Source organism: Ixodes scapularis, unplaced genomic scaffold, assembly GCF_016920785.2.
Source record: "Ixodes scapularis isolate PalLabHiFi unplaced genomic scaffold, ASM1692078v2 PGA_scaffold7__128_contigs__length_106722199, whole genome shotgun sequence".
In the NCBI taxonomy this organism is placed as follows: domain Eukaryota; kingdom Metazoa; phylum Arthropoda; class Arachnida; order Ixodida; family Ixodidae; genus Ixodes; species Ixodes scapularis.
Window position 1 is genome coordinate 90,451,567 of NW_024609882.1, and position 72,089 is coordinate 90,523,655.

The window sequence follows — 72,089 nt, forward strand, 5'->3', positions numbered from 1 at the left end:
AACAATTTACCGACCATGGTACGTAAATCCCTTTTGCTGCCCACCATGGTTTCATTGGCAAAGCACCTGAATGCAGCTTGAAAAAAAGAGGATTTAATGGAGGGTTTAACTGGCATCCCTTTAACCCTCTTCAGGACATCAAGACCAGGGCCCTCACTGTATCATGTTCTGTACAGAGGTACCGGCATTAAAACATCCACCAAATCGTTGTACAGCCTTTTCCGTCGTACAGTGCTTAGACAATCTGGAGAAAAACGATCACTAAATATTCGGAAAGAAAGCACAAAATAAAGCAAAAAAAGAAAGCAAGAAAGCAAAAGCAAATATTCGGAAAGAAAGCAAACCTTCGCGGCCCTGCACAAATAACATCACTTGAAGTAAAAGAATTTGTTGTTGGGCTAGTTGGTGTTGACTGAATTGAACCATGGTTCAAAGCGCTAAAAAAGTCGTGTACTCACCGCATGCAGGCCAGCTTCCACAACCAATTGACTAGATTATTGTCAGCGGGCTTCCCTCAAACGGTCTTGACCAGTATGGCACTGCCACCCTACAGAAAGTGAAAGGTCACACAACCAGGAAAGTGACGCAGTCGGCACTGAGCAATATCAGGCCAGAGGTTGTACCATATGTACACAAAATGGCGCACAACCTCAAGAAGGTTGTGAACAGGTACGGAGTACCTCTCGTGTTTTCAGCGCCAAAGAAACTCGGACAACTTTGCCCTCGAATTACTAAAGAAATCAAGAACGAGCGAGGATGTGGCACGAAGCACGCCAGGCCGTACATCGAATGCGTCGCAGGGGTCGTGTATGAAATCCCCCTAACGTGTGGAAAATCTTACGTTGGACAAACGGGAAGATGCACGAATGACCGTTTAAGAGAGCACGCGCAAAATTTAAAGACAAATGACGGGGCACATTTGCCCGCGCACTGTAGGGCCTGCAAATGCGAGCGACGATTCGGCGATACCAAGATTCTCGGTAGAAGAAGAATTCAAAGGGCACGCGAACTGCAAGAGGCATATTTTATCAAGAAGAGGGGACCCCAGTGCGTCAGCGACACGTCAATAGCACTGTACACCGCTGAGATTCGTTTTTTCGATAAATACATGGTAAACGGTTTTATGCTCTTGTATCTCGCGCATTAGTAGCATGGGTGACGATAAGTGTATCAGATATATATATATATATATATATATATATATATGTTGAGTCAAAGACTCCCTTCGAAAGTCTGCCCTCTGTTGGAAGTCGTGAAATCTTTGCACAATGGCGGACACAAATGCGAAATTTCTGCGTTCGGCTGCGCCTCGTCTGGACGACCTCCGTAGAAACTACAACAGCAAAGACCAAAAATTAGTACATTGCATCACTGTTGAGTCAAAGACTCCCTTCGAAAGTCTGCCCTCTGTTGGAAGTCGTGAAATCTTTGCACAATGGCGGACACAAATGCGAAATTTCTGCGTTCGGCTGCGCCTCGGCTGGAGGACCTCCGTAGAAACTACAACAGCAAAGACGAAAAATTAGTACATTGCATCACTGTTGAGTCATAGACTCCCTTCGAAAGTCTGCCCTCTGTTGGAAGTCGTGAAATCTTTGCACAATGGCGGACACAAATGCGAAATTTCTGCGTTCGGCTGCGCCTCGTCTGGACGACCTCCGTAGAAAATACAACAAAGACCAAAAAATTAGTACATTGCATCACCGTTGAGTCAAAGACTCCCTTCGAAAGTCTGCCCTCTGTTGGAAGTCTTGAAATCTTTGCACAATGGCGGACACAAATGTGAAATTTCTGCGTTCGGCTGCGCCTTGGCTGGACGACCTCCGTAGAAACCACAACAGCAAAGACCAAAAATTAGTACATTGCATCACTGTTGAGTCAAAGACTCCCTTCGAAAGTCTGCCCTCTGTTGGAAGTCGTGAAATCTTTGCACAATGGCGGACACAAATGCGAAATTTCTGCGTTCGGCTGCGCCTCGGCTGGACGACCTCCGTAGAAACTGCAACAGCAAAGACCAAAAATTAGTACATTGCATCACTGTTGAGTCAAAGACTCCCTTCGAAAGTCTGCCCTCTGTTGGAAGTCGTGAAATCTTTGCACAATGGCGGACACAAATGCGAAATTTCTGCGTTCGGCTGCGCCTCGGCTGGACGACCTCCGTAGAAACTACAACAGCAAAGACCAAAAATTAGTACATTGCATCACTGTTGAGTCAAAGACTCGCTTCGAAAGTCTGCCCTCTGTTGGAAGTCGTGAAATCTTTGCACAATGGCGGACACAAATGCGAAATTTCTGCGTTCGGCTGCGCCTCGTCTGGACGACCTCCGTAGAAACTACAACAGCAAAGACCAAAAATTAGTACATTGCATCACTGTTGAGTCAAAGACTCCCTTCGAAAGTCTGCCCTCTGTTGGAAGTCGTGAAATCTTTGCACAATGGCGGACACAAATGCGAAATTTCTGCGTTCGGCTGCGCCTCGGCTGGAGGACCTCCGTAGAAACTACAACAGCAAAGACCAAAAATTAGTACATTGCATCACTGTTGAGTCAAAGACTCCCTTCGAAAGTCTGCCCTCTGTTGGAAGTCGTGAAATCTTTGCACAATGGCGGACACAAATGCGAAATTTCTGCGTTCGGCTGCGCCTCGTCTGGACGACCTCCGTAGAAAATACAACGAAGACCAAAAAATTAGTACATTGCATCACCGTTGAGTCAAAGACTCCCTTCGAAAGTCTGCCCTCTGTTTTAAGTCTTGAAATCTTTGCACAATGGCGGACACAAATGCGAAATTTCTGCGTTCGGCTGCGCCTTGGCTGGACGACCTCCGTAGAAACCACAACAGCAAATACCAAAAATTAGTACATTGCATCACTGTTGAGTCAAAGACTCCCTTCGAAAGTCTGCCGTGTGTTGGAAGTCGTGAAATCTTTGCACAATGGCGGACACAAATGCGAAATTTCTGCGTTCGGCTGCGCCTCGGCTGGACGACCTCCGTAGAAACTACAACAGCAAAGACCAAAAATTAGTACATTGCATCACTGTTGAGTCAAAGACTCCCTTCGAAAGTCTGCCCTCTGTTGGAAGTCGTGAAATCTTTGCACAATGGCGGACACAAATGCGAAATTTCTGCGTTCGGCTGCGCCTCGGCTGGACGACCTCCGTAGAAACTACAACAGCAAAGACCAAAAATTAGTACATTGCATCACTGTTGAGTCAAAGACTCCCTTCGAAAGTCTGCCCTCTGTTGGAAGTCGTGAAATCTTTGCACAATGGCGGACACAAATGCGAAATTTCTGCGTTCGGCTGCGCCTCGGCTGGACGACCTTCGCAGAAACTACAACAGCAAAGACCAAAAATTAGTACATTGCATCACTGTTGAGTCAAAGACTCCCTTCGAAAGTCTGCCCTCTGTTGGAAGTAGTGAAATCGTTTGCACAATGGCGGACACTAACACGGAATTTCTGCGTTCGGCTGCGCCTCGGCTGGACGACCTCCGTAGACACTACAACAGAGACCAAAAATTATTATATTTCATCACTGTTGAGTCAAAGACTCCCTTCGAAAGTCTGCCCCCTGTTGGAAGTTGTGAAATCTTTGCACAATGGCGGACAGAAACCCGAAATTCGTGCAGCGGGAGCACAAGTAAAAACGACCCGATTGCCCTTTTCGCACGTTCCTCTCTGTCGGTTGTTACGCCATTGTGCAGTGGGTCAGTTCTGTCGAGGGGAAGGGGTCTGTGGCTGAGTGGGCTGAAGCGCACACCCAGCTCGACGCGCGTGGAGCGAAAGCTCGCGCTGCAGAACCCAGGGATCCTGGGTTGGAGCCCCACCCCTGCCCGTTTCGATCTGGATGAGCATCGTAGCGGCGTGCGGTAGTGTATCACTACTGCGTGGTGCACGTTAAAGACCCCAGGCTAGCGGTTGTACTGCACTGGCTAAATTGCTCATCTGCAAGGTGTGACTCGTTGCAACTTTAACGGCTGACCAACTACACGCTGTATAAATATCCCTAAGACCCAATTTTTTTTTCTCCTGTCAATCGTGACGTGGTTTTCGAAAGGGCTCTATGGGCGACGTGAGCGATCGAAAGTGTCGCTGTCGTCGGCCCACCACAAGTGGCCAAATGCTGACTCTGACGCCAGCAAAGGATGTCTTATCGACGGAAATAAGACGAAGTTATTTTTTCAAAGCTAAAAGCTGACCGTAAACTATATTCTACATTTACAGACACTGACGTACATTACAATTTTAGACACAGAAATTTTAAAACAATTAGAACCAGAACTAATTACGGTACACAATTATTAACCTGGCAAATTCCTAGCCTCCTGAACCTTTACCCTCTCTTAGTTGAAATGATCTATAATAGCTCCTCACTGTTCTTCAGAAAACTAGCAAAAATGTATTTTCTTCATCCGTTGTAGATTGCTGTTTTGTCTGTTCTCATCATATATATCAATGTATTCGTAATTATGTTGCTGTCAGAATATTTCTCTATATATTTCTATGACTTTATAGGTAGTATATGTTGATTGCTGCCTGTAACGTGAGTTTATAAAACAGGCATAAATGCATTTGCTTGATCCGTTGTAGTTTTTTTTTCCTTTGTTTGTGTGTGTAGGGTCCAATCATATATATCGGTGTATTTGCAATTATGTTGCTGTTATATAATTTTCTTTTGGTAAACTTATGACCTCATAGGTAGTACACACACACACACACACATATATATATATATATATAAAGAATGACGAATGTTGACAAATGCTTCCTTTGATTTGTAGGTCAAAGTAATGTGCACAGACACAGCAGCCGTAGGATGATAAAAATAAAATTCTAATTTAATGGCGAAAATAGTCACGTTTCGTCACTTTTTTCGCCCATTAAATTACAATTCTATATTCATCATCCTACGGCTGCTGTGTCTGTGCACATTACTTTTGCCTATATATATATATATATATATATATATATATATATATATATATATATATAATGTATATATATACACTTTTTTTCTTGTTTTGCTGTGTGTTTGCCTGCTGCCTGTGTTGTGAGTGTAGCCTGGTACTAGGGGCCTGGTCAGGCGACTTTATTGTCGCCTTTTGGCCCAGCTCCATGACAATCTCTGTATTGTCAGAAACTTCAAATAAACAAATGTAAGAACTTCAATTTTGACAGTGTTGGCAGTGTTGATTTGAGACGGCTATGATTTCAGGCTTCCAGAATGCTCATTACAAACACCCTCGAGCTTGTTGTTCACAAGGTAATGACGTCACGAAAGGTAACCGAACGAGGGCACCACAGAAACATCTCGTCGCTAATAAACGGAGACACGCATCAAAAGAAGACCGTGTATACTTAGAGACGCTGCAGGTCCCAAAAAGGGTCGGCTAAAGGTCATTCTTTAATTAAAGTGTATGTACTCAAAGAACGTAGTTTTGAATTACTTTTTTTTTACTACATAAAAGTGCCGGTCACTCGAGCAGCTTCTCGAACGCCTCAGTCAGAGCGCTTTCCGAGAACTTGGTGGCGATGGTGACGTTCCTTGAGACGCCTGGCAGCTGACTCTCCTTCCAGGCTTGTACCATCTGCCCCCTGGTGAATCTGCCTGCGAGCTCCACGGATACGCGAGCCACGTACGATGACGTCACCGCGTCTGGCACTAGGACGGCCAACACCGCTAGGGGGTCCCCAACCACGTAGCCCTCGTCGTTTTCTTTGCAGCAGGACACGCTGTTCCGAGTAGTGTCCGCGAAGAAATGCGCCTCTCTACTCATGCCTCGGATCAGGCGTTCGTAGATGTCCTGCACACAACGGGGAAAGCGAAGGGGGATTAGTAACCGAGTGCGTTGGGGCGACGCCTGAACAACAAAACCGAACTGAAAGAGGTGTTTCCACAGGACATGGCATACGCCGTGACGCGAAGTATCTGCCTTTGCAGTGAAAGTTGCTGTACGTGAGTCCGTTTTCAGTTTGTACATCAACCACGCAAAAAACAAGGCTTGCCTCCTCGCATTCGCCTCTTTCCCCTTTTTAAATGAGTGAACGATAACAACAGCGAAGGCCTTGACGACAGCCAGCAGATCGTGTGAGTGGCTGTCCGCACCCACATGATGAGCGCACTCCAAGCCAGGGGTCGGCAAACTTTTGCAGCAGTGGGCCAAGTCGTCACTAGGCCGACACGGAGGGGGCCGGACAGCAAGTCGCGAAGTGTGCCTGTGTACGTGTGCGGGGGGTGGAGGGTCAGGCGAAGAAAACAAAAAAAAAAAGAATATGAGGACGTTTTCTGCTCAAAACTGGGGATGTCGGACAACGCATATTATAAGGGCAGGTTCCCGTCTGACCGCATTTAAGGTAAAAACAGCAGTGTGGTCTTTGAGTTCGTTAGAGGAAGCAGAGGAAAGGAGGTGGGGGGGGGGGGGGGGGTTGCTTTTTTGTTGTCGTGCCGGGGGACGCATGAAACTGTGTCGCGGGCCACGGGTTGCCGACCACTCTCCTGCGGGTCGCGGGCCGCGAATCCCTCTTCCTAGAAGCAACTGGAGGCTTCCCTCGAGCAGAAAACGTCGCCGCAAAAAGCCTCATCGATCACTACGGGTACGAAAACACTCGTCCGCGGCGATAAGTTCACGTCGTTTTCGAGGACCCGGACCGCGAATGACGTCGCTTTGGTTTCCTTCGGTGGTGGAGCACAGTTTTATAGCATCTGCCGGGTTTGCTCGAGGTCGATGACGGCGCCATACTCGCAGAGTAAGTCCATTCGGAGGATAACATCCCTCGAACAGTCTTGCAGAACGACGAACTTGACAGGGCACGTCTCACCGTGGATCTCGACGCGAGCAGTGCAAATCCCAACTGGTGTGATGAGGTGCTCACCGGAAGACCGTATCTGTCGGCCATCCCACGGTGTCGTCAGTTTCCGAAGGCTTCGGGAGAGTCCCTCACTCAGAAGGGAGTGCTCTGCTTCGGTATCGACGAGCGCCGACGCGTCGTTGCCGTCGATAACGACGTTTAGGCTATCCTTTACCGTCGCTGGAGCGTCGTTTCAGTCCCTGGCGCCGTTCAAGGGGGGAGGGGGGGGGGGGCGTGAGGGGCCTCCGACGTTCCTGGAATATCTTGGAGTCGGTCGTCTCCGCAGCTCCATCTTCAGGGATGGCCGTGCCTAGTTTTCCCGGCGAGGAGGGAGGGGCGACAGGCTTTCGCGTCGAGTACGGTGCATCGGCGAAACTGGACGTCGCGGCGACGGCGACCGGAACTCTCGGCGGCACGCAGGCTCGAGGGACTAAGGTCGTCGCAGCTACTTGTCGAACTCCCTAGGGCGTTCATCGTAACGGGGGCGCGAGTCGTTCCTGTGTAACCCATGCAGTTCGAGTCGTCGGTATAAGCATCGGCGGTAGGTGTGCTCTGCTTCTCCGCAGTGGAAGCAAGAGGGCGTCGGTCAGGCGTTGGCCACACGTCGGTCTTCCGGGGTGCGCGGGGCTCCTGGCAGGCGTACTGGACGTGGTCGTCGTGGTGTCGGTCGAGCTGCGGCGCAGGAGACCGACGTCGGGGCGGCGCGACATAAGTGCGAGGAGGAGGCGGTGGTCGTCGGGCCACTGCGGCGTAAATCAACGTCTTGGCAGCCACGAGGAACCCATAGTCTTCTTCACACACAGCATCGGCGATGGAGAGCGAAGCTGGTCGGTCAGTGGCAGGTAGTGCTTTTCGTAGCTCTTCCTGAACGACGTCACGGATGATCTGTTGAATGCCTGGGATGCGGGAGCCAAAAACGCAGCTAGACTGCTCGAAGGTAGCGAGGCCGGGTGGTCGATGGTAATGACTGGCTCGGACTTGCGGGGCACGCTCAATGTTCCTTGCCTCGATGACAAAATCTTCAACTGTTGTTGGAGGGCTGGGGACAAGGCCACTGTAGATGTCTCTCACGCCCCGCATGAGGGTCCGTAGCTTCTTCCCTTCTGTAGCCCGAGTGTACGAGCGGGCGCTGAGGCGCAGAACGTCCTCCACCAAGCCGGTGACGCTCTCGTTGGGGCCCTGGGTTGTGGTTGGCAGTAGATCCTCGGCTCTCTCTCGGCGGCGGTGGTTGATAAATGCGCCCTCCTGCCCGCTCTTGAGAACGTCCCACGATGTCAAAGATGACTCATGATTTTCGTACCAGTACTTGGCAGCCCCCTCAAGCGAAAGATAGACGTTGGGCAAGCGCTGCTCCTCGGTCCAGCCATTGTGGCTTGGAATGCATTCGTACTGGTCGATCCAGTCCTCGACGTCTTCGTATTGCTCGCCGTGGAACGGAGCAGCCGTCCGCGGTGCGACGGGCAGGTAAACGACGGCGGCGGTGGTCGGGGTCTGCGATAACTGGTGGTCCACCTTTGGCCTCGTTGTCTGGTTGGTCTTGGTTGGCAGAAATCCGTATTCCGAGTGTGGACTTTGGTTCCGGCGACTCGATCGGGTCTTGGTCTGGTCTTTTTTGAATCCTTGGGTGCTTGAGATCTGACTTGCACTGTGGGCCCTCCGAGGTGTGCGCTGCACGGACATGCGTTAACCCGCACTTCCACCAAAATATCACGAATGGCGAGGTGACGAACAAGGAATAACTGAGGAAGCTGAAACGTTTACTGGGGCGAAATTGTGCCCAAAACAAAAGGGAAACGAAAGATAGCAACAGAGCGTCACGAGTGTCGAAGTCGGCGTAACAGCGGAATTGAAGGCTGGGGCGACACTGACCGCGGCTTGCCACTCGTGGAGCACCTTCAGTAGCCGCGTGGTCTCAGGAAAATTCGGCCTATAATGTGCGGCGCGTAGAATATTCGTAACTTGATCAGACAAGAAAGTTCTAGAACTTTTGAGAACGTCAAGTAAAAAGAATAAATAAAAGAGTGAATAAACGAGTATTCCGCTATCTGGAGTCGAACTCAGGCCTTCCGCGCCACAGCCAAGCACGGTACCCGTTCGGACAAGCACGCGCTCGTTCAGCGACGCGCGTGGCAGTAGATGGTTTGGCGCGTAAAACATTCGTAGAAGAGCAACAAAAGTCTCAAATGCACGAGTACGCGACATTTACAGAAATTGCGAAAACGTGCGTCCGCTCTCAGGCTTTTAGCATCGGCCTTTTGCGTGCAAGCCAAGCACGATAACCATTTGGCCACGTGCGCGCTACTTACTTGGCTAGTTGCGCGCGGGGCAAAATTAACGATCTTCCTATACAGGTTTTTTCCTAATAGCCTTTTCCTGATGATTGTGGTATTCACAAAAAGAATTGCTAACGACTCCGACATTTCTGTTATTCAGTTTGATATTAATGTGCTCAACGGTGGGGTGTCCGGCATATAAAACTTAACACCACTAAATGTAAATATATGAGATTTTCTTGCCAAAATAACACGTGTCCTTTCTACTTTATTAACCTTTCTATGTTTCTTACTGTGCCTTCCTAAGCATATCCGGGTCATCGTATAACCAATGATCTGTCCTGGAATATTGATAAGTGCTAATCAATTGTTGGGTTACATGAATCGAATTTTTTTGCTCGCACCTTTGTTATGAAACTTTTCTGTTCGTACGAAACTGAGTGCGCACAAAACTTCTCATTCGTACCAAACTCTTGTTCGAACCAAACTTGAATATGCTACCTCAATCTGGGACTCCGGCGTCAGCCTCTCATCTGAAGTAAAATATAATCAAAATTGCTCTGCTCGTTTTATTTTTTTCAAATATCACTGCACATCTCTGTCATTGTCTAATCTCTCCCTTCGCAGAAAAATATATCATGCAAGATTCTTCAACAAGAGTTATCACTCTAACCTAACAGTTTGAAATGTGATATTATCCGAACTATCTTGCATAGCATCACCAACTGATCACTAAGTAAAACTTGGAATACACCGCCTTAATACGTCCACTTCCAATGCTACTTTGTTTGGCGAAAATCTCTACAGGCTGGAGTCACCTTCCCGCAGACATTGTCGGCATTACTGACACTGATGACTTCAGTGTTTCAATTACTAATTTTTTACATGATGCCTCGTAGTGTTTCTGTTTTTCTCCTTACTACTGTTTCTAACGTGTTGTTGTATTTGAGCCACTCATCCCTGTAATGCTCTCTACCCCTCAAAGAAAAATAAATGAAACAAAATGAAATTGAAAGTAACTGTTTTTTTATTGAGTCAGCGATAATACAACATGTACAGAAACATGACGAACATTATGATAATAATCTTTTGACTTTTTCCGATTGCTACCATCAGTTCTATAGTGTCGGTTGCGTCTTAACCTAAAAAAAAAACTCTGAAAAGAAAAAAAAAATAAACAGGCTGGCTGGGTCACGCGTGTCAAGAAATTAATTAGAGCAATATTGACGGCGCTAGATTTATTTTAATTTCTGCGGGCCAAGTCCATGACGTCACGGAATGGTCATACCCTCCTTCCACGTCCATGTGATAGCCGATCCCCCTCTCCTCCACGCGCCCGAAATGCCGAGCGACAAAACAAGTGGAAAGGAAGGGACTACCGACTACTTCTCGCCTTGCGCCGTCAATATTCCTCTAAACTTTTTTTTTTTTGCGTAAAATTTATTTTTTGAGACGCGTGCCCTAAACAGACCGGTTAAAAAAACATTTCTTTTCTTTTCTGGGGCCCATTAAGGTAAAACGACGTGTAAAAACACAAAAAAAAAATTAAGAGCATTTTTTTCAGGTCGTCAGAAGTAGATGTAACGAGTAAACTACGTTACCCGTAACTTCAAATATGTAACGTAAGTACGTTAGATGTTACTGGTTTGAAAAAGTAACAAGTACGTTGCTACGTTACCGAAAAAAAGTAACGCGTTACAAGTTGGCCCGTTACTTTTGACGCGATCCCGCCAACGCTGCTTGAAAAAGCTTGTAATCCGTTCGGAACAAAACCTACAGTCCAGAGAGGAAACTCCTGCCTTACGCTCACGTCACGTTTTTCTGTGTTCTTGCCCGTAGAAACATTTTGAAAAACTCGGTGAGGACCAAAATTGTAAGTTCAATAACTTCGCGAAAACAAAATTTGGCGGAATATTTGGGTCATTAATTGAGGGATGTTTAATTGGTGCGTTCAGCAGCAAAACTGTATGCAAATCACGTAATATAAAGAAGACGCCGGAGTACCTCTTCAACGGTCCTGCCTCCGTTGACGCGTTCAATCTGTCCGCTTCGTTGAAACAAATAGGCCGAGTAAGCGTCGATTTTACGTTCGATACGCAAAGTCGGTGCCCCTGCCATCGTTTCGTTCGTTCTCTGCTTGCCCTTTTCTCCAGATGTTCTTGTATTGTTTAATGAAACGCCTTTTGACTTCCGGGAAGCCACGTTCCGTCATAAAGGTGTGCAGCGTCCCCCACTTTCTGTATTGGTTTGCATGCACACGATTAGTTATGGGCGCCGATTTTGGTGCTCGTGCACTAGAATGACTTATCGGCAGTGACTCATGCGGCAGCAATTCATTTTTTCTAAGAAGAAGATTGCGTCAAAAAGTGTTTGGCTCATGTTTGTTGAAGTACCCGGTATAGACGCTTTAAACACGCGCCAGATTGAGCCGCCATTGCCGACCTTCTCTCGTCTTACCGGGATGCCGAGTCACTGAAGCGGACCAGCCTCCACAGAGGCCTATGCTGAGGTGAAGGACACAGTAGCACCTAAAGTGGCAAAAACCTGTTCTGCTCTGGCAATGATGCAGTGAAGCGAACGGAATCAGAGGAAACAAAAACTAAAGGTCGGTCATGGCGGCGCCCATGCACAGCTGCCTGAAAGCGTCTATAACTTTTTGTACACCCAAAGAACGGTCTTTAGCTAAAGAAGAAAATACCTTGTTTTGTATCTGTATTGAATGCACCTTATTCGAGCCTTCGAACCACAAATGAAGGGCACACCAAGATTTCTTCACCTTTGAGAACACATCGGCATCGTTTCGTTGTATCGGTTTTTATAGTTTTTTATGCCCCACACTACGATAGGTGCTGACAGTGTCGATCGTACGGAAAAGTTAAAATGGCGACAGCGAGGAGGCCTGGGGAGAGGGTGTACGCATGAGCACAAGCTTATTGAAAAATAGGTTCCTTTCATAAGAGTCGAAATCATTTGGCAACCCACCCAGGGCAGCGGAGACTCCCGAACAGTTTCCCATGGCACAACCGTGATCGGGCAGCGAGCCCGCGAGAGGACCACGCCGGCCGCTTCCGGATCCACGTAGAAGTTGAATGAAGTTCCGGGCTGGATGTTGCCCTGACCTGCGACAGAGCAACACACCACTTGTCGTAGTCATCTTTCGACTTAGATACATCGGGTTTGTAGCAGGCTAATCATTGGCTTCGATGGAAGTTTTACTGGAATCGACTTGACGGCAGGTGGAGCGAAAGCTTGCGCTGAATACTCTGACGTTGTTACTTTGCCCGATTTTATGTGGACGTTAACAAAACCCGAGTATGGGTGAAGCCTTTAAAGTGACCGCATATATAGGCTTAGTAACGTATTCCGGAACGATTTACCACACCGCTGCCTGAAAGTCGAAGTATCCCATGAAAGTTTCCAAAACAAACTTACGTAAGTTAAAAAAAAATAACTGTTTTTCTTTTTCTACGGCCCATGTGCTAAGGGCGGCCCAATCCACACTCGAATCTGGGTGTGCGGGAAATTGCAGGACCCGAAACTGATGCCAACTCTGACATTCTCTGATTTTCGGGGGCCGGATCTAAAGTTTAAAATACTTTAACTTTCGGGACACGCAAACGACTCAACGGGATCGGGGGGAGGGAGGGAGGGAGGTTTGTTTCCTCTTGATTTTCGGGTACCTTACAGAAGGACAAAAGAAGGCTTAGGGAGCAGAGGCTTTTGCAGTAATTTCTCCCTCGAAGTAACTCCAAAATCCTCCCCTAAAAAAGGGAATATTTCTCCCTCTCCCGTCCGCGGCGTTTAATGGTCGTCGTTTCTGTCTTTCCCGCCGCAACGAGCACAACAAACAACTTCACTGACGCTTAACCCGTCGCCTATTTTCTAGCTGCGTCGTCCCAACAAATCCGCACACTTTGGCAACTGCTTAACCAATATATGCCACACCGAATCTACAAAAAAAGTGCCCCCCCCCCCCCCCCCCCCAAAAGAAAAAATTAACGTGGGGGACGTTTAAGCTCCGCCTTTAAGAGCGGAAGGCGATAGCCTTATCGGGTCCGGTTCGTAAAACCTTGTCATAGAAACACGTGCTCTTTGTCCAGCCGTGCAAGCCTGTGCGCGTGGTCTAGTCGGTAGAGCCACCTGTCAGGTGACGTCACACGTGGCTGTGACGTCATGACCCTACTGGCCCATAAATTTTGGCAGGAAACTTTTCCGCTAAATTTGGCGTGAACATTTTTTGATAAATTTGGCATAAAAATTTTCCGCTAAATTTGGAAGAAAAATATCCTGGTAGATATGGTTGAAAAAAAAAATTGCGCAAAATTTACCTGGTAAATCTCAATGCAACTCGCGCAGCGAAGTGTGACGTCACGCAACGCACGTGGCAGCGGCACTTCATTATACATTTTTTTCGTTCCACCGACGCCGACGCCGACACCGACACCGCCGCCGCCGCCGAAGTTTCTTTGAGACGAGCTCTAAAGGCTATCGCATTAGAAAACACCCTTGATATTGAAAAAAAAAGTATCACCGAAAACGGACAATCCTCGTTATAAAAGAAAAAAAAATTGTAAAAAAAATTTCCAATCATTTCACTTTCAACTAACTCGCAGCTGCCTGTTCAAGCGCGCTTTTCTCCGGGGTACGTACGCTACGGGTACGAGTACGTAACCAAATTCCATCCTGGAGCCTCCGTCAATCGTCCCGTGGAACCTTTTATCGATGCTAAAGCGGGAAGAAATTCATAACCTACTGATATCCAGTGCGTCGTTTTCGGCGATCTACTGAAGAGTAGTCCGTCCGTCGGCGATGAACTGCGCGAAGACGTTTAGCGTTGAGCAGATTGCAGCGTTCACGCATATTGCGAGCGGTAAACATTTTCACAAAAAAACTCCTCCATCTGCGCGGCGATCTCATTCAACCGCGGTAGGTCACGGAAAGAATTTCCGAGATGAGCACCACGTAGTTTCCCATAACACTGAACTCCGCGAACACCACGTCGCCCATGCTGCGCCAGTCGAGGTTACCGCCATCTTGAAATATGTGTTATCGCTGGACCCGAGATATCTCGAGAACTTCCCGCGAAGCCCGCTAACCCGCAAAGCAAAATCGCAAGCGTTGCGTGCGTACGTAATGCGCTAGCCCTTCTATTGCGTTTTGCGCATGCGCTCTCACGACCCGCAATTTTTTCGCGTGCGCAAAGTTTTAGCTTACGTCTACTAAAACTGTCTAATGTATTTTATAGCCGTTTTTTATCAAAAAAGCGTTGCGTTCCAACGCCACGCTCGACCGGCATACAGGTCAGGGTCATAGAAACAATAGAGCGCCACTCTATATTTTTTATACGACCTAGACGTCAGGCGTCATATCAATACATAACGTCACAGCGACCTGACGAGTCGTCACAACGCCATGCAGCAACACGATGACGCCTCAACTTCAACGTCATCGCCGACGTTGACAACACACGTTACACGACATTCAGACTGAGTTCTGACGTCATATCGCGTTGACATCGCCGTCGATGTCAACGTTGCTGTTAACGTCGACGACGACGACGTCGCGCAAATTCAAGACAATGGCGTCCTTGTCGTCAACGCGACTTCATAAAGACGCTTGAAGTCAGGTCGTCGACATCGTTGTCGACATGACGCTACTCGACGTCACAAGGACATCCCTACAACTTCACAACGTCGACATCATCGTCGATGACGACGTTACACAACGCCAAAACTTCGTTGTGACGTCACGTCGACGTTGACGACGACGTCACGCGACTTCTGGACGACGTTAGCATGACGTCATTGCGACATTTGACGTGGCGTGGGGCGTAGATGTTAACTTCGGCGACGAGGTCGTCCTCGACGTGGCGCGACGTCACAAACGCGTTACAACGGCGACTTGGTGCCGCGTATTAGCGTTATCTATGACGTCATGCAACGTCGCGACGGCCTTACGACGGCATCTTGGCGTCGCGTAACGTCGTCGTCGGCGATGACGTCGGGGCGTCGTCGTAACGAAACGTTGTCGTGGCGTTGTTTCTTGAAGTGACCTCTGACGTCAAGATCATAAAGAAACAATATAGGCACTAAGGAGCTACATTTCCCATATGACCTTGACCTGTGGATCGATCTAGCGTAACGCTTGAAGATTACGGTCGAGCGTGACGGTGGAACCAAAAGCATGTGTCATAGAAACCGGCTGAATAAACCACATTCCGTGTTACAAACATTTAATCAATCCTTTCTTCAGTTCGCTGTTTCTAAATTAGACTCGTTTCATAGAAAGGACTAATGTACCAGATCACTGCCTCTTTTGTACTGAAAACATCTGCCCCATATCTGGCTTCGTGTTATCTTGGGGTGAAGAAAAAAATGAGAGGGGGGGAGGGGGCGCCACCTGTCCATACAATGATGATATAGATTTTCTGCTGCACGCTGCTACTACCGCAACATATGTGATTCCAATAGTTCGGAACGCATATTACATAGCGGGTGAGCAGCAACATATTTTTGTGGAACACGAACACTCGCATTGCAGAGAGTTTCGTGCCAACAGTGTGTGTGGGGATAAATGGATTCCATTAGCGCTTGACGACGGAACCTGGCGTGACATGGGCTTCGGATTACACTCTGCCATAGAAATATGTAGCTTACAAAAGTGAATAAACGTAAAGAACACTACGTACGACCCCACACGACTTACGCGGCAGACGAACGAGCAGGTGGTAAACTTTAGAATGTGCGCACACCAGCAAACACCAGCGCACATTAGCTCGGAACACGTGGAGGGGAAGCTCGCGCTGCAGGTCCCAGGATCCTGGGTTGAATCACCACCCCTGCCCGTTTTGATCTGGATGAGCATCGTACCGGCGTGCGGTCCTTTATCACTATTGCGTGATGCAGGTTAAAGACCCCAAACTAGCTTTTGTACCGAAATGGCTAAATTTCTCCTTTACAGCGGGGAGACTCGTCGCCCGTTGAGGCAGGCCAATTACTAGGCTTTATAAATATACACACAGCCCAATTTTTTTTCGTATTGCCGAGGTCAAGGATTAGACGAAGAGCAGGTAAAAAGGAATTGCAGCGGCGAGGGTCCTCTGGGGTTACTCTCACTACAAAGTCTGTGTGTAAGTTGTTACCTGTGTCAGGGCTCACGTGTCGTAATGTCGTACTGTGCCTGTCGTCAGGCACGCGTCACTACCCCGAGCTGCGAGAGAGCGCTGGGCAGTGAAGCCACTCAAATAGCACCGAACGATGCTGTGAAAGGTTCTAAGGTCTGATCCAGCTTTAACGTTAGGGAAGCCCAAGCCGAGCTGGGCTGAACGGAACTTCAGCAGGATGCTAAGATTTCACTCAAGCGAGCTTTATGAAAGGCCTGTCGCGACAGGCGTTTCTTATTGCCGGTTGCAACAAGGTGCTACACGATTTTTTGGAGTAGCAGACGGTAGCACTTGGGACGCAGTCTTTCCGCAAACCGGGCTTCGGTTACTTCTCATGGTTCCAGGTGTTTTTTTGGTCTCGGGACATGACAGTCCCTGCACCTCCTCTTTCAAGTCTGCATTAAACGCGGCTAAAAGCGTGGTAAAAAAAGCCTAAATCCTGGTAACAGCTGCCACGTCAAATACCCAAAAAGCGTCAAAAACGCAGGATCGCACGAGAGAGGCTTAGTCACTTAGTTCACGTCGTTTACGTTTTCTGTCTTGTATGGGGAAGCGGCGCACTTCCGTGGCAATAGCGGGCGACTGTTGATCGGGCAGGCATTATCAGTATAAAGGAGTCTATGTCCAGATATGTGCACTGAGCGGTAAAACCTTATGTGCCAGAGCAATGCGAGGTTGTCAAGGTGGCAAAGATTAAAATTCTCGCCGCGAAATTTAAGTTTTGAGGGGGCGGGGTCCTTCTTTACCATCACCAACTCCAAGCAAGTTACTACGTCAAAAATACAGGCGAACCAAGCCACTTCGATACCAACGCAACCACGCAACCTTTCAACATTCTGGACTTAGACTGAAAGCATGAGCCGAGCCTGCAGCTCGTCTTCTCTATCATTCCTAGTTTACTGTAGTACGACCATCTCTTCAATCTAGTCTCTATAATGCAGCTCAGCAGCCACCCGGTCACTCTAAAAGCAAACACATTTTTCGAGAACAAAAAAAAAAAAAAAAAACGGCGCGCGTTTTTTCGTGCTATAATGGTCAGTGCATGGTTATTGTTTCGTTACCAATAAAAGGCATTAAATGTACACAAAACAAACACACTCCACGGTTCGTCGATTAATTTCATATACATGTTTTCTGTTTTGGCGCGACCGAGTGCCCACTGGACTGCAGTGAGTTGCCGGGGCCGCTGGTGCCATCTGTCTGTTCCGGCGCCAGTCAGGAGGTGCGCGCTCAGCAGACAGGCGCCGCAAATAAAGCGAAACAGTTACTTTTTTTTTTTTTTACTTTTTAGCCGGATAACAATCTTTGTTAATGTTGTTGTGATACTTTCACTACCTTCAAGCACCTTTCTGGTAAATCGTAGCGTTATACATTACCAAGCAAATTTATGCGGTCACTAAAGGCTTCACTCAGATTCGGGACCCTGCGGTACATCACTGCTAGTAGTAAGTGCTAGGAATAATCCCGATCTTGCTTGAGCAGCGATGACTTTGCACTTCTTTAGTGACATGACACATTCTACAGTGCTGCATCAGCTCCAAATTAACTAGTTAATCTTTTATTGGCATTTCATAAGAAAGTACACAGCTGTCATTTAGGACCCTAGCTTTTCTTTACCTTAGCATGTTCTCTGGGGTACGATTTTGATTATAATGAAGTTCCTTTTGCTTCCGCAACCCAGTGATTTTGTGAAGTTGAACGAAGGTTTGTTGAATTAAATTGCTTGAAAAGGTGTAGATTCATTTGAATTTCTTAGGCTTACATGCGGCGATTTATGTAGGCTGCAGCTTTCTCCTACGTCCTTTTATTTGGTCTGTCTTCTAAAAAAATTGCACTAAGCTGTAAATGTTTTCAGGCTCCAAAATTTCGCACATGCTTCATCTCACAGATGTTTTTGTGGGCCTGTCACACACCCTGTGTAGAGAGCAAGGCGTCTGCATCTTTGCAGGAGTTGCGGAGACGTCAGAGCGACGACGAGCTCTGATTGGCTGTGATTGAAAGGATAGGGTATGGACCTCAATGCTACCTGCCTTGAGGTCTACCCACTATTTTGTTTTCAATCAGCCAATAAGAGCTTGGCGTTCTGACATCGTCGCAGCCCCTGAACAAGAAGCAGGCGAACTTGCGCTCTGCATAGGTTGACTGGAACCACAGAGTTATCTTAAGTATGATTTTTACGTGCCACTTAATGAACCAAAACAGAACTAGCACAAAATGGTAGGGAGTAATAAATATAATGTTTGATGTGAACTTTTGGAAATAAGGGGGTGCTATGTCCTTTCTTTTTATCTCCTTTGAAGGTGCACTCATGTGGATTTTGAGAAAGTCTAGTTAAGGTCAAAACTCAGTCTACGGTCTTGAAAAGTCTTAACAAACCCTATGACTCCAGTTATAGGCGGCCGATTTTTCTTTTAAAACTCTAATCAAAGATTGTGGCACGCCCCTTGTTCTGCGAACGCGATAAATTCAGCAAAGCTTTCGACAAGGTTTCTCACCAGCTACTTCTTCATAAACTTAGTAACCTTAACATAGATATCGATGTATTCATCTAGATAATATCAATCCTAACGAATCCTTTCAACTTGTTTGTACTAATAGCTCTTATTCTTCGCCCTCACTTGTCAACTCCAGCCTCCCTTAGGGCTTTGCATTGGACCACTATTATTTCTTATTTATATCAATGATCTTCCTAGGCATGTTTCGCCCACTATTAGTCTATTCGCTGCCGACTGTGTAATTTTTAAAGAAATAGTTAACGACTCATACATTTCCGCCTTTCATGTTGATATTAACAACGTCTGCAAATGGTGCAAGAAATCGCTCGTGGAGCTTAACATCTCTAAATGAACATCTGTGAGGGTATCTCGTCATCACAACACTTTTCCTTCCTGCACTATGAGCAGTTCTACTCTAGTTTCTGTTTCCGCTCCTATAAATATCTCGGCATTCACATAACCAACAACCTCTCTTAAAATATTCGTTTTGAATATGTCACTAACAACGCAAATCGACTTTTGGGCTATCTCAAACGTAACTTTTCGCTTGCTTTCTTTTCGTTAAAACTTTTTCTCTGTTAAACTCTAGTTCGTCCTAAACGTTAATATGCAACTTCTATCTGGATCAAGCCCCGGCATTACCCTTGCATGAGCTATCGAAACTATACAGAATCTTTCGGCCCGTTTGGTAATTTTGAACTATCATCGAACAGTCAGTGTAACAGCCATGAAGTCGTACCACTCCTTGCCTGATCTCTCTTTCCGAGGAAAAATATCTCATCAATGTTCAATTCACAAGATGTATCACTCTAAACCCGCGCTCCGTCAAGCATTGTTTTTTGACCCACCGCACATATCATCATGTGCAGACCATGACTTAAAAGTAGGAATTCCCCATTGCAGCACCTCCACTTTTAATACCTCTTTTCTACCCCAGACCTCCATTGATTGGAATTGCCTTCCCGCACATAAAGTTTCAATAACTAACACTGTTGATTTTAAAAATTTTGTTACTAACATTTTTGTGAAAAACTTGAAAATTAGGTATTGACATGAAGTGTTTAAGAGGCAGACAAGAAGGAAGACGACGATAGGCCAGGATATATCAAGAAGAGGAGGATGAAGAAGTGGAGAGTATAAAAACACCAGTTTTAATCTTGACGCGTTTACGAATCGTTATACTTGGCGCAGTCGACAGGATTACTTGAAAGATGTGGATTTACTTAATTCTGACGGTTGGCGAAGAAGGACAGCCAATACTGGAGAGCTATCAGCTGGACGGTGAGGAAACAGTTCCAATGGCCCGGGAAGCTAACAACATGGAACTTATCTCCTTCATCGCCGGGAAAGCGAAATTGTCGCCGAAAGAGCTTCTTCTAAAACGGACGGTGAAACTAAACATCAGAGTGCAGGAATTCCAGGAGTGGTTTCAGAAGCCGACCACTACTTCTGGTCAAGTGATTTCGGCTGGTGGAGACATGACATCGGTTGTTGCTCAGCTGCTACAGATGCAAGTATCTCAAATGGAACAGCAAAGGCAGTTCATGACCACCATGTTAGAAACTGAGAGTGCAAGAACGTAGGCGTGAAGAGACCGTAAAGCCAGATATGTTCGACGGTGAATCTTCACCTGCTTCTACGTGGCTGGACTTCTACGAATATGCCTGTGAGAAAAACCACTGGACAGAAAACAGCGAGCGGATCAAGAATTTAAGACTCTTTCTCGCAGGGAATGCGAAAAAGTGGTACGAACTTCGTGTGGCTGAGCACACCAGCGATTCGTGGGATATGTGGAAGGAGAGCTTCACGACATCTTTTGACAAAAATGCGGTTGAACGGTGGGATGATGCAATATTTTACAAATATAGAGGAGGCAGCCTACTAGATTACTTTTATGAGAACCGGAGACTTCTACAGCTCGCCGATTCTAATTTACCCGAAACATCGATCGTCCCACTCGTCATCCACGGGATGAGCAGAGATGCACAAAGACAAGTGCAAGCGCACTCTCCAAAGACCATCGAGGATCTCCTGTATTCACTGAAGGGTGTGTTCGTGGACCACTCCATTCCCTACGGACAACAATGACCACTAACGAACCCCACAAGCGTGATCGTCGACACCCACAGCGGCCAAAAGCTTCCAGTAAACCAGGCAAGTAACAAGCCTTGGATGAACGCAAGACCCAATTCAGGCAGCCGCGAAACACGTGCGAATACACGCGCTTGCCACCACATCGTGGAAGGGCCTCAATGCGCGTGCTACGATACATGCCACTGCATCGTGAACAGCGGTGCTAACGACCAGCCGAAAAACTAATAAAAGAGGGAGCACAGTCCCTCCCGATGACGAAGAAAGCGACTGTCTACTTGGTTAAATACAACATCCTTTATGCCTCTGTTATCGTCAGTGGGAGACACGTGGATGCCTTAGTTGACACTGGAGCATCCATCAGTCTTGTCAAGAAGAATATCGTGGACCCAGAAAACATACGAAGTGGGCAACTCATCGAGGTTCACAGCTATGATGACAATGTTAAGCTGATGCAAAACTGGACGACGTTGGAAGTCGAGTTTAAGGGAAAGAAAATCCCGGTCGAGGCACTCGTCGCAGAAGACGTCGAGTTCGTGTTCATATTATCACGACCCGATATGAAGCGCTTCCAAATGAACATATCCTGGAGGGACGAAGTAACGTTGGACCACGATGCGGATAGCCCACCTGCTACTCCAGTTCAAATGCTCAGAACTGTGTAGAGGTCTGAGGACGTACCAACATCATTCCCAGAGTTGATATGCGTAGAATCATATCCACCAGCAACCTCGGTTATTGAGGTTCCATTCAAACTACGCGACACTTCTGTAGTGCGAAAAAAACCCTACAGCATGTCCCACGAAAAGAAATTATGGCTTAAGCGGGAGCTGCAGGGGATGCTAGATGCCGGGATCATCAGACCCTCGACGTCCACGTTCGCATCGCCAATCACCATAGTACCGAAGGAAGATGGCACGTTTCGTCTCTGCACTGATTATCGCCAAATCAATTCCCAGACCGATCTTTTCCCTTTCCCTATGCCACGCGTCGATGACATCATCAGCGAGACAGGAGGGTGCACCTGGTTCTCCAGGATCGATCTATGCAAAGGGTATTGGCAGGTCCCTCTACAAGAAGACACCAAGCGCTTTACTGCCTTTGCCTGCCTTTTACTGCCTTTTACTGCCTACTGCCTTTTACTGCCATTCGACGTGTACGAATATAACCGACTACCATTTGGGTGGAAGAACTCTGGAGCCTGGTTTCAGAAGATGATAAATGAAATACTCAAGAACTTTTTGGGTAATTTCTGCAATGTTTATGTCGACGACATTATCATCTACTCCCGAACAAAAGAAGAACACATGGACCATATGTCTCAGGTGCTCGAAGCACTGAGTACTGCCAGGTTGAAAATCAACACCAAGAAAAGCGAATTCTTCCAAAGAACAGTAGTTTTCCTGGGACGAGTTTTTGACGGAAAAACGAAAAGCACGAAAGAAGAATCAGTGCAAAGAATATCAAAGCTGACCAAGCCCTATGACCTACACTCATTACGTGTTTTACTAGGCCTGGCCAGACATTTTCGGGCATTCATAAAAGATTATGCTACGAAAACAAAGTGCTTGACCGATTTGACTCAGAAAGACACCCCGTTTGTCTGGACTGAAGAGTGCGAGAGTGTGTACGACTACCTTGTCAAGGTCATCTCTTCTGACCCGGTATTGGTACTGCCTGACTTCCAACTGCCATTCGAACTCTGCACTGACGCGTCAGGCTACGGCACAGGAGCTGTCCTCTATCAGAGACACGCAACAGAGCCTCCTAACCGGCAGTTGAAAGTCGTTGGCTACTACTCCTACACATTCTCGAAAAGCCAAGAAAACTACGCCACGACAGAAAAAGAAGCCCTAGCTGTGGTGATGGCTTTGAGGTATTTTCGAAGTTACCTCGAAGGTCGTCAGTTTAAGCTTTTCACAGACAACCAAGCTCTTACTTACCTCTTGAGCTTAACCCAACCGAAGGGACGAATGGCCAGATGGGTGACTGAAATACAACAATTTTCATTTGAAGTGGCTCACCGACCCGGGGAGAAGCTTCCCGACGCTGACGCCCTCTCTAGACTTCTTATTCCAAGAGATACACTCAACGGGAGCATAAACCATGCCCGAATTTGGGAAGGTACCCAGCACTTGGAATTACAAGATGGGAAATTCCATGTGCCAGAGTTCATGATTCCCAGGGTGTTACAACTCTATCACGACAGTCCTGAATCAGGAGGACATGACGGATTTTGGAGGACTTACTGGAAGCTGACAAGGAAATTCACATGAAAGAACATGAAACATGATATCGCCAACTATGTGCGTACGTGCCACGTGTGCCAAATTCATAAGGCCAAATACCGACCTCGGGGAGACGAAATGGTGACCCCTCAATACTCTGATGTTCCCTTCGAGACTATTCATCTCAATTTTGCAGAAATCAAAAAGAAGGGAGAAGGAGTGAAGAAAACGCAAGCTTTTCTAATTGCCATCGATGAATGCACGCGCATCGTAGCTGCAAGAGCTGGCAGAGAAGACACTAACTCTGTCATTTCATTGATAGAACGAGAGGTCTTCGAGAACACGAAAGTCATTGTTTCAGACAATGGACCGGCGTTCCGCAGCAAGAAGTTCCAAAGATGGGCACAGGAAAAAGAAATCACACTTCGATTTCCAGCTCCTTATCACCCGGAAGGCAACGCGTTAGCTGAACGGGCGATACGCGACATCAAACAATTCATAAAAATGTACCCCGAGCTCACAGGTGGATGGAAATGCGCACTTGAGGCAGCCATTGCACACCACAATCGTTCCCACATCGCTGGATTGGGATGTAGTCCGCATTTCGCAGCGCGCGGAGAGAGCCCATGGCTACCTGCCGATCATCTCCTGGGCCTCACCGACAAAATCACGCTACAAGAACAGAAACGACCCGAAAAATATCGATCGTCAATGAAAAGAAATTACGACACACGGCACCTAAGTGCAGTCCCAGAGATTCAACCCGGCGACATGATTTTAGTGCGAAAAGGCCTACAAGGATCCAAGGCTGCCTTTTCTGGTCCTTACATGGTTACCAAGACGTGCAGTCAACAAGGCATCCTCAAGACGCTGTACTACATGGGACCCAACAACACCACCGAAATGGCATTTATTAAGAACAGGGATGGGCAAAATACATGCAAATATGTATCGAAATACAAATACAAAATACTTCGTCAAAAATGTATTTAATTACAAATCTAATTACATTTCCAAAAAAGCATATAAATACAAAATACAAATACAACCAAATGTATTTGGTCTCCTCCAAATACTTTTCCAAATACATTCCTAAAAATTTGCGTCAGCGACTTCAGGGCACCGGCAACGGGTTTCTGAGTATCTCATTTTAATTTTGCATCGCACACTCGGGAGTTAGTGTGCGAGGCTCTATTACCGTAATAGAAATATAATCACAAAAAAAATGCAATCAGCTTGGACGTAATAGGTGAAAAAAGTACAGTTTCAAGCAGCTTTTTTTGTCGATTACATTTTGGTAGAGACCAACAAAGAACCGAGACGACCAAGGCGCAGCACTAGCCAGAGAATTTTTTATTGTTGCAACTCGCACCAGTTACAAAAATCTGGGCGACCCGCGCATTTAGAATATTCCAGGCAAAAATATGGATGGAAATCAGGCTGGAAAGCATCACAAGTTGTCACAGGCACTTATTTAGCCAGTCTGCCTGTGAACGTCGATTACGTCACTATTCTTGCCCTCGACTAGCACCGTAATCACAGTCACTAAACGCTTGTGCTTGATTGAGAGACACTGCATTCGGTGCAGAACGTAGTTTTCTTCCTGCTCTGGACAGTGCCTTTAAAAGCCCCATGGTCAAATAAAGGATGGAGACTATATCTTACAACCACATGCATAAAAACAAGAATTGTAACTTTGGCAATAACATTTATTTAACATAATAGAGGCAAGTGCAACATTAAAGAGGAGACCTTCTCAATACAGTGTAATTTTGGTGCGTGCTAATCAAGTTTCGACTAGTAAGACTTCAGCAGCAGAAGCTTTTCGAACAACGTGTCGCTGAGACGACGCCTGTTGGGGCAAAGAATAAGGCTGCCAAGGGAAAATAGGCGCTCTACGGGGGCAGACGAACTTAAGTTTGTATTGTACCTCAAAAAGACGCGTTTCACAGCAGGGTACTCATGCAGCATTGTGATCGAGGTGCGCGTGTCCTGCAAGTAACGGAACACCTCAAAACGTACGCTGAATGCGCTCGACGTCGCGGTCGAGGGAGTGTGACCCGCAAAGTTAAAGAATGCGTCGCTTTCATCGGGTTGTGGCGCACAGTTCCCAGTAGACCCTGTAGACAGATCCTGCGCAGCCTGCACAAGGAGATCGCTGATGTCATGCGAACCATCGCGTGGCATCCAACGGGTCTTAAAATACGGGTGACTACAAGAAGCGATAATGGCTGGCTTGTCACCCAGGCACAACCACCTCTGGAAACGTCTCTCCAGACTGTCCAGGGCAGCCTGTGCGATCTTTTCTGTGTGCGGACTTTGTAAATTTTCCCGAACTTGTTCCAGCTTCGCTCGGACCGTGAACAACACCGGAAGCAACTCGCCGTAGTAACCACTGTTGCTGCTTCCTTGCAGGCGATCAAGCGCTGAAATTAATGAGTGAACTGTGAGTACAATGAACTAGTATGCGCGACATAAAATAAAAGAGGTGAAGGCACGCACGTTATAAAGCAATTATTGTCCACGTTATGTATATTACTTTGTGGCATACAAAATTAAAGCAGCGTGCAAGACAGGACGCACTCGTCCTGTGTGGTTCTTTTTTTAGGTCCTTTCTTTTTTGCGCACTGTTTTTAATTTATTAGGTCATGAACCAACTCGCCTGCGTTGCTGCTTTATTTCGCTTTGTGGCAGGCTATTATTCATATCATAAATTTCGAGCTAATTAGGTTGTTGAGCATTACACACTATCTACCTGTAGCAATTGGCTTGAGTATGGTACAATATTCCTCAATAAACTCAATCTCCGAGGACTTCAAGGAGGGAAGCTGGAGCTCGTTCGAGAGGTCTTGTAATTTCTCCTTGTTCTGGGTGAGGACGTCCAAGGCGTGGTGCAGAGAGTTCCAGCGAGTGATGCAAGGGGCTGGTAGTTGCTTGCCAAGGATAGATGTAACGACTTCCGCTGATTTTGGCCGACCCGAGGCGCCCCAGTATTTCGAGCACTTACTCATGACGCTGGAATGGAGGCGGTTCAAAGCATGGTTCGCACTGATAGCTTTCTTGACGTCCGCCGTTGCGATTAAACTGAGCGTGTGACAGGCGCACCGCAGGTGCTGTGACAAAAGCGGGCCTGGGGGCTCGATCTCCTCAAACGTGACGAGCTCAAAATCCTCGGAATCTGTTAAAAAAAAAATCCAGGCACAATATAGTTTGGTTGTAAAAGGTCTAAACTCTCAACTCTTAGAGCTTGCCTATACCTGCAGCACACGCTTCTTCGAAGGCCGTTACGCCAAATTCCTTGAATGCCTTCACAAAATTTGTTGCGTTATCCGTGACCGTGCCAGTAATCTTTCCTGTAGGCAGGCAGTAGTCTGTGCAAACGTCCGAGAGCAACTCGGCGACTCTGTCGTAGGAGTGGGTGCCAGCAAATCTCCTACAGGCAAGTGCGGCGGATTGTCGTTCTAGTGTCGCTTCCGATATCTGCAACCAAATCCGGTCGAAGAGGCTATAATAATGCGGTATAAAAATTATTTTACAGAACACAGGCCAGGTGGCCGCATATTTAAGAAAAAGTATGACAAGATAAATAGTGAATACCCAGTGGGCCGTCACACCCAGGTAGCTCTTAGTTGACGTTGACCACACATCGGCCGTAAGACACACGTACAGCGGCATTTTAAGTGCCGCCCTAACTCTTTCGAGATGGGCATCGTAGTCAGAGTCGACTCTGCGACCCAGAGTTCTTCTCGACATGACATTTATGGTTGCTGGGCAAGTACCTAAAAGGAAGTATAAAAATATGCCAAACAAAACAAAACTAAAATTCGATGACATAATCAGTCTACAATAACTAAAATATGCCAAACAAAACTAAAATACGATGACATAATCACTCTACAATAACTAAAATACACAAGCCAAGCTGAAGGCCATAAAAACGCACCTTTGACGAAGGCCACAAACTCTGGCTGCTCGACGAAGGTCAAAGAAAGCATCCCTTTCACAATCAGATCCGTCAATAAACTGTCGAACTTGGTCTGCGTGACCACGGGAGCACTTGGGACAGTCGCAAGCACGAGCCTCGTTTGCTTGAGAGCTGGTTCTGGGCCAGCGGTGCATTGTCTCTTTTTTTGGTTCGGATCACGCCGCACGTGCTCATCGTACTCGACAAGAACGAGAGGATGAATACGCTAGGCCAAATAAACAGAATTATAATAATGATAAGGTAAAAACAGTGACCCAAAATAAAAAGCTCAAGATCTAAATGAAAATTAGGATACCTTCAAATGTGTCCTAAAGTTGGAAGTTGCCGACCGTGACCCTGAAATAGTCTTTTGGCATGACTGGCAGATGGCCTTTACGTGCTTGTCTTCTTCCGCAATGACCTTAAAAAATTTTCCATCAAGGATATTCGGATTTTTCGCCTCTGACGACGTTGACGATGAATCAGCCATGCCCTGTCCCTGTATGTGTAGAAAAAGGCCTTTTGTGTATAAAACTAACATGGGGCGGTCTTTCAAAGACGACAGAACGTCATATGATATCGCTTTTACTTCTGCTGACGAACTGTCAGTCCGGTATTAACACCGAGAACGAACACAAGCGTCGCCATATTTCCAGCTGATTGGACGATGTTCTTTTCTCATGTCACGGCAAAGGTGCTATCGCAAAAGGACGGGGTCCATATCACATGAGCGAATGACATTTTAGTGAACAGCGACATTTGAGCGAACCGACGTTTTAGCGAATAACGGGGGCGCGCGTTAACTCATCCGCCGCGCTGCGCTTTACGCCGCTTTGTGGCGACAGTCTGCGGCGGCTCATTACAAAAATGTGAACCCACTGGTCCCACCCCTAAACGCCGCTTCGCGGCGGCCGACTGTTCGCTAAAGTGTCATTCGGTGAAACGTGGGCGTTCGCTAAAACGTCATTCGATCAAGTGAGTGCCTCCCCCGCGGGGTCGACTTTGTTTCACGTTCAGTCAGAGCGCATCGAACCCTGCGGGCCATCCCAGCCAACCCAGCGCCGGCAGAGTATCACGTGACCTTACGGTTGGGACGAGCGACACGCGGAGCTCAAGGCCTCTTCACGCACTCTCAACGCTGGATTGGGTGGGATGGCGCGTAGTTCCGCTGCGCTCCGACCAAAACGCAGTATTCGCCTCAAGATCGAACCGTCACGCGCACGGTGCCTCAATTTGCACTCAATTGGAGCACAGTGAAGGCTACAGACGCGTGGTCGAAGCTCAAAAAGGCGCTAATTTAGCGTCTAGCTAAACGCAGCGTCTCAAGCCAAGATCTCGCGTCTCTAGCGTTGCTTGTGGTTCACGTTGAAAGCGGGGACGGTTGTGGTCATCTGCTCTGCGTTCACGAGAGAATGCCCATAGGAAACCATGTATAAACAAAAGCACATGTCCCCGCTTTAGAAACTGGACCTCGAGGCGAATAGCGCGGGTTGACTAAAAAGAAAAACAAAAACGAAATCTATAGACGGACGCCGCGAAACGCTGTCAAAAGAAGCAATGTATTAATCAGCAACCTCTTTTTTTTTCTCTTCTTCTTCTTCTTTTTTTGCGAAATCAGCTCTGTCCTTTCACCCAAACCACGCTGTCAACCAGGGAGATGATAACGGCATTTCACTTGCGTCGACGGGCTGCCCCCCCGTGCGGTCCACATGGACTGGCCGTCACACCAGCTCTAGTTCTTTAGCAACTCACCAAGCAAGCGCTCCTCGAAGAAAGAGAAAGAAAGAAAAAAAAACAAAAAAAAAAAAACGCAGGCTTGCGTGATGTTGTTAAGTACTTTCACGACAGCACATCAGTTTGGCTCACATACATCAATTTTGCTCACAAGATATTAAGATTGCGGAAATAAAACTAAATGAAATTAAACACAAACCAAAAAGTCGTTTCGAAGTTATCAGCAGCCAATCCGCAATCGTGCAAACGGTCAGTACGGGAACATTTTTTTTACTGCGGCGTATCTTACTGAGGCGTAGAGGCCGGCAACCTGTCAGAGGGAAGGGGTAACTACTAGGACTTGGGTTTCTAAGAAGGCCACGCGTTCCAGCTGTACGAATCTTTGCGAAATGTCTACACTTCGAAAAAGCAATGAATTCACGAGTTAGGATATTCGCAACCCCAACTATGTGCTCTTTTAAACTCGCTCCTCTGTTTCAAGTTTCGTTCCCTAGGCTGCGCCAGCTTTCGCTGCGCATTCCAATCGCCGCGAGCTCTTCGTTTCAACGCGTCATGTATCGACCACTAGATAGCGGCGACTTCTTTGGATTTGCGAATAGGAAACCAACCACTAAGCGCCATCAACCACTTAGCGCCGCTCTGAAAACTTACCCTTCCGTCGAGCTCCCGCGAAGAAAAGCGTGCACTGTGACAAGCGCCCCACTCATCCGAACGAATCTCGTGGCAGGAGGCACTAGCACTAACACTGTTGCATGTCAGAAAACGTGGAAGTCCTTTGCAAAATCAACAAATAAAGAAAAGAAAAAAGCCCCCTCACCATTTCTAGACACCCTGGACTTCCAAGCCCCTAGCCTCCATGGCTTCGGTCATCGAGAACGTTGTATTGTGCTATTTGCTTTTCGTGTGCTCTATCGGCTCTGTGCGCGCGCGCGTGTGTGTGTGTGTAGAAAAAAGAGCGGGAGGGGGGGAAGGGGGGAGAGGGGGAGGGAGCAAGGAGTCTGTTTCTGCAAGGATGGCTCGTCTCCGGCTCCCTTTTGCACGAGGCGTTCGATTCCGATCTCCCTGACAGTGCACAGACGGCGCCCTCAGGTCGGGGTCCCGGGCAGGCGTGCAGCAGCAGCAGGCTGGCAGTTTCAACAGTTTCAACCACTGTGGTTTCAAGGTCTCAACTATGGCTATGCTTGCCCGCCGTGCCCGGGCGCCCGCGGTGAGCTGCGAGCGAGACGAGAAACAGGACTGGTGTATGAAAAGATAAAGAGTTTCTTGGTTTGTTGTTGCCGTTGACGTTGAGATGAAGAAAGAGCAGCTTAGGACACGTCTTAGGATGAGCAAAACGAGTCGTAACAATGAATTTGAGAAATGTATTTTCGCGCACAAAATTGTATTTAATTACAATTGTATTTCAAATACCCGCGTTTTAGTATTTAAATACACACGTCAAATACATTACCCGATTTGTAATTAAATACAAATGCAAAATACACAAAGTATTTGAAATACGTATTTCAAATACTTGTATTTGAAATACTGCCCATCCCTGATTAAGAATATAATTCCATATCACCCCAGGCGGGTTGAGGACAAAAGCCCCAGCGTGTGTAGTGTTCCAAGAGGCAGACAAGAAGGAAGACGACGATAGGCCAGGACATATCAAGAAGAGGAGGATGAAGAAGTGGAGAGAATAAAAACACCAGTTTTAATCTTGACGCGTTTACGAATCGTTATATGACACACGACGACAAAGAAGAGAAAAAGAACGTCTCAAACATAGCTAAACCTTTGTTGAGGACAGAACCCTTTATATAAGGTTCAAGAAAGAAAGAAGGAAAGCGAACCCTTCTTCATACCACCTCTCTCAACAGAAGATACGGCACCAGGCTTCCGACAATGGAGTTAAACCAACAAACCATCTGAAAGCACCAAGGATGACACATCAATAAAAAAAAAAAAAAAAAAAGAAACGCCGGGAAAATTATAAACTGCACTGGACGCTTCAGTGAGGTAGTCACACTCTAAAAAAAGCCCGTGCGTCTGCTTTTCCGCACAACTCCCGGAGAGCCAATCACCGCAACTTACGAAGGCAGCACAGCGAATGAAAATGCCGAAACTTATGTTTAGACCCAAAAACGCAGTCTGAGTTGCGACATTAAGCAATGCAAGCGTGACGTTTTGCATTGCATAATGTCACAACTCACCCAAGCAGCACGGATTTTGGCCAAGCAATGGCCAGTGGCTGTGGATGGTCTTGCGGCCAGTGGCCAAAGAGTGGCCATTCATCAGCCAATGCTTGGCCGACGGCTGATGGCCAGTGGCCAGTCGCCAATGGCCAGAGAAAGGCCAGGCATCGGCCAATCTCTGGCCACTGTCTGGCCTCTGGCCAAAGGACCATTGCCAGCCATTGGCAAATAATTGGCCAACTCTGTGCTGCTTGGGCAGACTGCGTTTTTTGGTATAAACATATGTTTCGGCAGCGTCATTCGCTGTGCTGCCTCCGTAAGTTGCGGCGATTTGCTCTCTAAGTGTTGTGCGGGAAAGTAGAAGCACAAACTTCTTTTAGAGTGCAGCTAGTTACCGAAACAACCGTGCACCGAAAAGTCCGCACCGAAGCGTCCTACACCAACATCCCTTACACCGAAAAGTGCTAGACCCCTATAAGACTACACAAAGGGGGCAAAAAACGTCGTAACAAGAACTAAGTAAAAGCAAAAAAAAAAAAATGATGTTAAAAATATAACCGGAGATTTAGAAACCTCTTCCATTCCGCCTCTATAGACAAAGGGGGCTTGTTCACTGCATTCCCATACTTTTTATCGCGATTGACTCTTTCAGCAGGCACTTGTGGTCGTTTCATTCTGTTACAGCTGTGGTTGTCGAGTGTCATAAAGGCACGCACTTCTTACATTCTTGAGTATGCTTGGACACCTCGGAATATGGATCCTTGTTTTTGACACATCGTTTATGTTCACCTAGTCTATCATTAACACAACGCTTTAGGTGTGGTATACGAATTCCCCTTTGATTGTGGTTTGTGCTATATAGGTAGGTAAAACGAAGCGTTGTCTTAATGATAGGCTAGGCGAACATAAACGATGTGTCAAAAACAAGGATGCATTTTCTGAGGTATCCAAGCATAGTCAGGAATGTAAGAAGTGCGTCCCACTATAGAATTCGACAACCACAATTGTAACAGAAAGAAACGACCGCAAGGACTTGCTGCGAGAGTCAATCGCGATAACCAAGCATGTTAACAAGCATACAGTGAACAGGTTTTCTTTGTTCGTAGAAGCGGAATAGAAGCGGTTTCTAAATCTCTACTAATATTTTTACAAAAAATTATTATTTTTACTTAGTTCTTGTTACGACCTTTTATGCCCCTTTGTGTAGCCTTATAGCTGACTCCCTCAGTGAAGGGTCCTGTGCAGTTTATAATTTTCCCAGCGTTTTTTTTTTTTTATTGATGTGTCATCCTTAGTGCTGTCAGATGGTTTGTTGGTTATACCCCATTTTTAAAAGCCTGGTGTCGTTTTTTTCTATTTAGAGAGAGAGGTGGTGTGAAGGGTTCCTTTTCCTTCCTTCTTTTTTCAACCCTATATAAACGGTTCTGTCCTCAATAAAGGTTTAGCTGTGTTTGGGACGTGCTTCTTGTCTTCTCTGTCGTCATCTGTCAATATCTCAGTCTCGAATTTTTTTCACAAAAATGTTTGATATGCGCCAGCTCACTTGGGCCCTTAAGTTTTGTTCATTGTTACTAACTTTCTAACAAATTTGCGTAGCGCTTGTTTTTTGTTTTTTTTTTCGTTTTTGCCTCACTCAACTATTTTACTTTTACGTGTTTTGAGTAACCGCCCACTGCCCTCTCTAATGCCTTCGGGCCCTGAGGGAATAATGAATGAAATGAAATGACAATATTACGGATTTAGAACGCGGTTGGGAAATGAACCAATTTTGTTTCTCTGGCTCACCTTTGTAGTTTCCTCCCAAGATGACGATGGCCTTCAGGTTCTCGGTAAACCCCTCGTCGAGCATCATGGCCAGCGCTGCGTTGGTGGCCGGTCCCAGCAGGATCAGCGTGATCTGGCCCGGGATTTGGCGGACCATCCGGACCAGCTGGATGGAGGCGTGCTCCGAGAAGTTTCCGGCGGGGTTGGCCCCCACAGGGTAGTCCTCAGACGCTCCACCGAAGCCGTCCTGGTCGAAGTAGGCCGGCTCCGTGTTCAGTGTGCCGGACAATGGGAAGGCGTTGCCCCTGTACACGGGTACCTGCACCCAAAGACGTGGTCAAACCCTCAAAAAGTATTTCTGCTGATCCGAGGCCAACGCGTGACTCTGGTGCCAAAGAAACGCCTAACTTGGCCCAGGCTTGGCGATCATAGGGATCTAACTTGGGCCTAATGCAGTTTTGGACCAGGGCAATTTTTTGGGGCACTTATATAGCTTTTCTTTGGTTCGCCAGATAATTGCCAACGTGCCAGACATCAGCCAAATATTTATTTATTGTACATACCGTCAAGCGCCAAGGCGTTGTAGAGGGGAGGGATAAAGCAAACAAAAATAAAACAAAATGACCGAAACAAAAAGATGCGGCAACAAATTCAAACAAAAAAAAAATACACTCCGATTGGCAAAAGCTGTAAGCAACGTCTGTTACGAACAAAATAAATCAAATAAAATGGCTCATATCGGCTAATAAAACAGAAATGTAAACATAGATTGTCGAAAAAGAAAATAAACGGGTATAGTTGCGATATCTCCTGGAAGGTGGTTCCACTCGTTTGATGGATGCGGTATAAATGAATAAAAAAAAGTGTTCGCTTGGCAACGTGTTAATCCAGCCGTATTCTGATGGTCTGGATGGGAAGAGTGATAGTTAGGCAATGTAAAGTATGTGTCTCGCATCGACTGATGATGGTACACTTTATGAAACAAACAAAGTCGGAAACACTTTCTATGCAATGACAAAGGGGGTAACAACGAACTGGGCTTCATTGATGATATGCTGGCTGTTCGAATATAATTAAACAAAATTAAACGAACGCGTTATTTTGAATTTATTCGAGTGCTTTATGTAGAAAGGCGTGGTCAGGGTCCCCAAATAGAGACTGCGTATTCCAATTTTGACCGTACAAGAGTGTTATAACGAAGAAGTTTTAAGTTAACTGGGGCCGCTCTTAAGTTCCGTCGTAAATATGCTAACATGGGGTTAGCGTTGGCGATTATTATATCGATATGAGGTTTCCAGGTTAACGTCAATGATATAGTAACACCCAGATAACGGCATGAGTTTACAGATTCGGGTTGAATGTTGGTTAACTTATATGCTGTAGGGCGCGCGCCTTGCCGTGAAACCCGCGTTAGTTTCCATTTGTTAGGGCCGAGTTCCATACGCCATTTTTTGCACGAGAGTAATATTATTTAAATCAGATTGCAAAAGGAATTCATCATCATCATCAAGAACTTCCCGATAAATTACAATCATCTGCGTATAAATGCATGGAAGAGGAAACACAACTTGATAAATCATTAATGAATATTAGAGAAAGAAGCCGGCCTAAAACCCAACCTTGGAGCCCGCCTGATACCTCATCTCTCAGGGATGAAATCTTGCCACCTAGAGTTACTTATTGTGAGCAGTTGGTAAGAAAGCATTCCAGCTAGGTTAACAAATTAGGATCTAGGTTTAATGGAGAAAGTTTAAGTGATAAGCCTTGTCGAATGCTTTAAAAAAAATCGAAAAACAATGCTGTCAGCCTGATGGTTTTTGTCCACTATAGCATGCAAAGGATAGGTAAAATGAAGGAGCTGCGTTTCACCAGAAAATAAGCGACGGAAATCATGTTGAGCAGTGGCGAAAAATAAATTTGATTCTAGGTAATTAAAAATATGAATACAGTATGCGCTCCAAGATTTTACAGGGAATGCTTGTTAGTGAAATGGGTCGATAATTTAATGGAGAAGGCTCGTTACCGGAATTATGCGATGGAACCAACTTGGCAGTTTTCTATTGTATTGGGAGCCTTCCACACTCAAGAGATTGCAGGAAAAGTTCCTTAAAAAGATGGATGAGTGCATTTTAGTTTGTCTTAGAAATTTCGAGGTAATATTATGACTTCCACGTGACGATGATACTTTCAAAGAACCAATTAACTTTACAACTCCAGGAGGATCCATGGCCGTGGGAAACATCAGGCTAAGCTCACAACGTGGAACGTCATAAAATAGATTTCCATCAGCTACAAAAAAAATATAAAAAAAACAACATTATTAAACACTGATGGTTATTCTGCAGGAGGGATTAACGCACCAGACTAATCGCTGATAAAAATTAAGCCGTCTTCATTTATATTGACAGTCTTCCAGAACTTATTGGGGTCCTTTAACAATAGACTCGGTAACGTTTTCTGTAAAAAAATTACTTTGACATCAGACACAGCTTGGGGACATGCGACCTCTGCCGTAAAATATGCTTCCCACCGATCAATCCTGTTACGTAATTTAGCTAGACGAAAACACCGCTGTTTTTTTTTCTGTATTATTGAAAAGACGTTTAGAATGTAAGCATACCAATGTGCTTTAGCATCAGATGTAATATGCCTGCCGGGTTCATGCGCAACAATCAGTTCGTTCACTTTGAAACAAAATAATCACCAATTTTCCTGCACGCTTTGTTGATTAAAACCTGGCAGATATAGTCCAAATGGTGCAAGGTTTTTGGTTAATAAGATCAAAATTGGCTTGATTGTAGTCAGAAATAAGCTTTATTTTTATTATTGATTGGGGGAGCAACTTTGAGATAAAAATTCATTGATGAAAGATCGCTTAACCCTGGAAGATAGGTCAGGGAAGATAGAAGTTCAGGGTGTGTCAACAGAATTAAATCAAGTGTGTTCGTTCTATCATTGGCATACCTTGTTAGTTTCGTTATCAGCTGTGTCAAATTAAAACACACGCACAGACAAAAAAAAACTTTGACTCTGAGTTGAAAGAGGTAGAAAAAAGCTGATTCAGACCTGCTAATATCAGGGAAATTAAAATCTCCTAATAAACAAATAGGAGAACTAGGATATTGACAAACAATAGAATTCATAACGTAATGCAAATCATCAATAAATGTCACTGCGCTGTTTGGGGGGGGGCGGTATCAGATAACCAGTAAACGTCTTGTGTTATTTAAAGTGATGCAAGCCCACACCATTTTTAGATCGGAAGCAACATCTACGCGAAAGGAAGGTATGCTCTGTGACTCTGCTATGAGTGTCAAAACGATGCGCATTATATGGTTTATCACCTTGGAAAATTTCAGGGCTGCATACATGTTTGCTGAGCCATGTTTCCGCAATAAAAATTAGGTCTCCGTTCGTTGAGCTTAACGAACGCTATGGCACTCATGAACAGAAGCACCAACAGTGAAGCCTAAATCTGGCACTTGTTTGGCAAAATAGGGCCAAATAGGGAAATGTGAAGTTTGGCTGCAACTTGAATTTTTGTTCCCTTTCCCGTCGGCAGTAAAAGTTTCAACAGCATCAAGCACCACGAAGAAAACAAAAACAAGCGCCCCAACGTTTAAGCGAGAAGGCGCTGCGTTAGTGCGTGATCGATGCTGCCGCTACCACTGCCAACTGCCTATGAAGGCGTTGACCTGAAGACGGCTTATATATATAATGAGGAAAGTGAAAATATGCACGCGGGAGCTCGTGAGGTAACGTTTTAACGAAAAATACCCACGCTGGGAAAAAATAAATAGTACTCATTGGTGAACCCAAGGGCAATACGTTGACATGACCCTTGGGAAACTCCCCACACATCTCGCTTTAAGGCTGCGGTCCCACGGCAGCCATCTTGAACAAGGCGTTAGTTCAACCAATAGATGGCGACACGCACCCGTGGGGTGGCCGAAACATTGGTTCACAGTGGGATGGCTCGTGCACCATCACGTTCCCCTCGTGGCCTTGCTCGCGCCGCTGCCAGCTGTGCTCAGCTAGCTCAAGTAGCGTGGCCCATCAAACGGATGTATGCGAGAATGTCAGGCTGGGTATAAATTGTTCTCTGATATAGGGAGATGCGGTCGGCGGTTGTAACGGGCTTTCGCAATAAATCTTATCAAGAAGGAATCAAATGTTGATTGACGTGTCAATATTCTATCAATGAAAATTTCCTCTGCAGGAATGCACGCTCAGTAGATTCAATCTTCTAAGACACCAGTGGAAGCGGACGTCAAGTAAACTGCTTCACGATTTACGGTACTTACCTCACCATTTTAATGACGACTAAAAAAAGGTCACGAAATATTATGTTTCACGGGGTCCGGAAGATGTTTTAAAGGTTGTTACATTATAAGGGGGGGGGGGGGGGAAGGGGGGGAGGGGGGGGTTCCCAGAAAACAAACGCCGTTGCAATATATTCGGAAGTTCCGACACACATAATGTTGTAAGTACAGCTTAGGAGGAATATGATGAAAACCATCAGAAGAACTAGGAAGACGTTTATTTGCAATGAAGACGCTATGAATGAACGGCGTTTAGCAACGGCAAGTTATGAGCGTTCGGGAATTTATAAGTTGACGTGATTGCTAACTATGGATATGCGGACAATGAAGATCAGTTTCGTCGGGAGATGGTGTTGCGGTGATGACCTGATATCGGACAACTTATGGCAGACGAACAAGGAAGTTTCTTCTCAGCGAATGGTAAGTGTCCAGTGTCAAGCACAACACGTGGCTACCGAATTTGTCGAAGTTTCGAACACTTACCGCTTTCGACAAAAGTCCTGGCACCTGGGCTAACTTTGTGGAAAGACTCGAAGTCTTCCTTGAGTCCAACGCCATCATGAACAGTAACTGAAAACGATCCACTATTCAGTCGGTGGGTGGCGAAACGTATCCACATCTGCGGAGTCATGGGCGATGCGTACTCTAAGTGGCTGGAAGTTTACACGATGCCTGCCACGATGTCCAAACACATCATTGACGTTCTATGGTCTCTTTTACCTACTTTTGCCCTACCGAAAATACTTTTCTCTGATAACGCGCCCAATCTTGCTTCAAATAAAATAAACAAGTTTTTGAAGAAAAAAAAAAACCGGCTTCAGGCATCACATTAGTGCACCATACCATCCTGCAACTAACGGGCAGGCAGAACAAATTGTGTGCGAAACGAAAAAAAATCCCTTTTTGAAGCTTGGAAGAAGCAGTTCAGTGAAGAATCGCCAGGTTCTTGTTCCGGCAGCACGCATCGGTCTCATCTTACACGGAAAAAACCCACCGAAGCAATATTCGGCGGACGAAGAGCCACACCCCTCGATCTCATGATACTATGGCTTACGAACAAAGATCGAGAGATTCCCAGATCGGGAGTAATGGCAGTTTATTCGGTCGGACAACTCGTCTACGTGAAGAATATCAGCGGATGTCTGGCCTTCCATGTAAAACTTGAGTAGAAAAGGCTCTATGTTGGTTGACCAGGAGGTGTCATCTTTCTGAATACGTTGGATATCAATGCCCTTCAGTGTAAATATAACTAAATCCCAAAACTCTCTTTGTGTACTATGTAACTGCCCTTGTATTTGATAGTAGAAGCTATGGTGGTGATTTGGACCGTTCACACCAGGCTCCTTTTTCTTATTTTTCGCCTCATACTCCTTTGCGGTTTAAATATGCTTCAAGAATCTTTTGGAACGGGGACACTTTACGTCAACGAGGCCATTTGTTCCAAGTAGTCAATCAGGGAATGCTGCTAGAACTCCGTCCCTCATATTAACGAATAAGCCGCACTTCTGAACAGTGCAGTTTTTCTGTTCAACGTACAGCTGTAAAGCAGCATCCTCATTGATTCTACCTTCTACTGTTGCGGGTGAAGAAAGTCTTTGGGTACACGATACTTGAAACAAGTCTAGCACTGTACGTTGTGGTTCGACATCCACTAATGTCGTCGTCCTTATGGAGCCTCATCAATTAATAATTACCTCGTCACCTCATATTGCTCTTCATCAACAGTAAGTACAATAGGCTACCGCCATATTACTATCCAAGAATTGAAAAATTTAGTAGTTCAGTCCTTCAACAAGTTTATTATTTATACATTGTTATTACGTTACATTACCTCGAGACGATCGACGTCCATCGTCGATCTTCAAATACTTATACCTGTATAAAAATTAGACGCACAAGGGGGGGGGAGGTCGGTGGCCGAGTGCATGGTCTAGCGCACACCAGCTCGGAGCACTTGGAGCGAAAGCTCGCGCTGCAGAACCCACCCCGCCTCTGCTTTTTTCGATCTGGAAGAGCATCGTACCGGCGTGCGGTCGTGTATCACTACTGCGTGGCGCACGTTAAAGACACCAGGTTTGCGGCTGTACCGCACTGGCTAAATTGTTCATCTACAGCTGAGACACCAGACGCCCACTAAGGCAGATGTTGTGCATTTAATATTTACATAATATATACATTACAGCATACAGCGGGCACAACCGACCGGGTTGGGGCCAGAGCAGTCGAACGTCTCGTGCCTGCGCGCGTGCACCAGTTCACCGGCATCCCTGGATATCCTCGGTTGCCAACACACAACATCCCTCCCCCCTAGGTCAGATAGTCCTTTAGGTAGTCGGGATGTCGCCGTTGTCGCTGGGGACGATTTGACTGTTCTTGCGCAGGCGCTGAAGTTGGCAACACTGTTTGGTGCCTCGGTTCATGGGGTGAAGCAGGTGAACGTTGTGGGGAAGCTGGAGGTGTTGCCACTGGGGTTGACTCCTCAGGGAAGTCCGCTTGACTCGTAGATGGTGGGCACTCTTCCACCGATTCATTCCTAAGCGATGGCTCGCTTGGTAACGAGAGCTGCTGAGGTGACAGCTCTGTCGTAGGCTCCTCCTCGTCCAGGTATGTGCTCCACTCCTGTCTCCGGATTTGGTCCACGTGCCGCTTCCAGAAACGACCGTCGATGGTACGAACCTTGTAAGACACCGGACCGGTGATCTCAGTGATGATACCGGGTAGCCACTTGGGGCCTGCTAAATAATTGCGGATGAAGACTGGTTCTCGCGGCTCGAATTCGCGTACACCTTGTTTTCCCCGCAGCGCTTGTTCCTCTTGCTTGTCCACCATCTCTGCTTGTAGGTCTGGGTGAACCCGGTCCAGTGCAGTACGGAGTCTCCGACCCATCAACAATTCCGCCGGACTCTTTCCGGTCGTTGAGTGCGGGAGAATATGCTGACTCAAAAGAAATCGGGCCAACTTGGTGGCCATGTCGCCTCCTTCCATGCGCCTGAGGACTTGTTTAGTTTCTTGGACCATGCGCTCCACTTGGCCATTTGACGATGGATGATATGGCGCCACCTTAACGTGCCGGATCTGGTTTCTCTGCAAAAATTCTTCAAATTCTTGTGAGACGAACGCTGTCCCATCGTCCGAGACTATAGTGTCGGGAACACCGTGTGTTGCGAACAGCACTCGCAGCCTTTGACACACTGCTGCTGACGACATGGATGCTATCTGGATGACTTCCAGCCATTTCGAATGCGCATCCACCACCAGAAGAAAAACCTTTCCTTGGAAGGGTCCTGCAAAATCGATGTGGATTCGGGACCATGGGTTTCTGGCAAATTCCCACGGATGCAGTCTTGCACGTGCAGGTTGCGGCCTTGTCTCCTGGCAGGGCAGGCAGGTTCGGACCTTCCTTTCGATATCTTGGTCGATACCCGGCCACCAAACTGTGCTTCTGGCAAGCGCCTTCATGCGGACGATCCCGGGATGCGTGGTATGCAGCAGCTCCAAAACCTGGTCTCTCGCTTGCTCTGGAATGATGACTCTACATCCCCACAGCAGGCATCCCCGATACTCTGACAACTCGTGCTGCCGTCGAACAAATGGCTTGAACTCGTCCGGCAGCCTGCCTTGAGGTCATCCAACCCCCGTCCAATGTCGAACTCTGGACAAGGTTGGGTCGTTCCGGGTGCATCGGGCAATCTTCTGGGCATCCCACGGAATCTCCGGGGCAGTCTCCAGCATCCGGACTTCAAACAGTTTCTCGTCAGTTGAGCTGTCTTCCACAGTTAGAGGCAGTCGACTCAGTGCATCCGCGTTCCTGAGCTGATGAGCAGGCCTGTACTCCAGCTCGTAGTCGTAAGCCGACAACATTAACGACCATCGCAACATCCTCGGCGAAAGCACTTGAGGCATCGGTTTTGCGTGATGCAAGAGCCCCAGTAGAGGTTTGTGATCGGTCACGATCCGAAAATGCCGACCGTAGATGAACTTGTGGAACTTTCGTATTCCAAAACCTATCGCCAGAGCTTCCCGGTCTGTCTGTGCGTAGTTCCTTTCGGCAGCTGTCATAGTTTGAGAGCCATAGGCTACCGGTACCTCTCGGCCTTCGCTATCAACGTGGCTGAGTACCACCCCAAGTCCGTACGGAGAGGCATCACATGCCATGACTAGTGGCTGGTGGACACTGTAATGGGCAAGGACGTCCGAAGACTGCAGTAGCTGCTTGGCCCGCAGAAAAGCCTCTGCTTCCTGCGTAGTCCATCTCCACTTATGGCCGTTGTCGAGCAGCCTGTACAAGGGCTCCAAAGTGTGTGCCGCTCCCGTAGGAACCTGTTGTAGAAGTTGAGTGCCCCTAGGAACGCTTGCAACTCCTTCTTGCATTTTGGCTCGGGTACCCCATGGATAGCATTGACCTTGTCGTCTGTCGGCTGTATTCCTGCCTTGCTGACCTTGTATCCTAGGAATACAACTTCATCCACTCCAAAAACGCACTTGTCCCTTTTTAGCCGGACACCGTCGTCTTGAATTCTTTGAAGCACAGCTTGCAGACGGGTGTTGTGCTCGGCTTCATCTTTACCGCCTACCAGGATGTCATCGAGAAAAACTTGCACCCCTTCCAGCCCTTGCAGCAGCTCTTCCATGTACCTCTGAAAAATAGCGACTGCAACAGCTACTCCGAACTGTAGGCGCGTGACACGGAAAAGTACACGGTGTGTGGTGATGGTGAGAAGGTCAGCTGTCTCACTGTCAACTGTCAGCTGCAGGTACGCTTGGTCTAAATCAAGCTTGGAAAACCTTGCACAGCCTGCCAGCTTCGCGAAACGTTCCTCAGGTGTGGGTAGGGGGTAGCTTTCCCAACGGACCACAGGGTTTACCGTACTCTTGTAGTCGCCACAGATTCGCACTGTGCCATCCTTTTTTACCACAGGTACTATTGGAGTCGCCCAACTGGAATGTCGGACCGGTTCCAAAATGCCTTGCCTGATGAGCTTGTCCAAGGCTTCATCCACTTTTGGTAGTAAGGCAAAGGGAACTGGACGCGGTTTGAAAAACTTGGGCTGGGCAGTCGGTTCCACTTCGACTCGAACTGGTGGTCCCTTGCTCTTGCCTAGACCTGGTTGGAAAACGTCGGCGTGACGACTCAGCACTGCTGCGCTGGACGGGCTCTGATTGTTCGTTGCTACTTCCAGCTGATTGACTCTCAGCTCAATCCCAAGAGCCTTGAACCAGTCTCGGCCAAGCAAGCCTACGCCTGCTCCCTTGATCACGACGAGACGCAGTCGTTTTTGACGCCCATTATAGGTGACTTGGACCATCACGGAGCCTAGCACCTTCAATTCCTGCTGGTTGTACGTGCGAAGACGTAGTTCACACGGTCGCAGCTTGTGCTTGGACAACCGCAGCTGACGCATAGTTCTCTCGTTGATCACGGAGCACACCGCTCCTGAGTCGACTTCCATCTCGAGAGGGTTCCCGTTCACTTCTATGACCACGCGGATAGCAGGTTCCTCGGCAGTCATTTGGAAGATGCCGAAAACATCCGCTGTTTCACTGTCGCGCCGCCGGCCGTTCTGGCGGCTGCCACCTGTAGGCCTAGGCGTCGGTGAGGACTGTTTCGCTTTTCGTCGACAAACTTTCACGATATGGCCCCGCTGCTTGCAAAAGTGGCACTGTGCGTGTCGAAAACGACACTCGTCTGGTGCGTGTGACCCTCCACAGCAAAAACACTTGCCAGCGTCTTGCTGTGACTTCGACGCATTCCTTCCTCTTGCTGCCTCGGCATTAGGCTTAGCTCTCGGAGCCATTTGCTTGCCAACACGACACACATCGCTGCTCTCTGCGGACGCCCCCCTGATCTTTTCTGTCTGGTGGTGGGCGTACTCTGCTGCTATCGCTTTCTCTTTGGCCACCGCGAAAGTTAGTTCCGGCTCGGAGAGAAGCCGTTGCTGAAGGGACTCTTCCCGGAGGCCGCAGACTAACCTGTCTCGGAGCATGTCGTCCAACGTTGGCCCGAAAGCGCAGTGCTCCGACAGCCGACGAAGCTCGGCGATGTAGTCGGCGATACTTTCTCCTTGACGCTGGTCGCGCTTCCCAAACTGGAAACGCTGAACAATGGCGGACGGCCTCGGGTTGAAGTGGGCCGCCAGTCGCGAGACGATGTCGTCGTAGCTCGTCTCGGAAGGTAGAGCCGGTGAGCAGAGTGAACGAATGATGGCGTACGTTGCCGCCCCGCAGACCGTGCACAGGATTGCACGCTTCTTCTCGGCTGACTTGATCTCATTTGCGATAATGTAGAACTGTAGAACAATGTAGAACTCAAGTCTTTCGTATTACAGTGGCCATGTTGCACCGGTGCTCGGTGCGAACTCTTCGATGCCGCCGAATGCCGGCGCCGCTGATGCCTTTGCTTCTGCCATGGCGCCGTGAACGGCGCTCTAGAAGGTCTTCCGCCGCAGGTTGACTCCACTTCGTCGCCAATGTTGTGTATTTAATCTTTACATAATATATACATTACAGCATACAGCGGGCACAACCGACCGGGTTGGGGCCAGAGCAGTCGAACGTCTCGTGCCTGCGCGCGTGCACCAGTTCACCGGCATCCCTGGATATCCTCGGTTGCCAACACACAACAGAAGACTAACTTCCGGCTGTATAAACATACCCGGAACAATTTGCAATTAGACGCATAATAACAAAGAACACAGCGTGCCGCATTTTTTCTTTTGATGCCTTTTTTTGCTCGTGCGTTCTTTCTTTTGAGACGGTTGGAACGGTCGCACATAAAACCCGCGTTTCTCCTATCCGCCCGCTTCCTCCTCTCATTGTGTGTATTTTGTCATAACTAAATAAGCTATAATAATGGTGTATTATTCATATTTACTTTCAGTTTCAGTCAGGGAAAAGGAGTTTCGCGGGAACTAGAGCCAATAAATGAGCTGCGCTTAGAGTATCGGCACTCTCTTACCCGACAGTGGTGTGAACGCCGCCATTTTGTTGCTTGTGCAGAGCAGGCGCAACTGCCGATCGTCATGATTCAAAAGTGCGACATGCTCAGCATTAGATTCGGTGTTAGAAAGCTCATGTAATGTTGCTTTGCTTTGTCGAAAACTGTTTAAAGTGGAGGACGGAAAAGCGTTTCTTGTGATTTCAGATAAAGCTTAAAATATCATGCAACCATGATTTTAAGCCACAATAAGGCCAAGTGTCGCTACTCTGAAGCGTAGCTTCTTTAATGACACTATTCATGCTCTTGTTCAAGAGGCTTGTAATACCTGGAGGGGCCATGACGTAAGCCCCGTGGATTCCACAAGCCACTACCTTTTGACACCTCCCTCTTCTTCATTGTTCCCGCTTGTGCCAGTAAATTAGCTGCGGTTCCGAGTAACGACACTTGGCTTAAAATTGTGGCTTAAAATCATGGTTGCCAGTTATATGGAGCTTTATCTAAAATCACAGGAAACGCTTTTCCGTCCCTCACAAATGTTTAAACAACCCGCGACAGAGCATTTCAATATTGCATCAGCTTCCTAGCACCGCATCTAATGCTGAGGAAGTCGTACTTTTGGATCATGATGATCGGCAGTTGCGTTTGCTCTGAGCAAGACCCAGAATGGCGGCGCCCAAACCAATTTTGGGGAACTGAGTGCCGATACTTTAATGCTCATGTAGTTACTCTAGGCATAAAGTGAACTCGGGTGTATTATTTTCCTCTTCGTCTTTATTGTTTATTGATTTCAATCATATCGAATAATTAACGCATTATATCACGCTACGCGTGTGTAATTATTTGTCTTAGATTTATTAAGCTGACCCAGCACTTAAACCTTTCATTCATCGATAGTAAATCTTCCAATATATTTTTTAAATGTGAAGGTAAAAAGACACGGAGATTGATGATGATACAGACGCCAACGCCGCCCTCGGAAATGTTTTGAACACTAGAAATCAGCAGTTTGCCTGCCATCCGCCAGGTAGCGCAACAAAACACCCAAATAGTTTTTAATTGTTTTTAAAATTAGCTAAGCTCTACACCTATTAAGAAACCAAAGCAAGATCATTGTGAAAACTTAATACATCGCAATGTGTATCTATTGCAAACAATAAATGTTATTAAATGCCAATAAATCTGTTTGATGTCCAAAAAAGATGTGCGTCAAAAACAGGTAAGTTTGAAGGGCTCCTGGAGCGTTATGACTTTCAAAATGAAAAAAAGCCATCGTCCACCTCTTGGGCAACCATTGTAGCTCTAAATGTTATAAAAGATTTTATCATAGTTTAATTATTTCTTCAGCGGTATTTGAACTACCATGACTCGAAGCACAAAAAAGTGCTACGTTTGATATAAAATATCTAAACAAAAAAATTTTACACAACATTAAATTTTTCTCTTCATATTACCAATTATAAGCACTACATCTGTAGCTAATTTTATTGCCCTAGCGCTTGTCGTTAAAAACATATTTGTGCTGAAAAATGTCAATTTTAGGGCAATATTTGGAGGGGTGAAAAAAACAAAGTAGTGCAAATACCAAAAAAGTGTATCGTTAGATTCTGCTCCGACATCATCTTAACAAAACTGTTATATTGGAACCGTGTTATCTTTAACGGATCGTTCATAAAACATGAACTAGCGGAGCAAGAGAGGGTCCGCGTCATCATATTCGCAACGCTACAAATGCGCATGAACAGTAAAAACCAACACATACATAACATCAAATGAAAGAGGATTGCATTGCCTTTCGAATGACATCAATCCCACAAAACAGTATTTAAAAGGAGATGAGTAATGGCCTGCCAAAAAGTACCTAAACTGCCACATTCAGTGGGACCGTGGCCTTAATAAACTCTGACGCTGACTTCTTCACTTTTCTGATTGGCTTTCTCTTTCGGTGCCTCTTTTCGGCGTCAATCAGGGGTCAGTTTCAGCGTTTCCCAACGGTCATGCTAACACATTCCATAAGGGTGTACCAATAGGTCTTTAATGGTTGTAGCACAAACCAAAGCACACCCCCTCCGCACACCTGCAATTTCAAAATCGCCCCAGCATCCGCTTGCGCATTGGCTTGGGCCTTTGATGTCGCCTAACTCTAGCCTTGCCGCGCCTCGCGCGCATTGGTTTACGCCCAGTGACATCGCCTCCCTCTCGCCTTTGCCCTTCTCTACTCTCCTCCTCTCTACGCAGCGGGATTTCCCTCCCACGGTTATGCCCACAGGCGGACGCCGTCAGCCCTTCTCTGTCCTGTGGGTGCTAGTGCTTATGCATTACTATTATAAAGGAGAAAGTCACAGACGGTCTCAAACGGTGTCTGTCTTTGTGTCGTTGCGACGCGAAGGTGGTGATGCTTGGTAAACCGGTGGTGCTGATGTCGTCGACGGCGGTCGGAACAATTGCAGTGAAGTTGCCTACTCAGACATGTCGGTAGCGGTCATTTGCGACGCAGCACTTCAGCGTGAAAACGCTGTGTTAGCGCGGGATCAATGCAGCCACTGCCACTACCAACTGCCTATGAAGGCATTGACTTGAAGACGACTTACATATCTGATAATTAAAGTGAAAAAAAGCAGACGAGCTGGTGAATTAAGTCCGTAACTAAAAAATGCGAGACTGGGAAAATATGAAAAAAAACGGGCAAAGACACACCGTCTCAAACGCTGTGTTCTTGTGTTGTTGCGATGCGATGGTGGTGACGTCTGGTGAGCAAGTGGTTATGATGTCTTCGCCGGCGGTTGGGCCGATCGTTGTATTGTTGCTGATTAGAGCCCCGCATATTCACGGATTACCTGCGGATCATCCGCAGTAAACTGGAGGATTCGGATTAAGATGAATCAGATTTGGCGGATTGCGAATCGAATGCGGATGTCAGGGGCTGCTGATGCAGATCGCAAGCGGATATCCGCGGGTCCGGATCTACATTTTTGGCTGCCCGTAAGCGTGTGTGACCGCAAATGTTAGAGTGGATAAGTGACTGATACTATGAAGTCAATCATCGGATGTATTCCGGTAGCAAAGTACTGCCTTAAATAAAAGGTACCAATTGGGGAGAAATTTTTTTCTTACGTCAACAAAGATTTGATTTTTGTCCAAGTTTGATTCAGACCGCCCTATCTCCTCAAAAATGCTGTCTCCAAAAAAAGTAAAAACAATGCAGCAGCGTCAGTCGTCCCGGGGAGCGTGCCCTTGCTTGGCAGGGAAAGAGCAGAAAACATTCGTTGGGTAAAGAAATCCCAAAACGTACAAGCCAGAAAAAAAGAGAACAAGCCTGCAAGTTGCTTCTTTTCCTACAAATAGATCGAGGATACTGAATTCCATTCTCTTGAGTGATGGAACCTGCGGCAGCACACGTTTCCCCACCTCATTTTTGTAGCGTAGTTTGTGCATACCACCCCAGCAGAAGGTACACCAACGGAGAAATACTCGGCATTAGCGGGTATTCAATTACTAGAGGCGAACGAGTCCGAATCCGTTCATGTTGACGATATTCCCTTTCTTGTATACAGATCAACCTCGACAAATAAAACGTCACGTGTGTGTGCGTTTTCTTTTTCTCGACAGTTGGCACTGTGTTGTTTTTAAATTTTTCCGAGCACGCAGTGGAGGGCTCGAGCTTAAAAGTAAAAGGGAAAGGAGGTGTTGCCATTACTGAATAGTTTGATATTTTCCCAGTGATGTATTGACGCTTTAACACCATATGAACGAGAACATTGCTGCCGGGAGTGAGTGCCTTTCCGCTCCCTCGTTTTTTATTGTTAGACCTAAATAAAACGACAGAACGTTATCAGTCTGGTATTTGTTATTTTTCCATGTTTATAAAACAGGTGTCTGTTCGAAATGAGTTTTACAAAGCAAAAATATATATATTAAAAGTTCCTTTTTTGAGGGGCGCATCGTCTGGACAGGGTGTAAATGCCACGGACTCCCGAGATGATCTCTTAACTGCGGTCGTCTTTCCAGCGACTTGAAGTGTCTCTGAAAAGATGATGCTTTTTTAATACGATAGAACAGAATGCGATCAAATGACTTTCGCGTTACCCTGACATGGAGAGCTCGTTGTACAAAGATAAACAGACGGCTTTTAGGATATTACCCATATGCTTTTTTAAATCTTCATTTGTGCTTGATTTCAGGATACAAAATGAATGCGTGGATTGCGGGTGGGAGGCGGTTCCGAATTTCGCGGATGCGGGTGGGATGCGAATACAAAGTCTGCGGATGCGAATCGGTTACGCGGATGCGAATATTTCAAAAACATCGCGAATGCGGTTCGGATGGAAATAGGAAATATGCGGATGCAGATAAAATGCGGATGATCACACTGTTATCCGCGTCGGGCTCTATTGCCTACTCCCGCTTGTCGGTGGCGGCCAGGTACAATGCAGCACTCCAGGAGTCCACTGTAAGCGTAAAGACGCTGCTTTAGCTCGAGAGCGATGCTGCCACTGCCATTTCCAACTACACTGACATGCTCTTCATATTTGAATTAGAATTGTTCGAATACAATCTACTCATCTTTCACGTTTTCTATGCCGCTCCTCCGTCAGAGACTTAGGTTAAGAATTCCTTAATATAAAATCTGTAGAAACAAAGGACAACATTAGGAGGGGGACGGGAGAAGTCACTTTGTCTGAACTTGGTTCGATGATTAGTTGATTCGTTGGGGAAATATTTATATAAATTTATGTTTATTTTCGCCAAAAATCTGGCTAAATCAAGTTAACGGATCTAGACTTCCACAGTGACCAATAAAGCAATCACATTTCTTGTAATCAATTACATTCCAAAACAATTCTGTAATCATTCGACTATATTTATTAAATAGTAATTGTTGAAATAATCTGCTGACCTTTGGAAGTAAACAAATGATTTAAAAATCGTTCCTATCCTTTTCATCCCGCTCTCCCCGGTTTCCTAGAAAATGACACAGCCTTTAAATCTTGCGAACAAGAAAAGTTAAAATGATTGTTAGCTGGTGGTACAAAAGTTCAGAGTTTTTTGTAAATGTTTATATAAGCATTATTTACGTTTCAGTCTAAAACTGAGAAATCTCAGTTTACTAAAAAAAAAGCGAAGTTCGATGGGTAATGTTGCATCTACGACCTTGTTAACCATTCAAACACTCCTCCCCTCCATCTTGAAAAAATCTAACTCGAGCTGGAAACACACTCTGGTGCCCCTGGAACTTACTGAAGCAAGAAAATGTCAAAGCATGAGCGTGAAAAAAACCTTACCTCCTTGTCACATGCAAAATAAGCAGTTGGCATCCAACACATTTTTTCAGTTTTTCCCATTCACGGTTTGAGAGGATTTTTTGGTCAAAAATTTTGTGTGCGTGGCTTAGACGAGTGTGAACGTTCTCTAGAAAAACGAACGTAAACCGGTCGTCTCGTTGAGTTATTGAGACGCAGATTAACCTCCCGAAACATCGTTTTTGTGCCCATCGTGGCTTATTTTTCGCCCGGAACTTCAACGACCAACCACCAGGAACACAACATTTGAGATCATGGCACTCCAACTTTTGTGACGTCATTTTTTTTTCACTTCGGGACTACCTTCAAGGTATGGGCGGGATAGAATGCTAAAAGACAGATTTATAATTGCGTTGCTGGCTATTACGCTCGCATTTGCATTAGTATAGAAAACGTGAAATTACCTGCTTGGTCCGATATTAGTTGTGCGCTACGTTGCCCAGTGAACATCTCGCATAATTTTTTTGATCCAATTTGACAGCACCGAAGAATTCCCCGTGCTTATAGTGCCACTATGCTGTTGGTTTTAAATGTTGAAAATTAAAACGTTTCCGATAGTTTTGTTTCAAATTAAACTATACCGCAGTTGCCTGGTCAAGCGCGCGTTTCTGCGGGGTGTGGAAACTACGAGCATACGAGTTCGTAGCCAAATTCGATCCCGCAGCCTCCGTCAATCGTCCCGATAGAAACGGCACCATTTATCGATGCTATCGCGGGAAGAAATATATGACCTGCTGATGTCCAGCGCATAGCAACAACTTGGGCGACTTCTTCAAGAGTCGTTCATCCGTCTGCGATGAACCGCGAGGAGAGGCTTAGGGTTGACCAGATCGTAGCGTTCATGCACAATACGAGCGGCGAACATTTTCACTATGCATTGCTTCAGCTACATGGCGATCGGATTCGACAGCGGTAAGTCCTGGAACGAATTTTCGAGCTGAACACCGCGCAATTTCACGTAACACTGAACTTCGCGAACACCACGTCGCATGCTGTTCCAGTCGAGGTAGCAGCCATCTTAAAGCTGGTTCTCACGGCGGGCCCGAGATCTCTCGGGAGCTTCCCGCAAAGCCCGCTAGCCCGCAACGCAAATTCCCCAGTGTTGTGTGACTACGGTATACGCTAGCCCTTCTATTGAGTTCTGCGCGTGCACATTTCCGGCTCAATTTCCTTGCGTACGCAAAGTTTTAGCGTACGGTCCACTAAAACTGTCTAAAGACGCCAGTCGCAGACGCTTTCCAGGTACCGTACTCGTTCTGAGACGCAGCGAAACACCCTGTCGACGACGCTCCCGCAAGCTAGGTGGCGCTGCCTGCATCCAGTACCCTACACATGCTGAATGTTGTTCTCAAAAAGACGGGCACGTAGCGCTCTAGTCTATTAAAATCCCACTAACCTGTCGCATTTCGTGATGAGGTTAGGGAGTGTGGAAGCGAAGGTTTTGTCTCCTGCTTCGAGCTCTCTGCCGCCTACATACCCGCGTCTCCTCGACGAGTCCTAGCACCCTCAGCGTGTTGTTGTACGCCCGCTCCAAGTCCGTGTTCCCGGCAACGCAGGTGATAGCCAAGATGCGGGCGCCGAGGCTTCGGGCCAACATGATGGCCATGGCGTCGTCCACACCCGTGTCCACGTCCAGCACCACCAGCGGAGACGCTCTCGACATCGCGCAAGTCGAACCGACTTCCCATGCACAGGCCAAAAGAATGCACAGCAAGTCCGAAACGGGTCTCATTGCGGAGACTGCTGTGGAGGCGGCACGCGCACTTGCAATGCCGGCAACGCGTCTCCGGTGCGCTTAGTGTCCTGTTGCGCTCGTGCGTTTAAAGTAATCCTAAACGGGCAAGAAGTAACGTCACAGAAGCCGAAGTTTCGGGTTATCGGATGTCGCGATCCTCACGGTTGGACACGGAAGTTCTGGAAAAAAGCGCGAGTGAATGCGAGTGCCACTTTCGTCGTGGCGTCTCAACTCCAGTTGCCGAAGCTTCCGTGGACTGCCGAGCTGGAGAGTGACTGGCTGCAGAACAGTCGTCTGCCACGTCCGCAACTACTGCACCGCCAGTGTCGCGGTTGGCGGCAGGATGTTATGTTTAGGAGGTCATCACGCATCAGTCGAGATATCACTTTTTGTACGCGATAAACACACCAGTCGTAGACGCGTTCGGGGAACCGTAGTTGCAGAAGCCAGCGCACACGATCGGGAAGGAAATGAAGCGCGTCGACCTCGGAACGCTACACTGCGCTGGGCCGGAGTTGAGCAGCTGGTGTCGTCGTTTCGCATCACCGCCACGGAGGTTGAAACTCCCACGAAATTGGCGGGGAAAATATTCGCCACGTGGGTAACCTGCTCCGGATACAATTTCGAGCCACATGTTGAAAGGCTACCATTTGAAAGACTGCAGCCGCTCGTTGAAAGACTGCAGAAATCCTGCGTTTCTGAAAACTACTCTTTTGTGTTTTGAAAAGCACGATTCTATCGTGAAAAAAACGATAAGATTAAACCAGAAAGGGAAGCCCAGACTTGGCAGCAGCGCAGCGCCGTATCGACACATCGTTCATACTTCGTGCCTTGCCATATTACAGATCGCCGCGGCCCCTGCTCCTTGAGGACTGCACTCTCACGAGTAAACCATTCAGGTCCACACGTGCCTCTGCATCAGACAGCCACGTCATCGGCTTCTGAGTGGTGATTGGTACGGCCTTCGTTCGTCGCCAGGGACCAACGACTACAAGAGTGGACCACCACAAGCCACCGGCACTTGGCAGCAGCGCAGCGCCGCATCGACATATCGTTCATACTTCGTGCCTTGCCATATTACAGGTGCGCATACATTTCTACTCTTTCCTCAGTTAATATTGCTCTGAAAAGCGTTGTCGCTGCTGCCTGCAAGTCGCTTTGTTGAAATTGTGTGCCTACTTCGGTTTCTGTTTATTCTGATATTACAAACTTTTCGCTTAGACTATCATGGAAAAAGCGCTAGAAAATCTACGTCGCGAGCTACGGGCAGACTTGAGGAGCTTGAAAGAGAGCGTCAAATACTGCAGCGACACGTGCGACGGAGTAATGTCCATTAAAAACAACATAAAGGAACTGCGAAAAGAAATCCTAGAGCTTAAATTACGGAATCAGGACCTAGACGCAGAAAACTGCCGACTGGGCGCTAAAGTAGAAGAATTGGAACAATACCAGCGATCGAACAATCTTGAGATCAAGGGGGTATCAGCCGAAGGAGATGTGAATGATATTGTCAGAAGGATCGGTGCCCTTCTCGAAGAACCCGTGGACGATGCAGATATTGACATCTGCCACCGCGTCGCCACATTTAAACCAAATAAAAAGAACATAATTGTCCGCTTCATCCAACGCACGAAACGAATTAAAATCCTACAAAAAGCTAAGAAAAAGCGAATCACTACGGCATCTCTCGATTTTGGCGGGACCGTTTCTCCGATTTATATAAATGAACACCTTACGAGCCTGAACAAGAAACTGCTAGGAACGGCCATCGCGCAGAAACGAAAGGTTGGGTGGAAGTTTGTGTGGTGTTCTGGCGGGAAGATATTCGCGCGTAAAGATGAAAACTCAGATGTAATTAAGGTTTCGTGCCTTAGCGATGTCGAGGGAAAAATCAGGAACTAATTCCGAATATGTAGATGACAGCTACTTTTTTTTTTCTTTGCGATGGCTGTGCACGAACATTTCTATGAACCACATGAAGTTAACGCGTTGATTCGTGGGAATAAACAGAAGTGCCTTACACTTTCATCTAAACGTGAGATCAGCACGATCCAAAACTGATAAACTTTGTTTGTTTTTTAACAGGTTTCAACCATTGTTTTATATTATAATGCTCACTAAAACTTGGTATAGCGATGACAGTGATTTTTTTTTTGTTTTGCCAGGTTACGCCCATTTTTATTTGAACCGCAAACAAAACCGTGGCGGTGGTGTGTCCATTTTGATAGCGGGCACTGGTTTCGAGATTGTACCCGAATTTTCTATGATTACAAACGACTACGAAGCATTATGCATACGCAAAAACCTTGAAGTGTATTGTGTTATCTACCGACCATTAAAGGGAAATGTATCCCAGTTCTTTGAATTCTTAGATAAGCTATTCACCGCTATCACTGAAGTGACGTGCAATTTCACCCTTGGCGGTGATCTAAATATTGATATGCTTGATGTATCGCGCAACCAGACTGAACTTTTATTATTGTTGTCCGCAAATAGTCTTCATAATGTAATATCTCATCCCACACGTATCACAACATCATGTTCTTCCATGCTCGACTTGTTTATCACAAATCATGAAAGCTCTGATGTTACTGCTGGGGTGCTGTGTTCGGACCTAAGTGATCATTTACCTATATTCATGCTGATTCATAAACAAAATCTGTCATCAAACACTCAATACAATAAGGCTCCTCCCCCGAGATATGTACAAGATGTCAACGAAAAAACACTGCAGGCATTTAGACGGAATATAGAGACAACAAACTGGAGCAGTATATTCGACATAGCTGATGTAAATCAAGCTTACGACAAATTTATCGAGGTTTTTAAAAATATTTATAGTCTTTCATTTCCATTAAAACTACTTAAGAACAATAAACGTGCGCGCAAACCATGGATTACTGGGGATCACTTAAAATCAATGCGTATCAAAGCTTGCTCATATAAAGATGTTTTAAAGACCCGAAACTTAGTTGTGCTTGCAAAATTTAAGACGTTGAGAAACCGTCTGAACGCAGATTTGAAGCGTTCAAAACGTAGCTACTACAACAATCTTTTTGACTCAGAATGTATGAAACACTCGGACTTAATTTGGAAGAGGCTTGGTGCTCTCTTAGGTAAAAAAAGAAAATTGTACTAAAATAGAATCTTTAAGTATTGATGGAATAGAAAAATCTGGTTCTGCACTTTCAGATGCTTTTAATCAATATTTTGTAAAAGTTGGGTCAGGAACTTACTGTAGTGACGCAGGAAATAATATACCAAGAGTTTCTGAGACAATATTTTTTTATCCTGCCGATGGACACGAAGTTTATGCGGCGATGGCCAATTTACGCAACAACAACAGTTGCGATGTTGATAACATAAATATTAAACCTGTTAAACTTGTCATAGATATCAATGCGCCTTGTTTAACACATATTTACAACCTTGCTCTGACATCAGGAATATTTCCCATGGGTATGCAGACCGCGAAAGTAATAATATTGTTCAAGAAAGGAGATAGAAAGTGCATAGAGAACTACCGACCTATTTCTATTCTTCCCATTTTCTCAAAAGGCCTCGAAAAAATTCTGCACACGCGAATTACAAATTTTTCAAATAAGCATAAACTCCTAACTGACTCTCAATTTGGTTTCAGGAAATTCAGGTCAACCGAGTGTACACTCTTACACCAAAAAGTGATAATACTGGACAATTTAGAAAAGTTGTCAACAGTCGGTATATTTTAGATTTCAGTAAAGCGTTCGACTGTCTTGATCATGGTATTCTTTTAGATAAATTATTTTTATATGGTTTTCGGGGTGTTTTTTTTCTTTGTTAAAATCATATTTTCAAAGTCGTCGGCAATATGTTTCAATCAACGACCATATGTCCTCTTTGCTAGGTATTAGTTCTGGTGTTCCCCATGGAAGCATTCTGGGACCACTTCTATTTATTTTTTATATTAACGATATTGTAACTATTGACCCTGATGTAAATTTTATAATTTACGTAGATGATACGAGTATAATCATTTCTGATATAAATTATGAACATCTTGTTACCAGAGCAAATATTGTTCTATCTAAATTAAAATGTTGGTGCGAAATTAACTCCCCGCATATTAATACTAATAAGAGCAAGGCTGTAATATTTCAACTACATTCTAGAACTCAAACAAATTTATTCCTACCTTTCAAATATGGTTCTGATATTATTCATTGTGTTGAAAATGTCAAAACTCTGGGTCTATTTTTTTCCTTTAACATGTCCTGATCTGAACATGTTAAATATGTTCGTACTAAACTTTCAAAAATAGTTGGAGTAATAAACAAATATAGAAACATTTTACCTACCAATATCAAACTTCAAATTTTTAAATCATTTTTCCCCGTCTTAGGCTACGCGCATCTGATATGAGGATCCACTGGTTTAACCAACTTAAATTTGCTCCGCGTGCTGCAGAAAAAAGCTCTTCGTGCAATAGCCAACGTTCCTATGACCTCACCATCATTGCCTCTCTTTGATAAATTTTCCATAACCGACGTGTCAAAACTTTACAGTCAACGCTTAATATTAACGTACCAATCGGCCCTAAAAGGTAAATCCGAAACATTTCTGAACCTCGCTGACCTTCATTTGAAAATCCTAATTTATCAAACCCGTCAAATACATCCATGGCAAATACCAAGATCACGTACGAACTTTGGACATCAAAGAATTAAACATGCACTTCCTCACTTACTAAATCATGTCGCATCGCTAGAAATTGATATCACTTCACTTAATAAAAATAGCATCGTTAACATTGTATAAAAAAATTTACATTCTATGATTTATTAACATTGTATAAAAATGCACATTGTATTGTTTTTCTAGATTTATTTGTTTATTAAATGGTCTCTTGTTGCGTTGTCTGCCATGTAGGGGTGCCAGGGGCTCGTCAAGCTGCATAGAAGCAGCTTTTTCCCTTGGTATCCCCCATCATGTGATGGAAAATAAAAGCTGATTTGATTTGATTTGATTTGATGCATTCATGCAGGGCTGCCAGAAAGCGCTTGCAAGCTTCTTTTGTGTAGTCAAGCTCCGAAACGTAAACTTATTGAAATCGGTAAACAAGTTCCAATATTCAGCTGTACCTTCGTTGGTTGAGTTGCTTTTTGGCATCTTTAGGCCTAAATCGCCAAACAAGAGCCGAGGTTAGGCTCCATTGCTGGTAGTTTGGCTGCTATCTGGCATTTTTGAGACAATATCGAAAAACAGGTGCCAGAATTTGGCTTTACTGGTGAATATTTTATTCATACGTGGAATTATATTCTTACGGACTGTCTATATGGATTTAGAAAAAGTAGATCTACAGAACTTGTAGATAACAAGCTGTTAACAGTTGAAGTATTTATAGATTTTTCAAATGCTTTTGACCGCCTCAATTCATAATACATTGCTCCAAAAACTTTATATGTAACGTGTGCGCGGTACAGCCCTAATGTATAGTTAAATGATATCTTCAATATCGCTGCCAGTTTGATGAAATAAATAAAAAAACGATCTCGATTGCAGCCAGTAACGGGTGGAGTGCCACGAGGTAATATTTTGGGGCCACTTTATTAACTTATATCTCAATGACGTAGCAAATATTGATGGTAATGTATGTTTTATTATATACCCTGATGATACGAGTGTATTTGTTTCACGTAGGGATACTCAGCAGATAATAAAGTGCCGCAAATAAACTTCGGAATAAATTAAATACTTGGACAGTTCTGATTCCTTACAAATTATTTGCGGTAAAACAAATGCCATTCTTTTTAGAGCAACAAATACAAACTTGTTTCATACATCTACTCTATTCCTCAATATTTATAACATAGATATAGTCGAAAGTCATAGAGCGTTGGTCGTAACATTTAATCAAGACATGCTATGGGATGAAATGGTACATTATATATGTCAAGAACTCTCAAAGGTTTTAGGCGTTATGTAGAAATATCGTCATATACTCCCTACATCAGCACTGCCTCTTATAAGTCATTTTTTAGGTATATTATAATTACTTACAAAGATGAAAACAGCACGAGAAACGACGGACCGGATAGAGGAAGACACGAACAAAGCGCTGACTCGCAATCAACTAAATTATATTGAACGCAACGGTGCAATATATACAAGCACAGTCGAGAGAAGAAAAAAAAGGATGAGCATCAGCTTAAAAACACAAAACAAAAAGGCAAAAACAAAGTACCGCATCCAAAAATCCATACAGAAGGCACGCGCTAAAGCCAAGCGAATCAAGAGGCCAGAAAATTAATCTGCATTCTTGACAAAGCAACCGACGGACTGCTGACACAACAGCACCTAACCTTTCTGTCTACTGCCTCAAGAATTTACCGTGTCAGCTAGTTCCGGTGACGTTTTACAATCTCACAAAGTTGAAACAAGATATGTTCTACTCTATTCTACAGGACAGGCTCAAATTATTTCTGCGGACAAATATAGAAAAACAAAGTAGCACGGAATTTCAAAACCAGGCAGGAATAAGTGTGAACTCGTTCATAGATCTGCTAGGTATGTACTTAAAAGCGAGAGCAGTAGACCACAAAGAAAAACAATATGTTTAAAGAAGTGGTGTGTGTATCGGCTCCAGGGTGGCTCCTCAATTATCTGATGTGTTTTTGTCAGCATGTGGATATAACTTTCATAACAGCCTGAATGATGAGTATGTCAATGCAACCTTATGGTATGTTGATGATTGTTTACTTCTGTGCATCCCAGATGTTGGAGAAGATAGGAATGAGTGTGTGGAGACAGTACTGAAAGGCATACAGGGGAGGTTTACAGACCTGGTATTCGTGCATAAGCTACCTGAGAATAACTCCATTAAGTTTCTGGACCTTGCCTTGGAATTAAAGAAAAAAAATATATCGCATATGCTAGAGGTACGAGCCCCACTCATGCAAAGGCTTTCTTCCCTATAACTCGCAGCACTCGAAGACAATTGAAGTGTTGCTAAAACGGCACTTGTCTGCAGTAAAAACTGGTCTGACGATAAGACTGAGCCCAGTTTCGCAAGATACATATCTCTATTACGATAGTCGGAATATCCTGATAATCTCCTGGCATGTTTCAGTAAGACCCCATGCAAGAAACTCGAACGAACATCACCAAACAGGAATGAAACAGAGGCAAAATAAACACGAAGAAACATCGCAGTGATCCCATATCTTCATGGCATCACTCACGTATTTAAAATGATCGCTGAAATACAGAATGAGCACGTGGTTTGTTCTGCCCCAAACAAGGTCAACACCGTGCGAATAAATAAGAGAGCCAACCAGGGAAAGACGTGCAACACTGCCCATAGGGCAGTGTGGCACGTGGTAGACCACTCCAGTGCGAAACTGAAGTGGTCTACCGCATTCCTCTATCTTGCGGCAAGTGCTTTATCGGCCAAAGAAGCTGATGTATTAACAATAGAACTCTAGAGCAAGCAGCAGTGGCAAAGAGCACATCAGCAGGACATCTTTCAGCCCACTGCAGGACTTGTGAGTCTAGTGCAGCACTTACTAACGTCAGTATTCTTGCAAGGAACCGAAGTCAAGACGCAAGGAACATTCTCGAGGCATTAGCTACAGTAGAAGTAGCAGAGCGCGTTGAAAAACTACAGAATACACAAATCAATCAACCAAATGAGTTTATTTCCACCTTGTAAAAATACAGATGAAGGGGCTACGGAAGAAAAAAAGCTGCGCTTAGCAGCTTGACGAGCCCACCGTCTCAGTATTAATAACAACTAAGCAGCACTACGGTGGGAAGAATGAGTATGCATAAAAAGGATAATGACAACGAAAACGCAAAGGTATATAGGTCGAAAAAATAAAACACATAAAGGACACACAATGCTTTTTTCAATGAGCAACGAATATTTATGAGATGCCCATGACGCTACGATCTTGAACTCCAAAGAATTGAAAGAAAATTAAAATACTGAAAATTTAAAATAAAACCAAATTACTCATAAATCCTAAAAATACCATAATAAATGATAGCAAAGCAAAGATGTGGAAATTAACCCCTGAAAAAGAGGAAAATAAGCAACGAAAGGATGGAAATTAACCCATGAAAAAGATAAAAGGTAAAAGTAAAGAACGAAAAAGAAGTAATCTTAATAATTGATCAAAACAAGCTTTTTTACGGCACTTCTGGGGTGAGGAACTCCAGCTATTTTGACGATAACGCCAAAGAAGGCTCAGGGAGGGAAGAAGGCGTTATCGTTAAAAGAGCTCCAGGTCTTTTGACGATATCGCAAAGAAGGCATTATCTATTGAGGAAAATACAGATGACGGTGCTAGCTGCCCTTCAATTACGCTTCATGACAAAAAAAAATATGTTTGGTGAGCTTAGGCCAGAGAACCGTACTGGCAGTGCTTCGACCATGCTTCCTAGTATATAGGATGTGCTGTAGCCTAGTGACTAGTAGTGATCATGTATGGGTGTCACGTTCGTACGGAATGATGCGCGAATTCAGTGAAGGCATGGCAAGAGAGCGTAAAAACGAAAATATACACATATTTATTCACAAAGAAAAAGGAAGCGCAAAAAACAATAGTGTAAGACCACTCGATTAAGGCTAGAAGAGTTAGTCGGATATGTCATTCAAGTCCCCCAAAACCAGTTCACGCTGAGCGGCCACTCACTACCTTGGCTTGAGCCACAAGTGTAGGGGAGACTTTATCGATCCTACTGTATGCTTGACCAAATATGCTTGGAGGTACATAGCCTTTCCGAGCTCGAGCGTCGCCGGACGCGTCTAGTCTTGCTTCGGAGCGTAGCCGAAGATGCGTCGACCTTTGCCGTCCTGCGAAAATCCCTCGCGCTCTTCCGTAACCTCGGATCTCTCTCTGTTCTTTCTTTCTTTTTCTTGGACAGTTTACTTTTTCTTTGTCTCCCTCTACCCCGGGTATCCACAACCATGATATTACCCTCCGACTTTCATAAGTTCGTTGTTGAACTGCTATATTGCACTCTTGCGTTTTGCACGGGCGGCTAGAAACCTTTTGGGACGTGTACATAGTACGAGCATGAGCATAATGCGGTCTTCAAATCTTTACTTATGTAGTTCTGCCTCCTATCCGTGCACATCACAAACTGACTGTTCGGACTGCACTCTTACACCTCAATACTGCTAATGCAGAAGCCTATGCTTAAAAATCATTCCCTAACAGAACACACCAAACAGACAAAAGTCGGTCTTTCGTTTTACCACGTGCATCATTATAAACACTCCAAGTTCCTTCTTAAATCCGGATCAAACAATCTTCACCGACATTTTTTTTCCTTTTAACGTACTCAAAATCGCGCAGCCTCTCGAAGGTTGTCCTCAAATTGTCCATGCGCTTGCATACGCGCAAGGGCGCTACGCCCACACTTAAGCACTGTCCGCTGGAAGGTGTCGCGAGAACGTACGTGTCTCTTAAGCTGCAACCCCACCGTGCAGGACGTTTTGGTGCTTTTTTGACGGCTTGTAACTTTCGTTCTATGTAACTTACAATTTTAAAGCTAATGTCAAATTAAAGAGTTGTTTTTCGACAATCCTTATATGTCTGAAAATTACGATTACTTTTAGTTGTTAGTTAATAATTCATTTTTTAATAGACCGCAGTCTCTAATGTTGAAAAAATTATTTCTCGAGTTATAACGTCCCATTGTCCACGGTAATTTACGTGAGAGTTTGGTTGCATGTAATAAATTAAAAAAGTAAGCAACGAGTTCTACAGATAGTGTATATTTTGAAATAAAAAATAAAGTTTAAAATGGGATCATTTTAAGGCGCTATAAAAACGGAATCACGTTAACTAATCAAAATAACGAGACATTAAATTATGAAGCATCCTTCAATATCACATTTTCCAGAACTTTCATATTGACATATTACACGTTAAAATGTTTAAAGACCTCAAACTTTTCCCATTCAGTTACGGCAAATTGTAGTTTCTTAATATGAAGTACAGATGGCGACACGTGTTCAAGAACAGCTTGATGTGCATATTCCGTCGTGTGCCGCTTGGAACGCCCCTTGAAAGACAGAAAAATCGCCAGATGTCACGGTGTCAGATGCCTGAATTCCCGCAGTGAGCGAGCCAGAGATGTCAGAAGCAGAAGCGCGAGGCTGCGGGTGCACCACAGCTACTTTTGCGCGCGTTCTACATTGCGTCGGTACGCATTCCCGATGCGATCCAAATGAAATGGGTGCCATGAAATGCATTCTGCCATTTCAGATTCCGCCACGTATGCAAAAATATTTTATTGTTTTTATCACATGGAAACACCATTTTCGCAATCAAACTATGCTTGTCGGAATATTTTGTTTCAAAAACCACCTCGGTGGCTCTTAAGTGGCAATGATATTAAAACAAAACACAAAACATTAAATCGTCTCAGTGTCTCTGAGCCAACGCGCTGGTCCATAAATCTATATTTGTTGGGTTTAAATATCGGCCGAGGTGCCCGCGATCCGACGGAGGACAATCTGAGATTTCGGTTGCACGTTAAAAGATCTCCAATTAGTCAAAATAAACCCGCAATTTTTTTTTATTGGGGTTTTTTAAGTGATTTTTGTTGGTTTGTCTTGTGAAACCCTAAGATCTGAATATTTGCTTTGCTTTACCTTAGTTCGGAACGCAGCCAACGCTACGGGCTAATAAAGCCACTGAAGCAGTGCCAAAAGCGCAAGGTCAAGCTGTTTGTTCTCTTTCTATGCCTATGCGGTCGGGCTAAACCAGAACAACTAAGTAAGTTACGCTTCATAGACATCTTGGTGCTTAAAATAATGGTTGTGAATTATCCGAAGCTTTTGAAATCACAGGAAACGCCCTTCCGTCCTCCAAAAATGTTTAAACAGTTCGTGACAAAGCAAAGTAATATTACGCCGTGACGAAGCAAAGCAATATTACGCGAGCTGCCGCGCCTGACACCGAAACTTTTTAATCATGACGATCGGCAGTTGCGTTTGATTGGTTGCAAACCACCAAGATGGCGGCACCCACAATAATTTTTGGGGAAAAAGTGCCGATACTCTAAGCATAGCTCATTTGGTTTAGCTCACAGGCTAAACTAAGTGCGGCGGAGGACCGTTGGCCGAGTGTGGTGTGGCACCGCAGATCAGAGCACGTGGAGAAATGCTCGAGCGCGAGCTCCGTTAAAAGCACGGAGCTCACGCTTCGGAACCCAACGTTGACGGAACGTGTAGGGACTAAATCCCCTCGATGTGTTTGCGTTGGTCTTTCAAATGACATCAAAGGTGCCAGTGCACGAGGCCCGTGTCTCAAGTGGCCCTTGGAGGCAAATGGCGGCGCAGCACTAAAATGACTGGCCCTTGAAAGCGAATGGCGGCGGAGCACCCGCTCGTGGCACGTGTCTTGCGCGTTTCCCCAACAATGGTTGGGGGTACCTGTAAGGAACACCCTTATCAAGGGGCTTTAGCAGGGACCCTGGGTTCAGTCGCACATCTGCATCCTACCGTCGTGCGATCGTTTACCACATATACTGCGTAATGTACAGTCGGGGACAAAAGTCTCCAGGACACGCGAGCTGCGACTGAAACGCATTTCTCTGCCATCTGCCGGCGGGTCGCCTGGTTTCGAGATCACAGAAAAGCGCATGCGCGCCCTACTGTGCCTGCCAGCATGTGCGCTTTCCCGCTCTTCTGCGGTGCGGCGCCTAACTCGGAATCGGACGTGTGGTACCGCCTCGGAGATTGCGCTTACTGACATGGCACCTTTAAAGCAAGAAATCACGGCCGCTCAACTGGGCGATAAGCTAAACTGGTTATCAAGCAAGGTGCGCTGACACGGCGAAATGCGGTGCGATGCCCCAGGCGGTATCTGGAGTTTCAGAATGTGTAACAGACGCTCGTAAGCTGCAAGCACTATCTCCGAGGCGGTACCACGCGCCCGATTCCGAGTTAGGCGCTGTGCCGCAGAAGAGCGTGAAAAAGCGCATGTTTGCAGGCAGAGTAGGACGCGCATGCGCTTTTGCGTGATCTCGAAACCAGGCGACCCGCCGGCAGATGGCAGAGCAATGCGTTTCAGCCGCAGCTCGCACGTCCTGGGGACTTTTGTCCCCGACTGTAGGTTAAAGACCCCGAGCTAACAGTTGTACTGCACGTTTTATAACCTTCAACGGGTAACAATGTCGCCCTACCAAACTGCTGCTCTCTAAAAAACTAACGACTAGCTTTGAATGTGCCGTTACATTGCATTTTAAATATCTGTTCGCTTGTTCACGTTCTTTGTTTTCTTGTCTACATCTTTGATTACTTGGCCTTTACTTATGATGAACCACACTATAGGTGTCGGACTTCTGGAAAAATATTATATATCTAAGAAAATGGCACGTGAACGCAACAGACAAAAAAACACATAGGCGCACTTAATAAAAATAATTAAAATAATAGAATTGATTATAATTGTGTTTCTAAAGGTTTGAGCGTACCAAGAGCTATAAAAACGAACTCGATGCTTTAGATGGAGCGTTTGTTCACTGGAAGTATAGTTCAGGGCAGTATGCTCGCACTTGTATGTTCCGCTTCGCTCGCATGGTAAAACCAAATACTTTACTGGTAATGTATTTAGTGAAATGAAGCTTATCTTCTGTATATGTGCAATGCCCTCAGTTTTCGCGTGACTACACTCTTGTTTATCATGATTATTTTCGTTTCGCACTGGAATTCAGTTCGTGTTCTTTTGTGTGCTACATGCATTAGAGACCAAGGTAACCCAGAAGCATTCTATTTCGCGGATTGTAAAAAAGCCTATGCAACTTGCCACGTGTGCCACAATCAATACAAAATATTATAAGCTTCACATATTCCCGCTTGCCTGAGTAAACATTGCTGTTTGTCAAGAACAATTGTGATTGTATGAAATCACGTGGGAAAAAACTCGTTCTAAGCACGCGACCGTCGGCATGCAGTGAATACTCATAATCGGCGCCGAGATGATTGGTAGCTGTCAGCAGGTGGAGTTTTTCTATCAACCAAAGCTTAGAATGTTTCCTTTCTTTCTTGTAAGCAACGAGGAGAGGACTTACACCAAATCTGAGGGTAATAAAGTACTATGAGCTTTCAAACATAATGGCCTGAGCAGTATATGTGTACAAGCTTTAGCCTTTGATGCACCCTTAACTTTCGATACACTCAACGCTAGTGCAAAATATAGGGCTGTTTCATTCTTAAGTACCATGTGAGTGCTTACAGTATATTTTATACAATGTCAAACTGTACCCGTTTGCATCTTTTTTTCATTTTTGCACACCACTACTTGCGCGCATAAATGACCAAATCACCAAATTAAGACTGGTACAAGATGCCCCAAAAAAATAAGTTTTTTTTTTCACCTCAAAAATAAACTACGCATCCTTTAACGCTCATTTTCCGCCAAAAGGTAGCGCTAGGTTACAACCAGATGCCAAAGTTTCATCCCGAACGACCACCTTATTCAAAAGTTGTGATTTTCTGAAAATTTCAATGGGAAAATAAAGCCCATTTTTGCCCGTTTTCGGTTTCGGGTGGCATAGAGCCGCATGTATTCGAAAGCTCTGTCGGCTGCCATTTTCCCAATGAACGTTTAAGAAAATAACTTAAATTTGGAATAAAGTATCGGATCGGGCTGAACTTTGACATCTGGTTGTGACCACTAGCGCTGCCTTCGGGCGGAAAATGAGCGTTCGGCGATGCCTAGTTTATTCTTGCGGTAAAAAAACAGATCCTGTAATTTTTTTCTAACATCGTGTACTATGCTTAAACTGTGGAAAATCTATCCACAGACCAAGAATTTTTGCCTGGCCAGTCATTGCATTTATCACTGAATTCGTTAATTATTATAATAACGAATTAATGATAATTAATTATTATCATTTATTGCTGTGAGTTAATTTTTAACCTCGCCGGAATTCTTTTTATTATGACTCCCGCACCAGCCCTACTTTGGGTTAACCAAACTCAACATCTAAACCTGAGTGCCATTTTTTTGTGTTTTCCAGTCTCGTGGTTTTGGTCAAAATGAACACACAGCTACCTAAATGAGGCACCTAACCACCCAAAAATAGTTTATTTTTTTATTTTTTAGGTGGTTAATTCCTTAGGCTAGAATTTTGGACACCCAAGTCTTTCCGTCAGCTCGTTTTCCTGGAAATCCACAAAGAGCCAGACACATGCACGACAAAAGCACCGGCCCGTCATATTGCCGCCCGCCGAGCCGAGAAAGCAACGCTCAGTCACGGACTTCTAGAAGATTTGCGTTCATTTTTTCACCAGGGCCTCTAAACTCGTCAAACACAAAGTTGGGGCCGAAGTTGACGAAGCGCACCGATTGGCCTATCACGACGATGACTCACCGCTTTTTTCTCCAACGTCCAATCGGCGTGCTCCGCAAACTTTCGGCTCTAAGTTTGTGTTTGAAGAGTTTAGGGACCCAGGGGCCCTAAACTCGTCAAACACAAAGTTGGAGCCGAAAGTTCGCGGGGCGCGCCAAATGGACGTCGGCGACAAAAGTGCTAAGTCATTGTCGCGATTATCCAATCGGTGCGCTCCGTCGACTTCGGCCCCAACTTTGTGTTTGACGAGTTTAGAGCCCCAGGCGTAACTTTCGCCCTGTTTTCTTGTTCTCGAAAGTGCCAGTTCATCCTCGCCCCGAGCGCGCGACGCTCGAACCTTCTTTCCCGAACTTTCGAGATGGTGACGCACTGTAGACAAGCAGCTGCCGGCGACCTCGTCGAGTCACTCTCGCTCTCGCTCTCTGTAACGCTGCCGAATCGCCGCCTGCGTTTCTGCTACCTCGACGCTCTTTCCTTACTTTTTTTTTGTTTAGCACAAGTTCGCCGATTAAGCCTTTATTTTTTAGTTCACTATTCGTCCTCTTGTCACCTTCATTCGCTTTAACATAAATCTGATCATATTGAAGTATGTGTAATTGGCCTCTGAAATCTCCGGTAACGGCGCACAGGCAATTTTATATATTTCAACGCGTCGCTGGTTTGGTTTTGCATGTGTCTCGCCATTTGGCTCAGGACGATTTCCGCGTTTTGTTCGGCCCACATTTGCTAGAGACGTGAGCTCGGAGCGTAGGCAACTGGCCCCCTTGCACGAGAACTGGCGCAGCTGTGCGCGTTCCAAAGAAAGCTCGTGCAGAGAAAAACAAGCAAGGGGCCAGGGATGTCAAATTCAGGATATAGAAAAATACCCCACTGTATCGAAGCGCCACCACACACGATTTCTCGGATTGATGAACAGGCTTGGAAGGCGATCCCACCGCCATCTGTTGGTTCAGAATCACACTAACCAAGGGTGGGGTTGCACCTTAATGTCATTCTGCATGAATGGCCGGAAGAATTTTTCGGCCACTAGTCTCACGGCACTATTTGCTCTGTGGCCTGACATTATATCATTGTATGCTCATGCGACAATGGGTTGTCTAAACCTCTTCGTGATAACCATACGGTATGTTTGTCTTTCTGAGCTGTAGGTACAGCGTTTTTACGAATATATATTTGGAATGAAGCATTTTTTGTTGTTCCTTCGTGCTTACTCGGCACCCTTCCCATCTCTTGAAAGCATTTATTGAACGTTAGATGGCTTCTCTGCTTTTTGAGTAGTTCCTCGCATGTTGCTTGAAGCGGCAAAAACCGCGACACTCCTAATTCGGGGGATAGTGGTTTCCCCGACATTTTCTTTCTTGGTCTCCACCAACCCTGCGGTATTGACGAAACTTTCTCGGACAGCTTCTCAGGCATTTTTACTTTTGAACGTTTCCCTCTGTCCCCTCTTTCGATTCAACAGGTTACCAATTCATCATCACATGTGTTCAACTCGTTTTATAGTCCGTGCTTCTAGAGGGTCGGGATTTTTAGCATCTCGTACCAGTGGTACATTGCCCAACACAAGATCGTACTGTGAGTCACTTATGCACTTGGCGATTAGTTCCCCCGTGAAATATGGAGCACTGACCATTATCTCTGCCTCAGGAAGGTACCGGAATGTCCGGTTCAGCAGAAGCACCGTATTTGATGTTCCTAGAAATGCATTCATGAACACCAACACTGGCGAACTTTTTAAAATGTTGCATGCCGTGTCTTTGACGACTGTATTTTACGGCCGCCCATAGATCCGTTTTAGACTTGCAACTCCTCTTCTAGAAATATCCGAGGGCATCTGTTTACTGTGTTGACGACGGGAACCTTCCCACAATCAGCAAAGTGACGAAGCCATTAAAACGCTTGGTCGCCTCTTTTTCCTGGGGTCTCGTCCACCAGCATGACTGCTGGGGTCTGTCACTTGGCTTTTACCTACAGTTGTTGGCTCGGTCCCCAGTCCTACCACGATTCCAGCAAGTCAGCGCTTTGAACGCTTGCGGGTGGCAGCGGCAATTTTATGCCTTATGTCCGATCTTATTGCGAAGAAAGCAACCCAACGCATTTGGCCTTCCCGTACTTGTCACAATGTCTGGCAGCGGTGCCCTAAAACTTTGAGACGGCTCGTCTACTTTTCACTTACATGCGCCGCCCCGGGTTTGAGCTTCCGGAAACAAGTGCATTTTGGGTGCAAACTTGTCCAGGCTTTGACATTCTCGTACTTCAGCAATACCGCCAACTTCTTAGAGCAAGTGGGAAGAAACCGCTCGACTAAAACACCATCACTGAGCGCTTTGAATGTGCGCTGTTCCTCTACCATTTCAATCAATCTATCGCAATATCCGTCTAAACGGGTAGAAAACTACCTTCTGGGCCCGTTTTCTCGAACGCGAACCGTGGGCTTAAGTTACCTATTGTCCCTAGAATAGGGAATTCTTGCTCCCGTGATTGGGAGAGCACGGGCGCCGAGGAAGGAGCAGTACCTACAATCAAAATGGCCGCGACGTCGCTTATAAGGGCTAATAGTTCTTGGTTGTTTATGGCGAAACATATTGAAGGAAATGGTTCTTACATTTTCGAATATTCGTCGGCAAACTCTAGCATAGTAGCTAAAATTTCTTCGTACCATCGGAAGCAAATAAATTGGTCTTCAAGTACAACATTACTATATTTGATTTAAAATACCATACAAGATCGATGACAACCAGCGGAAAAAGAGGATAAACAAAATGACTGGCTTGTTTCATCGATAGATGGTGCATCTTACTGCCCGATCAAAAATAATTATTGTTGTTCTATATCATGTCGTTTATTACAGTACCTAGGTACTTTTTACTTCCTAGGCGCCGTGGTTTACCAAAATGGGTTTACCATCGCTTCGAGAAAACGGGCCCTGGTCTCTTCCGCTTTTGAATTCTTTCTATCTCAATCGCTCCCTATGCCCTTCTTTGATGTAGCGAAACCTCTGATCAGTACAAGTTCCACTCGCGCGTAATCCAATGCGTCTGCTGGCGACAACCGGCCCACTACCATCAACGCTTCTCTGGTAAGGCACAAACTCGGGGTCTTTGCCCATTTCTCCAGTGGCCGCCCCCATTCCTGTTGCTGTACGTTCAACCCATAACAAGAACGCATCAATGTCATCTCGTCCCTCTTTCAACTGAGGTACCGACTTATGAGGGTTGCTGTGCTGTAGCGCTCTGGTTGCTGTAGCCATAGTCACAGCCCTCCTTCTTCAGTATCGTGAACGGTCCCTTGCAGTGACACCGCTCCGGCCTTTATTGCCAACATCTGCCCCCTGCAAAACTTTATATTCTTTCTCCAGTCGGGCACATTCCTCTTCCCGGTCTTGTGTGGCCAGCACTCTTTCCTCTCGTGATCTAGCTTTTTCCACTTCCGCCCAGCTCTTGAACTCGTCTCCCCGGTAACCTCAATTGTTTTGTGCCGTGACTAATCGCTCGTTCTTCATATCGTTTTGCTTGGCTCCATCGATCCTTGTGCGTCCCTACGAGCATGATTAAATTAGTTTGATGGAAAAGGAAATCATGACACGGCTCGCCATATTTGTCACGTTCATGTGGAACAACAGGCAAATTCAGTGGATGCAAGGCGAAGGAGCGTAAAAGAAAAAAGAAATACATATTTTCGCAACAAGAAAATAAAGTGGACGCCGAAGAAACAACAGTGTAAGACCACTCGATTAAGGCTAGAAGATCTAGTCGGCTACATCAGTCAAGTCTCCCAAAACCTGTCCCGCTAAGCTGCTCCTGACGACCTCGGCTTAAGCCACGGGCATCGGAGAGACGTTTGCGCTCCTTCTGGATGCTTGGCCGAAGATACCTGGAGGTCTGGACTTTTCCCGGACGGGAGCTCCGCCTGCCACGGGTTGTCTTGCTTCGAAGCGTAGCCGAACATGCGTCGACCATTCTCGTCCGACGAAAATCGGCGGCGCGCACCCGCAACCTCAGATTTCTCTCTTCCTCTTTTGTTTTACTTCGAGAGTCTAATTTTTCTTTCTCTTCCTCAACCCGGAGAATTACAACCATGATAGGTACCTATTTTATGTTATCATTATTTATTTTTTTCCTTTTTTCCACTTTCATTTTTTTATATTAAATTTTTCATGTCTTCTTTTTTTGTATTTTTTTAAATGTTAAGCACTTCTTTAATCTATTAAACAAGAAATGGCTGCAAGACTGAATATGAAGACTAAATCGATGGTTGACGAAGATGAAGATAGTAAAGAATGGTTAATAGTCATCTATGTGTTTGTTCAAGTTGTTTTCCTACTTTCTGTGAGAAGTGATAACCAGTATGCTCTTTTGCTGCCCCACCCAGAACTGCTAATATGTATTGTTTAGTTTTGGGGGGATATTGGAATCACTCCGTGACCAACACTTCCAAAATCCTACAATGGCTTTTAGAGAGTCAACAAAACAACGTCAAGGCACTTAATATAAAAAAAAAAAGTTTGAATAAGAATTCTGGGTGATCGAAGAAACCATCGAATTCTTTAAGAACGTCACAAGGAAATACCGTCTTCAAGCAAATCAAGGCACGTAATATTGAAGCTCGTGGATTTCAGTGTTAAAGATAGCATCTTGAAAAATATCCATAGACTGAAAGTGACTATTATTTCAATATCTGAGAACGTCTCCATTTATATCAGACAAGAAACAAATCTACTTTTGTACATTACTAAAAAGGTTGTGAAAAAAATGGGGGACAATCATTCGGTGTGATAGTCAGCAGCAGCTCCTTTCAGCGGCAGCTGTTAGGCCTCAGCCACACAGCCGGTTCCCCGCCCTGTCCCGGGACCAGCGCCGTCGGTGCCCTGCCGAAATCGGGACGGTGAGAAAGAGAGAGAAGTGTGGAAAAGAAAGGAAACCGGGACGGTGCGGTGAGGGTGAAGAGCACGACCTGCTGTAATCCTGACCTGCCCACAGAACATTGTGCCAGCGCCCAACTTATAGTACATGGCCTCGGTGGCAGTGTTCCGTCACGCTATGATTTCGCGGCGCTGTACAAAGGCCTTCTTGTTTTTTAGGGTATCCGCATATCAATCGAAGGCGCGCGAGGCGCGGCGGCCTTATCAGATCCTGATCCGCTCTCCTCGCGGGCATCGCTGAATCTCTTCAATGGGTGGTCGCGTGACAAATTCGTCACTAGAGGCGCCGGCTGCCAGCACAGTGGTTATTTATGGGTGGTCCGAGGACACTCCATTTTTTGACGATGGCACAAGAGCAGTCGGGGCTACAAAACGTCTTTGCGCTTCTGTGCCTGAGAAACGCGCTCTATCAAACCAAGCGAACATGAAAGCGATGCACCCTGCTGCGTGCTACTGCTACTGCAGCCTGCTGGCTCAAAGCTACGGTAGGTGATCCCTAGAAACAGATATCACCAGCCGCGCGCCCTGTGGACCGTGCGTTAGACTGGCTGTGAGTCGTGTTTAGGTCGCAAAAAAGCTTTTAACGAACGCCCCACTGGCAACATAACGCACTTCATGGGCGAATCCGTCTTTCATAAGAAGTTATTCTGTAGGCAGGTCATGATTACAGTAAATAGTGGTGTAGAGTTCGAACCAGCGGCGGCGGAGCTGCCGGCTGTGGCTTCATGGATGGATGGATGCTAAGCGGAAGCTTACACCACCTAGCCTATAAAACTTTCTGCATTTTCCTTTCAAATTCTATGTACAACTGCTGCACCCTGTTATACTGTATAGCCGGCATAACCCAATAATTTGTGCGCAACTTTGCACTTCTTCGATCTCTACCAGCAATATTGTACCCCTCCCTCCCCCCTCCCCCCTCCCCCCCCCCCCCCCCCCCTTTGTGAATACTTTGTGGCGGTGCCCATCACCAAATGAAGCGGGCGATGGGCGCCGCCACAATTGTTCATTTCTTGGGCTTGCGCTTGGGCCTGCGATAACGATCTTGCATGTTCTAAAACATTTTATTTGTCTCTAATCTTCAAAACAAAAACGACAAGACCCACTGCGAGCCCTTTTCACGTCTGTCACTTGTTATGCCACATTTTTTCCTCGATGATCGACTCCGTATTACATTCTTTTGGCTGTTCTTTCTTGAAATCATAATTACGTCTATTGTAAAGTGTTGTATTTGTAGCCCAGTGGTGCGCTACACGTGGTTGATGCTAGTGTGATCCCACTCTGTATTGATAGCAGATAACACCACGGGAGGCCGTGCCTTGTTTCATTCACGTTGTAGTGGCCAAGCGTCAGCATTAAACTGGTCCGTGTCCAAGCATGGGTCCCGTGTCTAGCAATGGCGATGAGAATGTTATGAAGCTACCGGGGGTAAAAGATACATGCCGCAGTACGAGGCACCCTGGACAGCGACACTGGAGCGTCGGCCAGCGTCACCTAGCCGCTCATCGGGCGATTGACTGAATTCTGCCCCGCCACAGGTAACCTGGAGGTCTACGTCAAAAGTGATGAAGCTTTTTCAAGAGTCAACAGTTTCGACGAAAAGCGCAAAACAGATGTGTTCATCGCAGTACTAGGTGACAAAGCCTACGTGACCTTAAAGAGCCTGGTCCTCACGGAGACGCCAGAGAAGAAAACTTAGCGGCAGAAAAGAGAGGTGCTTCTGAAGCAATACAAACCGAAGCATTTGACTGTGACGGAGTGGTAACACTTTCACAAACATACCATCG

General features: G+C 45.8%; 1 protein-coding gene and 1 pseudogene across 1 annotated transcript; one reads left to right on the forward strand and one right to left on the reverse strand.

Moving 5' to 3' along the window:
- Positions 1-5,475: 5,475 nt before the first annotated feature.
- Positions 5,476-50,957, reverse strand: LOC8028090 (uncharacterized protein K02A2.6-like). Its single transcript, XM_042286306.1, has 5 exons — positions 50,772-50,957; positions 39,737-40,615; positions 32,760-33,057; positions 12,106-12,242; positions 5,476-5,805 (listed from the first exon to the last, which is right to left on the reverse strand). Exons 1-5 carry the CDS (start codon positions 50,955-50,957, stop codon positions 5,476-5,478), a joined length of 1,830 nt encoding a protein of 609 aa, XP_042142240.1.
- A 4,194-nt stretch (positions 50,958-55,151) lies between these two features.
- On the forward strand, positions 55,152-55,826 carry LOC115325730 (annotated as a pseudogene).
- Positions 55,827-72,089: the final 16,263 nt, after the last annotated feature.

Coding starts and splice junctions, on each gene's coding strand:
- LOC8028090 (XM_042286306.1), bottom strand. CDS start 50,957: ATGTCGAGAGCGTCTCCGCTGGTGGTGCTGGACGTGGACACGGGTGTG. Junction 40,616..50,771: donor GACTCGTCGAGGAGACGCGG/GTATGTAGGCGG, acceptor TCAGAGTATCGG/GGATGCCTGCTGTGGGGATG. Junction 12,243..32,759: donor CTTGGGAGGAAACTACAAAG/GTGAGCCAGAGA, acceptor GCTCTGTCGCAG/GTCAGGGCAACATCCAGCCC.